Genomic DNA, 72,089 nt, shown 5'->3' with positions numbered 1-72,089 from the left:
CATCTACCAAGCTACTGTGTTTAAGTCCACCCACAATGGGTTGAGTTGCTCTTAAGCTTCTTCGGGTCTCAGCAGCATTGGCTTATTCTTTGGTTTCCTAGGTACAGGCTTTCTTATTTCACAGAATGAGGAACTCAGATCCCAGGTGCTTTAAGCCCTCAGGATCAGTGCTGACACCCAAGTCATTTAAGCACAGGCTCCCCAAAGCTCCTGTTCTTCCTAGCCCCTGGGCCCAATGTCTCTCTTAAGGAACACATGACAATTAAAGCAGTCACACAGACACTGTAGGAGTTCCAGAAACCAGTCACTCTTTACTTTAGCTAATATAGCAGAACTTGACAAAACAATAAAAACAGTTGTGCACATCTTCCTTCTTGGTTTTCTTGTCATTTTGGAGCACTTTTGGGCTTATGTTCGCATTCTCTTGGAGTCTAGGATCCCCCCAAGTGCTGAGCAGGTGAATGAGTTATTCAAAGTCTCTTGCCATGTAAAATTAATGGCATTGAAAATGAGACATGTAAAGGGGAGGGGAATATGTTTACTATAGTTGCATTGATGTATGCTAAATATCTGAAGATGCTGCTAAATATTTCTGAATTGTACCATTAAAAGGATTGGATTTATAAGTCTAAGAACTGGGAGCATGCCAGACTGGCCTCTTAGCATCCAGTGCCAGCTTTCACCTAACCCACAAATCCCAAGGGACTAGTTTGCAATAAAATATGCTAAATTTCTTGTAATACTTTGATGAAGGTCAAATTTTATAGCTTGACTAAGAAACCAGGTAAAAGTTGGTGTTTTTGCTTGGGTTTTGTTCTGAAGTGGTAACAGCTGAATAGCATTTCATTTTGGTATCCACATGAATCCCACATTCAAAATGGAATGCAGATGGCAGCTTTGTTCTTGCTTATTTTATGAATGTTGTATTTCAAGGTCATTTAGTGCTGCCCAGGGCTAATCCCTATAACATATTGAAGCAAGTTCTACACTTGCCTATCTTTGTTATTCTTTATGTCCATTCTAAATGTAGATGCCAGACTGATATTCTTAGAAAATAATCTCCTTGTTTTATACACAGAATTTGTACATCACAAATAGCAATAGTGGAAACTTCCCCATGTTGATTAGTGCTTCAATTCTAATCAGCAAGGATCTGGGTTTTCCATTCCCTGCAGAAAAACTTGGAAAAATGCATATTTTCTCCTTTAAAGAAGAAAATATGGATTTTTCCCGCTTTAAAAGAGAAAAAAGAGAAAACAGCAGGTTTCCCCTTCCAGGCTGGCAGAGTTTGAGCCTGCAAGGGGTTGCTTGGGGCTGAGGGGAATGGGAGGTGGGCAATCAGAGGCAGGGGGTGCCACATGCATGTGTGCACATGGTGGCTCACAATACAGCCTCAGACAGCATGGTAGAGAGTAGCTCCCACAGCTTCCTGCAGGTAAGTCTATGAGGGAGCACATAGGTGATGCATAGAGGGCATAGGTGACACATGGTTTAATAGATTCATAGATACTAGGGCTGATCATCGAGTCTAGCTGCCTGCCCCAGCAGCATAGGCTTCCAGCAAGATACGCATCCAAATGTCACCCCGATCCTGCGATTTTCCAGGCTAAGGAGCCCCATGGCTCTCAGCCTGTCGTCGTAAGGTCTGTTTTCCTGACCTCTGAGAATGACACCCTGGGATTTGCTTGAGATGTATCTATGGATGCAAGCCAGTGTTTTGCTCACTTTACTAGCTGCAGCATCGCATTGCAGGCTCATGTTCATCTTGTGGTCAATCATGACCCCCAAGTCCCTTTCATTCATAGTGCTAGCCAGCGTAGCACTGCCAAGCCTAGAAGCATGCTACAGGTGTTTCCTCCCAAGGTGGAGGACCTTGCATTTTTTGGTGTTAAACACCAATTAGGTTCTCATCTGCCCATTTCCTGAGCCTGTCAAGCTGGGGCACAACTTGTGGGGAGATTGAGGTAGTGGCTTGCACTGTACCCACACAGTGAAGGAGAGAGAGGAAGAGGGTTGGTGGCTGGGGCTCCTGATGCTGCCCAGTCAGGGTGCTGCCTGGGGCCTAGGGCTGAGGCAGGAATGCAGGGCCATGGGACCCAGCTGGGGAGCAGGACGGTGCCATGGTGTGGCGGTGAGAAGCCCCCACAGGCTCCGCAGGGGCTGGGAAACCCCGGGTGCCCCAGCACAGAGTAAACAGACTCCAGGAAAACTTACCTTTAGGTGCATGGCTGGAGCAGGAACTAGCCCTGCGGCTGCATGAGCCAGCATTTCACCAGCTTTTCAAACAGGGGCTCCCTGGGCAGGGAAGCTCTGACCCAATGGCGGTGGTGGGAGACGCCATCGCAAGAAAGTTTAAAAACCCCACCGGAAGTCGGCAGAGGGAAAAGGAAAGAGAGAGCCAGCAGGGAGCACGCCAGGCATGGGGTAACTCCAGCTGATGGCAGGGACATTGCTGCAGGTGCAGAGCCTAACTCCAGAGCTGGGGAGTTAGTGTCCCTGCATCAGGCTGGGGAGGATCCATTCCCCCCAACAGCTACCTTCCTGGGCAAAGGAGTAAGAGGCATCGCCCTCCCCCCCACTTCGGGGAAGAGGGAGGCATGCCTGATGTCAGGAGTCCAGCCCTTGGGCCCCAGGGTCTGGAGCTTTGATGAAGAAAAAAAAAAGAAGGGGAAAAAAAAAAGAGGAAAGAAGGGGAGAAACTAACGGAGCCATAATCATCACCTGACCCCTTAGGAAAAGGTGCTCACAGGGGCACGACAGAGCTACACTGGCAACACCCAAGTGGCTAGTGAGTGGACAGGGTGTAAGGGAGGCAGAGCCCTGAGGAACATCAAGACCTAACTGTAAGTACCTCCGTTTCCGGGTTCCCCTCTGAGAAGAACACCACTGAACCCCTCCTTTCACCCAATAATACCACATTGTGGCAGATGAGTTGAGTGGGGGGAGAGGCCCTGGTAAGAGAGGATGGTACAATACTCATCATGCTCACCAAAGTTGCCACACATGGGTAGCTCATCCAGGGGTAGTCTGTCTCCTTGCCACAGTGCGGACTCCTGAAGAGGGGTCAGGCACCAGAGGCAACATATTGGTGGAAAATGGGGGGGCACACACAGAGCATGGGGCTGCAGCCTGGGCAGACAGGCACTGGGCAGGAGCCACCTCCGTGGCCCAGCAGGCAGGATGTGGCATGGAAGGGCAGAACAGGATGGTGAGACTTCTTGCTGACACCACTGAATCCTTCTCCAGCTGTGCCATCATGGCCACCAGGGTGAGGCGCCCCCTGTCCACCACTTCAGTGGGTGCAACTTGTGTCCCAACCACTTCAGTGGTGGGCAGGGAACAATTCACCATGGTGGCATGGCTGATGTGAGGCAGCAATGAGTCTCACTATCCTGCTGTACCCTCCCATGCTGATTCCCAGTCACTGGGCCACACAAAGAGCTCTTGCCCAGAGCTGGTCCAGGCAGGCTGCAGCCCCATGCCCCACTGTGAATGTAGTATTCTGCAGGGGCATTTGCCCTCCCATGCCCCTCCCAATGCATCGCTCTGGTGTCATCTATGGTCAGGCACTCTCCTCCCTCACCTCCCTACTGTGCCCTATACACTGGGGGGCTGGGGCCTGGGGGTGGGGGCAGCTGGGGCCCCCACTGGCAGGGCTGGGGGGGGGGACAAGGGGCTGTGGGTCGGGAAGGATGGGCACTCTTGACTCACTGTCTCTTCTGCCCCCACCCAAGCTAAGGCAAGGTCCTACCCTGGGTACTATGATGCGCCTCTCCACCTTGGTGTCCTTGGCAGTTGCCCTTGCTGCCCACCCTAAAGCCAGGCCTGTCTGCAGGTCATGTTGGCAAGGCTGATGGTGGCAGGGCAGGAAGATGTGGGTCATGTTGCCAGGGCTAGGGGGACTGTGGTTTGTGAGTGAGCATATCAAGGCTTCTCAGCACCACAAAGCAGCAGCCTAAATTAATTCAGTTTTCCCAGATTACTCAAAACTGCATAGAGTGAACTAATCAGAAAGTGAACAGACATTTGCTATTGATTCTGGAAATACAGCCACATGACTGCATGGCCCAGTCCAGAAGCTGGGGGGTGCTAGAGCATGCTGTGGCAGAAAGCCACCTTGGTTTCTCCCCAAAATCTCTGCCCTGTGACAATGTGATTAGATGGGCCAGCACAGAGGATTCATACCTCAGCCTGTCTCTTTAGGTAACCTGAGCTGGCTGCATTCCTGAGGGAGGGGGGAAACCCGCTCCCTCTGCCTACATGACTGGCATCAGTTACCTGAGTGAGGGGCATCTACCTGGTGGGCTGGAATCTGCCCGGTAACTGGTGATGTATTTCAAATTGGTTGGTGGACAGCCAGCTGGAGCTGGCCTCCACTGGACCAGGTGAATGAGGTCACAGGGGCTATATAAGTTAGGACGGGCTAGGAGGCGGCCTCTTTGGCCATGAGGTGAGGCAGCAGCCACGTGGGGGACACAGAGGAGCATGACCATCTAAAATTGGCTCTAGCCCCCAAACTCATGAGCTAGAAACCGCCTGCCTCCAAAGGGAAGCTTCACCAGCCTTTGGAAGATGCTTGTGAGTAAGCTACTCAAGATCTGATTAGATATCTAGCTGGCAGTAACTCAGATGCATGATCAAAAGGCTACCTCAGCCAGTCTGTTTGCTCTTTAGGATTTCTAGGATATTGCTCAATCTTGTACCCTATTTTCACCCTATCCCTGTAACCCATAAAGTCTTCCTTTGTGACTGGTGTGGGAGACTTATTGAGGGGTGGGTCTAAATTATGCCTAAGAGACCCCTTAGGTCTGCGGACTAAGGGAGACTTTACTTTTTGCCCCCTGACTTGGGGAAGTGCCCCAAGTGCCTGTACCCGTAGGACATTAGGCCTGTGTTTCCCCAAGGACACAGGGCCGGGAGTGAGTCCATTCTTGGGGTGGTGGTGGCTACGTTACCCCCAGGCTAGTTTATGTGCTCCAGGAAGGGGTCGGGTTGGACATAAGGCGCCCCTAGGGAGGCATTCGGAGCCTGGAAGGTGGTCGTGCGCAGGGAGGTGGGCAGCTCAACGCAGGAGCGCCCTCTACTGGCCTGCCACACATGCATCCCTGCTTGGCTGAGCAGGTCAGCATCAGTGACTGAGACCAGCTGGAGGCTTAGTGATCTTAAATGACCGCATGGCTGGGGTTGTGGATCAGGTGGTTCATCAGGGGCCTTGCATGTCTCAACGTCCAACATGGGGCCTGCTGGCTCATGCAGTGCCCTTGCATAGGCATAGAGGATGTCTACGAAATTGCAGCCCCACCTATAGATCCAGGCATTGCAGTTCCCGGGCCCCTTGCCTTCCCCCACTAGTGCCCTTGCAGTGGAGAGGACACTGTCAAACTCTCCCCAGCAGTCCAAGGTGAGCTACACCTTGCTAGCAGACCGCCAGGTGTACTCATGGTCAAGAAATGCAAGTAGTTCACCCCTGAGGACCACTGGGACTAAGAGGTTTGCAGGCTCTACGGAGTCTCCCAGTTCTTGGGCATCCTCCTCTTGGTCCTGGGGTTCAGCGGGGTCCTTAGGCACTGTCTGAGCCCCTTGGTCTGCAGACCCTGGACTCTGGTTGGGATTGGGAGAATTCTGCAGCCCCTTGGCTCAGGGGTGGGGGTGGGGCTCCTTCACAAGATGGCGGGATAGTGCTGGAACCTGGGGGGGCGGTATGCATAGAGTTCCTGACAAGATTGGCCTGTCAGTCAGGGGATCCCATCTCGACCTCCTCTGCTGTGGGACCATAGGGGCACCCACTGCAAGGACTTGTCTACCTCTGGAGGGGGCCAGTTGGACTCTATCTCCTGTTTGGGGTTTGTAGGGACATGCAGCCCCTCAGGAGCCTGGCTGGAATCTGCCCCTATAGTGGGGGCTGCAGGAAGTTCTGTGGGGGCATTTGGCCCCCAAGCAGTCTCCTGCCCTGCCAAAGGAGAAGTAAACCAATAAAGAAAAACAAAAAATACAGTAGGGCTAGTGAATCCAATAAGGGTAGGCTGGGAATATGTGGGGAAGGAGAGACAGTGGGGAGGAAGGGGGCTGAAGCTTACAGAGACTGATGGGTACTTTCATTCTTTTCAGATGGGTACTTTCATTCTTGTCTCACCTAGAGGTGAGACAACTTCGGAGGAACCTGATGCAGATGTATGGAAGATGGTCACTTCCAGAGCCATGCATCATACTGTTGAGGCAACCCCCTTCCCCTCCACCCCCCACCAAGTGCAACTGGGAAACAGATATGAGGTCCTGGAAGCACTGGAGGGAAGGGCAGTAAAGGAAGCCACACCCATGTCAACCACCATGCAGGCTGAGGGACAACCGGACAGTTGGAGGAAGAGACACTGAGTCATTATGGTGGGTGACTTCCTCCTGAGAGGAACAGAGGGAGTCATTTGTCATCTAGATCCCATGGCATGGGAGGTGTGCTGCCTCCCAGGAGCGCCTGCGTGATGGCACCAACTCCAGAGATGCAGGTTGACTTCTCTGATGCAGATGTCTTGATGTATGGTCAAGGGACAAGACTGTCATGTGACCTAAACTACTCTGACATCTGCTGGGAGAAGTCAGCCAGGTCCAACCATTCATGTATGTTTTTAACTTGAATAGAAGACCTTCACCTAATGCTGGAGGTATACAGTCCCATTAGGTGAAGTGCCTTACTAGACTTGGTGTTGGCTACACGGGATAACCTGGTGGGGGATCTGCAGATACAAGGTAACCTAGGGGATAGTGTCCATCAATTGATTGAATGTACTATCCAGTGAAGGGTGGGAAAGATAACCAGAAGGGCAGAAGTGCTATATTTCAGAAAGTACAACTTCAATATACTCAGGAGATTAGTTAGTGAGGCACTGATGATCGGGGGCACTGGTGAGATGAGAGTCCAGGAAGGGTGGTCATTCCTAAGGGAAGCAATCCTTGGGGTGCAGAAGGAGACAATTCCTTTGCACAGGAAAGGAGGCAATGGGGCCAAGAAACCCCCTTGGTTAAACAGGGAAACCCAGGAAAGTATAGGGGCAAAGAAAGAAGCACACAGGCTGTGGAAGCAGGGGGTAGCTACCAAGGAGGAATAAACCTATTTGGCTCGCACTTCGGGGAGTGTTAGAAAGCCCAAAGCTGCAATGAAACTTAGGCTGGCAATGGAAATTAAAGACAACAAAAAATCCTTCTACAGGTATATGGGGAGCAAAAAGAAGTTGCAGGGTAACATAGGACCCCTACAGGGCAGATTAGGGCAATTGGTGACAGATAGGAGGGACAAAGTTGAGCTTTTCAATGAGTTTTTTGCTTCCATATTCTTGAACATGGATTAGGACAACTCTCCCAATTGGATTATAGATGATCAGAGGAGGGAAACCAGCCCACCAACTGTTAGTGCTGACTTGATGAAGGGACAGTTGGAGGGGCTGGATGTGTTTAAGTCGGCAGGCCTGGATGATCTTCATCCAAGGATGCTGAAGCACCGTGCCAGTGTCATAGCAGAACCACTGGCACGGTTGTTTGAGCACTCATGGTGCTCAGGTCAAGTCCCAGAGGATTGGAAAAGGGTCAGTGTGGTCCCTATTTTCAAGAAGAGGAGGAAGGAGGATCTGGGTAACTATAGGCCAGTTAGCCTCACCTCTGTCCTTGAGAAAACCTTTGAAAAAATTATTAAGGATCACATTTGTGGAAGTCCAGCAGAAAAAATAATGATGAAGGGTACCCAGCACAGGTTCATAGCAGGTAGTTCCTGCCTGACTAACCTTGTTTCTTTTTATGACCAGGTCACAAAAATGCTTAGATGGAGGGAACGAGGTAGATTTTAAGAAAGGGAGAGGGGATGCACACACAAGGGCAGGGGAGACTTGAACTGGCACACAACAAATGCCAGGGCAGGGGGAGTAGACCACAGGACTTACTACACAAGGGCAAAACACACAGGGGAGGCTGATGAGGCAGATGTAAAAGGTGGCTGGAGCAGTGGAGGGGCTCCATTTGTTAAAGCTCAGTCCAGGAGCCCCTCAGGACTCCAGTCAGGCACTTAGCAGCAGAGCAGGAGGCAGGAAATGAGGCAAAGGATCAGACTTGGTGAGGCAGCTATGAGGGAGTGCAGGAGCAAACAATCAATTAGGGAAGTAATTCAGTGCAGGTAGGGTCAGGAGGAGGTTCTGGAGGTGGAGGTGGAGGGGCTACTGCCTGGCACACTAGATGATCATGTGTGATCATCGGCTCCATCCCCAGTAGCTCCTGAGTGTGAGTAGCCCTGAGCTACTTGCCAGGGCAGCTTTTTATACTGCTGGGGCCATCACAGGGCAGGTTTTTATATTGCTGAGGCCAGCACACATGCTGGCCCCAGGCTCTCGCTCCCCCTGGCTGCAGATCTGGGCAGGGTCATTTTGCCCCAAGTGGCACAACTTACCCGACACCAAAGTGCATGTCTGGGCATGTGCGCTGAGGCAAAAAAATCCCCAACACAAATTTGTGCCACTCCTATTTGAGCTGCTACAAGCACATGTCCCTGCATGTGTGGATGCACCCTTTGTTATCAAGATGGAATGCAGTGATTGTTGTTTTATAGGATATTGGCTTGAGTCCCTATTTCCAAAAATATTCCTCCATGGTATTGAGGTCCTCGTTCAAGTTGGACTCAGTGTCACTGAAGGTGGTTACTTGCATGCCCAAAGCAAAGTCATCTGCATATACAAATTTACACAACTTTGTTGACAGCATATCGCTTGTGTGTACATTAAAGAGTGCTGGTGTGAGTATTGAATCTTGTGGCCGTCCATTGCTCAAGAACCAGGTGAGCTGACACTGTCACCCAGGTGGACACGTAGCCGCCTATTATTCAGCATTGTCCATATCAGGCGTACTAATGTACAGTTGTGAATACGAAGGCGAGTAAAACACTAGAACAAGTTACCCAGACAGGTTTTGAAATCTCCATTCTTGGAGGTTTTTAAGACCCAACTAGACAAAACTTTGGCTGGGATGATCTAGTTGGAGATGGTCCTGCTTTGAGCAGGGGCTTGGACAAGATGACCTCCTGAGATCCTTTCCAATCCCAATTTTCTATGATTCTAAATCCCCATAGCACACACATAGGTGAACCACTGAGGTCCAGCTTTTCAAACATAACTTGTACTTACTTATGTGAGTATAACTGTTCACACAATTGTTGGCATGTACTTCAAACATAACTTGTACTTATGTGAGTATAACTGTTCACACAATTGTTGGCATGTACTTTTTATGCACAGTCCCTTGTGTGCTATAATGACCTGATGATAGGAGTAACGTGCAGGACAACCATTGATTTTTTTGCATGTATACATTCTATCCTTTTTTTGGCCAGTGATGCTGCACATAACTGTGCAGAACACAAACTGAACTCAAACTGGAAATCTGAAAATGTGGCTATGGAAGGAAAGCAGAACTGGATGAACACTGAAAAATATTTTCTACAAACATTCATATTTTTTCACATAAAATATGCCTCAGAATATAATATACACTTTGTGTTTGAAAGGCAGAATGAAGAAAAAAAGATTTTTCCAGAGTTATGGCTTCATAGAGCAGGGACAAAGGCTAATTTTCAGCTGACTTATCATGCATTTCCTGCTTAACTAAAACTGAAATAAGAGGAGAAAAACCAGGAGCAGCCAGCAGACAGTAGAATTGACCTAAGAAAGGTTAGTTTGATTAGTAAACATCAGGACGATTAAAGAGGAGATGATCGTTAACAGTTCTGGGGTGAAGAACAATGAGCCATTAAGTCAAATGACTCCCTTAGCTGCCTGAATAGCAATGAACTGAGATTGCAGAATGGAGCAGAGCTAAAAGCAAGGTGCTTCTATCTCAGTCAGAAAATCAGCTTTCCCACTTAATACATGTACCCTAATTTGGGGTAGAGGTAGGGATAGGGCTGATTTTTGGGGGAAAGCTGCATGCAGAAAAACATGGCAATACTGCTCTGGATGTGTACTTTCCCATTTCTTGTGTTCATGATCTAAAAGCAGAAAAACAATTAAGTTTTATTCAGATGCTCACAGAAAGTTAATTTTATACTCACATGCCTGACTACTTAAGAATATGTTATATAGGATGAATCAAACCTGACACAAAGGGGAAGCGTTCCCTTGGTTCTCTTCCTGAACTTCCGATTAAAGTCTGAGCACAGGTGAAAATATGTGAACCAGACAAAGATCTAACTGTACCCTTGGCAGATGGAAGTGTGCATACAATGGTTGCACGTGACTACGTTTCCCTTTTAAGCCATGCAAATGCAGGCTAGCAAGGAGGAAATGGACAGAGATTTTCCATCCCCCATAGCAAGTATTAGTGCTATTGTTGTTCATGGCAGAAGCTCCAGAGTTCTCTTTTATCTACAGTGACCATCTGACCATGTCCTGGAACTAAGTATACATATGCGTTTGTTATATGAAAGCATGTTAAGACAAAATTAAATGTAGCTCTAAACCATTAAATCTTACAGTGGCCTGTTTTTTCTAGGCATGGTATCTTAAGCAAGGTTTTTATGGTCCAGAAAGAAGTTTAAACTGTTTTAAAATTTCCAAATCCTGCTAACCTGCTACTTCTCTCTTGAGAAATTCAAAATCTTGGAGTATCTTCGAACGACTTGTCATGATCATGAGTTATTCTTCTCAGTCAAAGAACATAAAACAACATCATGCAAATTGTATAACCAGGCATTAACAAACAATTAAACTATTTCAGTCATGAAAAAGGCATCTTCCTTTTCCATCTGAAGCAGTAGCAGAGCTTGCCGGGGATGAAAACATATATATCATGCTTTTACTTGTTATACCATGCCCCACTCTCAGTTCTGGTCAGCCAGAACACCTCCCTAAGCTGCCCCTGGCCCCTCAGCAGTACCACCAACTGTGACCAGTGCCTTGAAGCTACAATCTAACTTATCTTTATTAAAACATAATGTTGAGATTATAAGTGAATTTAAATATCTTCCTATCCTAAGAATCTTATTATATTGAAATAGAAAGCCTTTGGGATTATGGTACTAAGTAATTTTCCAATTTTTCTAATATTTATACAGCAAAGAATGAAAATTTCTCTTTCATATACTGCCACATAATGCAGGTGTGATTAAAGGTAATGCTTAAAAAAATGATGAGTCTCAAGGGCTTTGAAACTGCAAATCCTGCCATCTCCTTCCTGACTTGATAAGAATTTAGCATAGAACAACTCAACAAAAGCAATGCATCTATGCATAATTTAATTACAGCTTTTCCTTTACGAAAATAAGAGCAGGTTAGGTAAAACCCAGTTTAGGGGCTGGTTTACTTGAGCACTCCCTAACCTCTGACCTGTAAGGTGTCTTGGGCTACAGGGTCATGCCTGTACTTTCTGTATTTCTGTGGCCTAGTGAATGCATAGTGGAACATCTTCAAGTAGCTTGAAGAGTATTCATCAACTTCTCTGAGCAATATATAGCTGGGTGGTTCTGGCACCCTTGGAACATGAAGGATGTAAGTTTGAAGCCCCTCAGACAAGACAGGGGATTGAAGTTAGGTCCCCCACTTTGTGCATGATGTAGGCTATTGTACAGAGGGATGGAGGCAGCATTGTACTTCCTCCAACTGTGTTTTAAAACGAAAGGTCAGTGTAAGAAATGTGCAGGCTTGGCCATGGTTCTCTGTAGTCCTTGGTAAGTTGCCTGAGGAGCAGGATTTAGGACTCACCCCTATTCTCACCATTTCAGCTTTTGGCAACTTTATGCTGCATGTGCTGATAATACATGAGATGCAATCTTCTGACTCCTTTGGATCTCATTCCGATACACTTAACTCCTCACACAGTGTACAGGAAACCTATGTAGAGCTTTTGATTCCACTCCAAGTGTTAGACATCTAGAGCATCTTTACATGTGCTCCAAGTGTTGTGGTGTGAAGGGAGGCACTTAAATTAGAGTAGCTGCAAGACCTGCTCTAATTAAAGTGCCTGCAGTGTCTTGTATATTCAGTGCCCTGCACTTCAAAATGGTGGCAAGGATGCTTTAACTAAGCTCGTTCAATGAACTTAAAGTGCCCCCACGGCCACGGACAACTGGTGCCTCCTGAGTCAGGGGGCACTTGCCCCCCCAGCAGCCAGTCAGGGAGCTGGCAGGGGGTCCTCCCACGGCCATTCGCAGTGTCTGGGGGGGTGGAATCCCCCATGGCCGATCATGCCTACCGCAGCCAATTGGAATGACTCAGACATACAACATTAATATGTTGTACATGTGGACAGTATAAATATGCTAGTAGTTAAATTTATGTTGTTTAACAGCATGCACTGCCGGAGCCATTTACACTGCTTGTGTAACCTAGCAAATCTCCATTGACTTTGAATGAGTTATCCAGTGAATCTGGCCTGCCTGCAGAGCTTATTGTTACCAAAAATAAACTCCTGCAAATTCTAACCTACTCCTTTCTCTTAGCACTGCAGCTGGTGAACACGGAGGACTAAATTATTTGACCTCTGCTTTTCTGTGCTAGAGAAGATAAAGAAATGGCTGCTAAAAACAAAATGAGAATTTCTGAAATATAGAACTCCAGGTAGTTCCTATTTCTATTGTTGTAGCCCCTTTCTTATAAAATGTGAGTATCAGTTTCATGGACATTCATATTCTTCTAGGACAACAATGGCCACTCAGTCTCTATTGTCCCAGGTATTAAGCAACCTTTATTATTTTATTCTTAAACAAATCCATATATGACTCACAGGATCCAGCCAAGTCACACTAATTATCCAGCCACACGCCTTAATTCCTTTTTACAATCTCGACATCCCTTCATAGAATACTATGATTTCTGTGCCTATCACACCACCAGTCTGGCAGTGCTTCATCAGCCACCCACCCACACATTCCCTGCTTCATGCTTGGGGGCTTCATTGAATCTCATTCTTTTAGTCTCGGACTCACCATCTCATCTAGCTCTCCAGTTTAGAAGCCCATGGCCTTGCCCACATTATGGCCCCACACCTTCACCCCACAGGACACGTTTGGTTCACCTCCTAATTCCCCATACTAATTAACAGGCTCTCCCTCTTTGAAGGTTCCCAGGAGCCTAGCCAAGCTTCTCTTTCCCACAGAAGATAACGTGAGGAGGACTCACCAAGGACTGCTGTTTGCTCACCCAGCGCTGGATTCACCCACCGTCTAGTTGTTTGTGGTAAGTTTTTCTCTCTTTACCGTAGTTACCCGGCTGTCTCCTACTCTTTACGCTAATCCAGTTGATTTGCTGTGCCTCCACACAGCTCGCACAAACTGCAGCTCTCCTGTGCATCCCCTCTACAGGACAACTGACCCTGTGGGCCAACTTGGAGTTTAACTTCTGGGATTTGTCCCAGAACAAGTGAGAAACTGGTACCACTCCGACGTGTTCCCCATCACTGGCTTGCAAGAGGCAATCAGGGACACCAGGGGCCGTAACAATGTGTATAGACTCGTTCCTTTGTTTTTCCCATACAGGTAAGCTTTCTTTTCTCTTTGGTGGGTGTCATAAGAAACTCTCCTAATTGTAACAGACACCAAGAAGTGTGCCCTGTTACTGTCTGCATGCTCAAAATGAATGGGCATTTTCTGTGTACTGTTTTTTCTTCACATACAAGACAGAATATATGTGCCAGGTAGTGTAAATTAGAAGTATACACATAAAGGAGACCTGATTCTGATTGGGCCTTTGAGTACTACTGTAATACAAATATATATAACAACAACAAGAAAAATGACAATCCCAATTTGTGCATAAAGCTTAGACGAATTTATACAAAAAATTATCATGTGACTATACACATGTTAATGCACTAAATATGCAATTATATGTGCTAAGATAAATGGTTAATGTTCCACTGAAAAATGCCTGCTTTGCACTGAGACAAATCAGTGTTAAGGCTTTTTTTCCATCCAAAAGCCCCGCTTCCACATGTTGGAATAGATGGAACTCAATTTATTTCCTTTTTAACAAGGAAAAACTGAATCAGTACTGCTGGAATTTTAATTTCAGGCTTGAAGAAGTCCAGGTTCTTTGTGTGCATAGATTGCCAAGACATCTCCAACAAGTAGGGACTCTTTTAATTTAAAATATGAACTTATATTTTAGCTGCAAAAGAACTTAACCTAAAATTCCAGAGTTGAATACCCTAAATTGTGGTATGTCCACCTCCAGATGTTCACTTTCTATTGCTTATGCCTATTCCTATTTTTAATATGAGTTTCTTCCAGAAAGTAATCAAGACTTTCTTACATTCTTGTAGCATGTATACCATTAGATCCCAGGTACTATTGCACGAGTATAGTTTTGGTTAGAAAATTAATGCACACACATTTAAAATTCAAGCACAGAAAGCAGGTTTTTTTTATTTTATGACAAGAGAGTATGGACACCCTCAAATAAAGAACATACGAACACTCAATAAGACAGAAAAACACCTGTGTACGGTACAGTACAAATCTTTTCCACATTTTAAAATGGATGAATAATTTTAACATTTCTGCCTCCACGTCTCTCAAACAAAAGATTAGGAACAGCTGAAAGGAGTCAAATGTTGGAGACAAAAGTGCTTGGAAAAGAGTTGTTTATAAAGCTGAAACAAAAAGCATTTTGTAAAATGACCAAATCTCCATTTTGAATTGGCTCACTCCACACAAAGAATGGAAGTTGCTGTTTCTGCAAAGGGGCTGTACTCCTCCCATATCCTCCTAGACAATAATTATTTCACTAAGCTCAGAACGCCCTTCCTTCTATTTTCTTTTACATTCTGAATTAACTACTTCTATGTATCAGCACCTGCTGCTTCCCCATCTCCCAGCTGCTTTGTTGGCTTTTCTCTTCCTTGTCTGGATTTCTTATTCTCAGCTGAATGTTCTAAAATGCTCAGTTGAGCAGTCTGTTTGGGCAAAATGCCAGGAAGTGAAATCACTTTTATTTACCACTAGATTTCCTGCTATTCTGTTTGGCTTCCCTAGGAAACTCTGCCTCATCCCAAATTACTTGAAGACTTTGTTCCCTGAAGATTGTTGTTCTGTTGTACTTTTAAGGGTAGCTAGTAAGTGTGAATTTTCTTTGCAATAAGAAAATCAGTAAGTCCCCACACAAAGTTTGTTTAGCTCAAACACAAATAAAAGTGTTCAAACACTTTTAAAAAGATGTAAACAGGTGTCACTCTCACTTTTCTTCAAGTAGTTTTGCCACTCTCTCTTCATATGTGGACATACAGAGTCGTGCACAAGAATTTTCAAGGTTTTTAATACAAGACTAATGAGAATTCCCAATAATATTCATGTGGACAGGTAAAGGAAATAATATAGAGTACTGAAGAAAGGTTGAACCCTTATAATCATGGGGCATTGACCAGGCTGTATAGTTGGGATGGCAAATTCCTACCGTTCTCCAATGGAAATTCTACTGATATAACTGAAAAATCTGCACAACGATCATGAGTTGAGTATAGTTTAAGTAGTAGCTAAACACCACAATGTTATTACTTTGTATTATTTTCAATACTTTTCAGCCTCACTAAGTTTAGAACGACTGTGTAACAGGGTGGCATCCTCGTCGGGTCTCTTCCAGCTGCCCTGCTCCTGGGGTAACTGGCCAATTCACTCTTCTGCCACGCCTTGATGGAAAAATATGAGTTGTTACTAAGGCAGGAGGCTACCCATTACTCACCCTACTGGCAAGGGCCTTAATGCCCTCTCCAATCTCCCCTCCATGGGTCCTGTGCCTTGCAGATGTTACTCTGTGTGTGTTACCTCTCCAGCAAACTGGGTACATAGTTGTAGGTCTACTCTACAGCCCCAGAGGGCCACTCACACACTACCCCTTCCTCACTGGGGTCCCATTCACTCTGCTGGCTCTCACCCAGCCTCTTTCATACTGCCCTCCCTCTCAGGGCCACACTCGTACTGCCCGGCCTCCCCAGCTTCGGGCTTAGCTCTCCACCCTCAGTCAGCCCCAGCACAGCCTGTTGGGTGTCTCCCACTACCCTCACCTGAGTGCTGACTGAGCTATTCTACAACTGCTGGCCTACTTTGCTCCTGGCCCCCCACTGGGCCACTATGTCCCCAGTGGGCCTCCTTACTTGCCCACACTCACAGGGCCTCTATTCACTCACCTGCTGTAGTCATCGCCCCCCTCTCCCTCTCTGGGTCTCTCTACTTGTCACCCCCAGAATTCCCTCTGCTACCTGGGCATGGTCCCAGTTCCCTCCTCCAGCCTGAGCTCTGTCTCAGGGCTCCTTAATGAGCTTGGGCCCCCCCCGCTTGTCAGGAGACCACCAAGGATGTGGGGCTGGGGTTATAAGGCACCCTGGCCCACCCACCATTCACTAGCCTGGCATGATAACTGGCTTGGCATTTCCTGGGGGCTCCTACACCCCTAGGAGCCCCACCAGACCACCCTTCCCCGGCAGGGTGCAGTTTTCACCTCTACCCCATAGCCCCTGCCCTTACCTCCTGATACTCCCAGAGCAGCCTCTCAGCCTAACGTTATCTCCTTCCTCCTACAGCGAACTGCAGACCAGCTTCTATCCCTGGGTCTCAAAATGGCTGCCCTCATCAGGCACCTGGCTGCTGCCTGTTTTCTGCCCTTCAAGCGGCAGGCACCAAAGGTGCCCTGCCACAGACTGCCAGAGGCATCACTATTATTTTTGGCACCTGGGATGTAGAGGAATACCTAGCAAGAGAGGAGGACACTAGAATAGAGATGGGGGGAGGGGTGCCAGGCTCAAGCGACAATGGGTTTTGTAATAATGGAGTGGTAGGAAGTGGCCAGGACCCAGCAGCCAGGGGGTGCAGATGTGGGGCTCCAGGAGGTATGGCTTGCACTGGCATAGGAGCAAGTGGCCATGACTTAGCAGCTGTGGAGCAAGCAAAGGAGCAAGTGGCCATGACCTAGCAGCGGGGGCTGCGGGAAAACAGGCTTGAGGGGGCACTGAAAGCCATGTTGAGCAACTATGTAAAATAGCAAATTAATTCCCAGGCTCCCTCTTCCTCCCTCTCCCCTAGCTCTAGAGGCTCAAACTCCCTTATCTCCATTCCCTGGCTACTGTGTTTTGGTCACTTCCTCCTCCTCTCCTTCTCCGCACTGCTGCAGAAACTACCAAAGTCTTAAGCCCCTGTGCCTCTGTTCCAGTGCCCCTGCTTAATCAGCACCTGGCCTCATGATCTCTCTTGCCCACCACTAATTATACAACTGATGATCCCTACTTCTGTCTTTAGTTTCTACTCCTTCTCCATCCTTGCTTTGTGCATCTTCTCCTTTTCCCTCTCTGCATTTTCTTCTATGCAGCAACTACTAATTCTTACCCAACTTTGTGCTTCATTCTTGCCCTTCCACCTGCTTTCCATCACTAAAATGATGTTGCCATCATCTGGCATTAGAATTAATAGTCAAACCAGATAAATGACAGTAGCATTGTTTACACTTCTGTATTATTGTTTCAAGCTGCCTATAAGGTTAGGAAGATGATACAAAATAGTTGTATACTCAAGAATGAAATTGTGGGTGTGTATAAAATAGTAGACTGTATAAAATAGACCATAGGTTGAAACACATCAGGTTTCAAGAATTCACAGCTATTGGTGGAATGAATAAAAGAGTGATGTAATAAACAAAACTTTCATGAATATTGGCTTTTTAGACCTCTACTCAATGAAAATGAGTTACTGTAGAAAAATCCCTGAGGAAATAGAACATTATTGTCAATGGTTTTTTAATGTACCTAATGCATAGTGGCCTGGGCCTTACTTTCTGGCAAGAACTGAATGATTGGAGTCTGTGTAACTAACATTTTATTTAAAGGTAAATGGTATTTTTTGTTATATAATAGGGTTTAAATAATTTTTGTACATAGCAGCTAGAGGGAGTGTGGCACATAGAGTAAGAAAGGCAGAGTTGAAACAGAGTGGGGTTTGAGTTCCAGAATGTTCATACTTTTTGGGTAAAGATAAATCCCATGATGTTTTTTCAGTCACTGCAGTTCACTCACCTCACCTTTCTCAAATATGAATTCAATTTATAGCAGTGATAAAAATCTATGCAACAATTACTATGAAGCATTATACCTTGTTGCAGCAAAAAGTTCAATAACTGATAGTGGCAATGGAAATAGTTATTAGTAGACAGGAACTTGTATGACCCCTACTGGGTTATCGCTTCATAATGGTGTAAGTCAGGCTGGGAATTACTGTAGCCCTTTTGAAAGACGAATAATTAAATTCTTGTAATCATGCAAGTTGTTACAATAGTACAGAAATCCTCATTTTCATTTCTTGTCCTGTTTCCTGTAAAGTAATAAAAGAAGAAGAAATTCCACTTAGCATTTATATTTCATGCTGAAAGATTATTTTCATTGTAAGAATGCAGTGAGATTAAGGGTGAAATCCTGGATTCAGTGAAATCAATAACCCAATGCTCACTGATATCAGCTGGGTCTGGATTTCCCCCTTTTGAAGACACGCCTGCCTAGCAGCCATTTATAGATTACATAATTAGTGAATGCTTTTTTCCATGCTGATGCATTATTTCATATGTGAAATGTAGATGGGCTGTATTCTATCAAGGATGTTAATCCTGTGTAGCAATGATTGGACCTGTGATACCCTATCACAAACGTTCATTCTTTTGCAGCTATTACTTTTTAAGAATGGTATCAATTTGTGATAGCTTTTACTTATTTGGAATACTTGCTAATGTTAGGAAATTTAGGGGTAAATTAGTACTTAGTCCTTACCTCTAACACAGCAGTGGGAAATTATTCTGCCTTGATTTACCTTGGCATCATTGTTGGGGAAGTGAGGGGTAGATACACTGGCAGGTCTCTGAGTCTTTCTGCCTGTGCAGACCACATACAAGCAGACACTATTTTAAAAGCATTCTTTTATAGCACGGGTTTCAAAATATGGCCGTCAGCAGAGCCACTCCATCTGACCCATGGGGCTACTGGTGGAGCAGTGAATTTGGGAGCATGGCCAGTTGTGTGCAGGGCCTGCTGAGGAACCCAGGGCCCTGGTGGACATGCCCATTGGTGGAGGGGTACTAAGCAAGGGCTGCGGTGACACAGCTCTTCTCAGCCTGGTCCCACTGTCACTGCCACAGCACTAGCCACCACAAAGTTAGGTTCTGCCCTTGCCACATTTGCTCTCACCACCACCACCACCTGATGCCTTTGCTTGGCCCAGACTGAAAGAAGTTCTATGGTCTGCATCCTGCCTGGGATACAAGGTGAGTTTGATTCCCCTGTTTTATAGAAAGTCCAGAGAGAAGCAATAGCTGCTCTGAGAGTATAGCAGAGTGTGTAACTGGTTGTGTCCTGAAGGCATTTCTTCATTTCCTATTTGGGATGTGAATCTCACTGGGTATTTTAGCTAGCACACATTTCTGCCATTCAGTGGAGTGCTAGATAATTATTTGTCTGTCTTGTGAAGGCTGATTCCTGCCTCCTCCAGTCATATGTGCAGCTTCTAAACAGAAAATAAGTCAAATTAGTGATTTCTCTTCAAGTTATTTGTAGCAAAAATATATGCCCTCAAGCCCTTGTCAGTTGTGAAACATATAGACCTATAGCTGATATGTCTTGCCTAATCACAGAAAAATAATTCTGTCACCTGTAAAAATGCATTATTGAATCCATGCTAAGAAAATAGATTTATTAATTCATCATTTAATATTCTATGATTCTATAGTCAGTAATCAGCATAATGAAGCTAAATTCTAGAGCCCCCCTCGCCCCCTTAAAGAGAATTTCCTAACCACAAAGCTATAGACTATTCTGCAGTACCTGTCTCTCAGTCTCCTTTGTTGAAGCTATTCTGCTTTGTCTAAATACATAAAGACTGATTGGAGCAGGGATTGGATTTCTGAGGTGAATACCTTAACCAATGGGGTATGGAGTCATTCTTGTTCTGTCTTCAGCTTAGTGAATATTAATTTTTTCCATGCAAAAAGATACAGCTTCAGCAGATTTTGAGACTCACACCCCAAAACACTCCATAGCCTAATGGGGTGTTTTTACACATGCTCCAGGGGTTGGGGGGGAGGGGGGGCACTCTAAAATGCCCACAGCATCTCATGTATCAATGTCAGAGCCACCTCCTTGCAGGGGTACAGGCACCCATGGTTACTTCATTCTCCTATGGAGTGGGAGATATGGATTCAAGTCCTTTGAGACAAAGGAAGAATTTTAATCCTGACCTTTCACTTCTCAGGTGGCCAGCAGCACCACAACTCCTCATCAAGGTGTTTTATGAGAAAGGGCTAGCTTAAGAATGTAACTCCAGTCATGTCTGAGAATTCCAGGTATATGGAAACACTTTTCTGTAACCTGGAATTGGGTATCTAATTTCCTGGGGGGTGAGGGAGAGGAAGAGGAAAGGAGGAGAACCATTTCCTGTTGAGTGTTTTAGACCACTCTGTGTTCAGCAGGCTGGCTTTTCTGGATCCCATTTTTTGAATCCTAGTTCAGGTCTGTGATGTGAGCAGGGGGCCTTAGACTAGAGAAAGGTGCTGCGATGTTGAATGATGCCACACCTATAGGACCAGGTCAAATAAAAGTCTTAACCACCTACAAATTAGGGGCTGCAACACCTACATTTTATGTGCCTTGCCCCCGGTATGGGATCCAAAATGGAGTGAAATGGCTAGGCTCCCTACACAATACCTGGGAATTATTAGGTACCTCAGATAGTCCAATTCCTTTGTTTGCCACTAGAAGTTCAAAATACATCATACATAAGAAACCAAAACTGTGTATGGTAGTTTTTAATTCCAATGAAAGAATGGAGAAGAATAGATGTCTAAGATGCTGGTAAATGTGAGTAATGAATCAGTGGAGGATCCCACAGTGATGGAGAGATGTATAAGAATGTGAAAAGAAAATAATGGAATAGAGTCTGGATATTACTCAAAATGATAAACAGAAAAATAAGAAAGATATGATAAACTGAAGCCTCGCCCATAGCTGAAAAATTGCACTGGTTTAACTAAAAAGATTTAAAATTCAGCTGGTGAAAGTCAGTGTAGACCGCTAATAACTTCAATCAATTTTAATCCTTTAACCAATTTAACTCGTGCTATAAATAATTTTTCTCCAGCGTTAAATGGCCTTACCTGATTAGAGTAATGGGGTTGCACCAGTTTAACTAGATGGAATGAAAGCAAATTTAGTTCAACCAAAATAAATTTAACTAAACTAGAGCAACTTTTCTCTTATTAATGAAGCCTGAGATACACCGGCGATACTCTGTGGGAGTAACATGTATGATATAGGTCTCACCTGCAGATGTGATCAGTCCTGGCAGCTCTAGCTGAAGTCTGAGAGCTGAGTGATTGTCCAACTGAAAATGTGGCTCTGTCTGCCTGCCTCATGCTGCTATCCGGTTTGCTCACGGGGGTGTAGGATTTTCTTTTCCTTCAGTCTTTCAAACACATCAGCTTGGTTTAAACGCTACCGTTTCCTTACTGCAGTGGGAGCTATTTGTCATCTGCATTTCAGCAAATCAAGGAGGTTAAGGTCAAACCTCATTCCTGACACATTTCCTCTGGCAAGTCTATAGGAGGGCTGTGGCCTTAGATTGTTGTGAAAAGGACTCAGCTGGGGCTGTGCTTGTTTACTCCTGCAAGCTCTGTGAGTGCTAGCATTTGTTAACAAAAAGCCTCCTTTACTGGACAGCTGGTAGAGGAGATGAATGGAGTGATTCCCTTGTGCCTCTTACTGCAAGCCATCTACATGCTATGCAATGGGGCTGGGCAGTCCCTCAGCAGCCACACTTGGTGCAGCAAGACCGGCACCTGCTACAGTGTTCATGGGGCCAGAATGGCTTTCCATCAAGCCTGGGATGAATGTGCTCAGCACCGGGGTGCCTTGACCCAGGTCAGAAATACAGCAGAGTTGTGGGACATCCTGGCTCTTGTGAACACAGTCACAGCAGGCTCTGGTGCCTTGCTCTTTTGGGTTGGGCTAACTAGGAAACAGCAAGAGTGCACCCATCCAGAGCGACCACTGCGGGGCTTCTCCTGGCAAACCAGACCCCAGCAGGACCTCAAGGAAGAGCCTTCAGAGCTGGACAAGTGGGTGAAAGAGCCGACTAGCTCCTGCACCACCTCCCGGTGTGCAGCGCTGCAGGTCACTGCAGGACAACCCAGCCTGGAGCCCTGGGGCTGGAAGGAGCAGCGCTGCAATAAGACGACCCAGGGCTTTATCTGTAAGTACAAGTACAATGGCACCTGCCCCATTCTGCACCCACAGGAAGCCCTTAGCTTCATCTACCAGTTCCCTGATGACCTTCCCAGAGCCAGCAAGGGGTCCAGCCCCCCGGGCACTGTTCTTAACATCACCTGCCCCAGCCCCCAGGGGGTTGTGCAGCTGGTCTGCCAGCTGGGGCGGGACGGCTATACATGGACAGCTGCTGAAAAGCCCATTTGCTTCTGTCCCTCTGGGTACCTAAACAGCAGCACCAGGAACTGTGTAGACCCCCATGATTGCCTCAGTGCCCAAGGCACCTTTCTTTGCATGTGTGCACAGGGCTTCCAGCTTGGGAAGGATGCAAAGTCCTGCACACAGGATCCCAGGGGCTGGACCACAGCAGTGCCTGACTTGACTCTGTCATCATTGCCAACCCTTGCTCAGGGAAGCTTGGATGTGCCCTCTACAAACTCCCCTGCCCACACGAGTGCAGCAGTAGGGATGTTCTCATCCTCCTTCAACTACATGTTCATCCTGGTCATCTTTGCTGTGGTGGTGCTGGTGATCCTGGTCATGACCACACTGGGGGTCTTTAAACTGTGCTTCAATAAAACACCTTCCTCCTCCAGCCAATATGGCAGACAGCCAGCAGCTGCAGCAGAGAGTGACCCCGAGGGTACCACCACACAGTCTAACTCTGAACACTCCCTGGAGGCAGCAGCCAAAAGCAACCAGCCAGGAGGAGACGAGGCAGAGACACCACAAGGGGAGCCCATACCTGAGGACGGAGCTCCCCAAAGGAATTAGGAACTTCCCTGTGCACTGTGGACAGTCAGGGATAAATTTAAAATGAAACAACAGTGACTTTCCTTCCTGTGAGTTCCAGCAGCTCAGCTGGCAGCTCCCACTCCTTCAAAGGGAGGCTTTGACAGATTTCAGACTCTCCAGGAGTGACGGATTTGGCAGGGTTCCAAGGAGACATGGAAAATCTCATCACGTATTTTTTAAAACATCCTTCTATAAACTGCCACACAGCTTGGCAGGCCTGCACAGGGCACTTCAGCAACCCTGGAAGGAGATCCATGGGGTTTCTCTGGAACAAGACGCTACTGAGGCTTAATGTGCATCCAGCCAAAATTGTCAGACTTGGTGCCTGGATTCAGGCCTCTCCGTCAGTGGCCACTTTTCCAGGGATTCTGATTACCTCCAAGTTTTGATTTCCCTGAAGGGTTTTAACACACTCTTTAAACAGCAAATCACTAATGTAGATGCCTTTTGTAAATACGATAGAGATGTATCAATGCCAGCAGGTTTTAAAAAAGCAAACAAATGGCGCTTTACTTTAAACTTGGTCCATTCCCTCAGTGAGCTCTGTGTATGCCAAAAGACATAGTGTGTCACTTCAGCTGAGCTCACCTGACATCTGTAAGGATTGGATGAGGTAGTGTGAATTGTTTGCCACTTTTATCTAATAGCTAATTGAATCAGCTTTAGCTAAAAGCCCCGCTGAAGTGCCCGATCTGTACAGATGCTGCAGAGCCAGGTAATGCACTGCTTCTTCCAGTAAAGTACAGTTTGTCTGGGGTTTTTTTAACATATGCAAGCGGCCATAGAAGCCTGATTTTCAGAAGTGCTGATCACTTGCATTTTCAGATAAGGCTTCACTTAGGAGTTTGTGGGTTCATACAATCCCTGAAAGATGGCCTTTTGGTGCCTCCCTATAAACAGCCAGGAAATGTTGGCCCACGTGCCTTATTTGATAAGAGTCAGTGCCATAGCAAGGCTGGAGGGGCAGGGCGAGGGGGACGACCACCCCAGGCACCAAAGCAAAGGGGCGACAATAGGCACTGCCTAGCCCAGCTGGAGCATGGGACAGAGCTGCGAGCCACTCTTTTGGAGGCATGTAGGGATGGGGGAAGAGTGGTTCCCGCCGTTGTGTGCATTCCCCCGGCAAGCATGGGGGGGGGCATATGCCCCCCAGGATCTGTGTACAGGGTGAGGGCAAGCTGCCACTGCGGGCTTTGCCGCAGGTGCCAAACTTTGTTGCTACAATACTGGTAAGAGTAATCCTCTTTTGTAGAATATTTGAGTGGCACTTGCATGATTTAATTTTGTTCTGAGCAGAACATTGGAGATATGAACCTTCATCAGCTGGAAGAAACAATGACCCAAGCACTATTCAGACATGCAGATTAAAAAAAAATTAAATTCATAGCTATGTTTAGAGAATACACTACTGTTGGGGTGGCAGGTTAATGAAGTGTTGATTTTCTACTTGGGCTCATCAGGGAAAAGGATGTTTCAGAACCTAAATAACTGTTTAATTGTGTTTCTTCAGGCAATGTTTGCATTTGGATTATATCTGATCAACATAAAAACTGTGGAAAGGATTGCACAATCCCCCTTTTTAATTAAAGGTTTTCTTTTTTTAATTTTAACAATTTTTGTACCAAAAATTTTCTGAGTTCCAGAATTGAACTCCCAGATGTGGGCAAACTTTTCAAGATACATATAGAATTAGAAAGTGTACATGGGTCCAATTATGTCCCAGATCCTGTTCTCGTTAGCAGATGGTCTTGGTGGGGTTGTCCTGGGGGTGAGAAAAGGAAAATTTCCTTCTGTGTGTCCTTCGTAAGTGAATGTAGTCTCTTCATTTGTGATTTCCCTTAGCAATTCCCAACAGTCAGTTATCACTCTGATCACACAGCTTGCTTTCTTGGCAATTCAGAATGCTGATACTCACTTCCAATTATTGTAATGTTGATTCTCAATTAAAGTGTTAATGCTAGCTATTGATCTAAGCTCTATGAGTGCAGTAGGACACAGGTAAACTGGAGTTCCTCCAAACCTGTAAGCTGTCCTGCACAAAAAATACTTTTGTTCGTGGAAATAAGTTTGAGCCCTGCAATGTATTTTTCTAAACCATCTCTTACATTCCTCTTTCTCTATAGCTTGCCTTTTAACTCCCCCTTTTACTTTGGACCTCCCAATTCTGAGAACAGAATTAAAAAATAAATAAATGTCCTGACTTTTTTTCTTGCAAAGGTGACCTAGAAAATGTACTCTAGTGTAAAGTGATGCTACTATTAAAGTGTACCACAATTATATTTGTCAAAAAATCATGGAATATTTAGAGTTTGTTCTCAGTCAATCTTTGGCACCTCTGAAATGGGTCCTTGGTAGGGGGATCCCTTACATTTGTAAGGCTCTGTGCTGTACAAGGTACAACACATACTCCATGTTCTAGTGAACAGGATACAGGACTGGATGTCAGGAGACCTGAATCCTTCCATTCCTAGATTTGCAGATAAGCTGTTTTCCAGTTTTATAAGTCACTCCTGTCTTCTTTCTCACCCTTCTATGTTACATGTGGAGCTGGTAGTACTGCACACTGGTAAGGTTGCCATCATTTTTCATTATAACTCTGCTTTGAGTGGCTTATAATTGTGCCAAATGTTAGCTGACTGGGCTGACTTATCTCTGATGAGTCTGTCTCAGGCTGACTTCTTGAGGTGATAGCAGCCTTCTTCCTTTCCCAGATTTGTGCTTAATTCCCTCTTTTCTTGAGGCCTGTAGCCCAGGTAACTTGGGTATATACTCCCCTTCTCTAATTGAAAGGGACTGTTAGCTGGCAGGTGTGCTGTGGGGAGGGAACTGCAGACTGCTCAGTTTCCCTCCATCCCTATTGAACCAGGCCAGGACACTCAGGGGACTTAACTATATACATATTTATTTACATTAACTCATCACAAGGGAAAGGAACATGGATATAAACATATGTACAATGTATAGATAGATTTATAAGTTATCTAAACCAGTAACATAAACACTACCCTCTGGGTAAATGACATAAAACCTTATATCAGTGCTCTCATATACAGGTAAGCCACAGATAAGTATCTGATCTGAAACAGATAAACCCCAAAGATAAAATCAATCCCCTTTCAGGAGCCCTTAACTAACAAGGGGGTGACTCCCCCCCCCCCCCCCCCCGTGGGAATCCTCTTTTCACTGCAACTCACGGTTCCCAGGCCTGGAGGGTGGCCCTCGTCCTCTGTGCCAAGCTGCTCTCTCTCATGCAGTGGCCTTTGCGGGGGTCGCTGTCCGCTGGAACAGGGCTCCTCTATGCAGGGCTTCTGGGGCCTCTGGCTCAGCCCTGTCTGCTGGCTCAGTAGCCCAATCACTGTCTGGCTCTCTGGACTCAACCTTTTGCTATGGCTCAGAGGCCTGGGCTGCATCGTGCAGCACTATGCTTGTTCCCCTCCTGGACCCTCTATGCAGCGCCTCCTGCACCGAGCTCCCAGCCTCATTCGGGGGGTTTAGGACCTGAGCCAGCCAAGCGCGCCAAAGGTCCTACTCCATGCACCGTCCTGTGCACTGTGTCTCTGGCCGCACGCCAGAGGTTGCAGACCTGAGCCGCCGCACACAGCTCCCAGGGTCTGGATGCCATGTGCCAGGCTGCACACATGACTGAACTCCTCTTGCTGCCTCCTGATTGGAGGATGAGCTCCATCAATCAAAACAGCAAGATTTCAAGCCTGGGACTGAACCCCATCTCCATAAGGCATGCCTGCTACATGCCTTTGAACTTTTTAGCTGTCTCGCTCCCTCCTGAGTTAGAGTCTATCTTTTTCATGTTCTTTTCCCTCCTTGTTTGTGTTTTTTTACCCATTTATGTTTTGGCATGTCCCTCCCTCACCCCCTGCCCTGCAGAGCCAAACTTAGGGCTTTGGCAGCCTCCTCCAAGTCACTCCTGCTCCTTTTAAGATGTTCTATTTTTACCTTATTTCCCTCCTCTACCTATCTTTTTTACTGTTTATTTTCAAACTTTTACTTTTGCCTGCTCCCTTACCCCCTCCACCCCTCATCCAGATAGCCCTTCCCCTGCTACAGGAATCAGAGACTTCTATTGTTAACGTTTTCCATGCCAGCCAGATCTAACACACAGCCTCAGTCTGCAAAGGACTCTTTGTATCTCTCAAGCACCCAAGGCCTGTGACTCCTCACCCCTGTCTCTGTTAGGATGGGGGAATGCATCTGAGAAGCTGGGAAGCTACAAAAACATCAGATAGCCTATCCAGGTCAACACCGTATGAGTGCTTTAAGCCTTGTAAACAAAGTGGTAGAGCATGGCATCACAATTATGGGTGTTTTTGGCACCATGATGCCTTTGGACACCCTGGCCATAAGGATCCTGCTGTCTCCCCACCTTTCCCCTTCCACCCTTTCTCAACAATGACAGGCTGACTGAGGATCTGTCATGTTTGGTAATATAAAGAGCCCCACTCATAGAATCATGCTTGGCTGTAAGGCCCCTGAACTTGAGCATGTCCTGTCCTTCAGGAGACATTATTATCCTGAAGGATGGGGCCAAGTCCTTAAGAGACACTTTGCAATATACACGAGGTGAGCACATGGTACATATATCCAAGGGAGAAACGGTATGCTTTTGTTGTGGTGGTCCCACTTACCTGGATGGTCAGTGTCTGCTGCAGAAGCAGACAACTTGACCCATGCACTGCTCTCCATCTACAAGGCCATCTCAATCCAAAATAAGAAACAGAATGGAGGAATTAAGCCTTCCCTGTCCCTGATGCATCCAAATCTCTTCTGGGGCTATTGGCACTACAGAGTCAGACTCTCATCCTCACCAACCGCACCCTGCCATTCAGGAGAAATCCTGATTCCTGCTACTGGGGCTGAAACCCAGGAGCAAAGAGTCAACCCCAGACTCTTCCTGTAAATTTTCACTGCCCCTCAGGTGGTTATTACTGGGGAGCTAACCTCCTGCCCCACCCCCTCCACTCCCTCACAATCAGGAAAGGCCCTATTTCCTACTCAGTGCAATCTCAGCCCTGTCTTGCCAACACAGCACAGACTCTGTGCAGAGGCAGAGCTTAGTCTGGCTTGTCTTACAGCCTGAGAGGCAGTGGAGGAAACCACCCTCCCTTCTCAGATCTCTGAGTCCCGAAATAATGAGATGGAGTTTCTCATCTCACTGCTGCCCAAGCTTGCGAGACATACTGTGTTTATTGTTTCCTACCCCTTCATCCATGAATGGCAGTGAGAGCAGTGAACCTGTTGCCCTCTTGTCCCTCTCTGTGCCTAAGACCAGCAACAGGGTCTGCTTTGGTATCCTGTCTAGGAAGTCACTGTACATGTGGACAGTTAGGATGTGTCCAGATGAGCGCACATGTGTGTTTCCCTAGGGACTGCTACTTGTCCTAGGGGAACACCCATGCACGTAAGTTCTAGTGCATGGCAAGTTGCCCTAGGTGGGGTAGGGGAGGCTGGGGCCAGGACCTGGGCTGGCCCCAGCAGCCTGTCCTAGGGACCTCTCAGGGCTGCAGTGGTGGCAATGTGGTGCATGGACCCTGGCTAGCAGCTGGAGTGTGGCTCTGGTCAGCTGGGTTCCAGTTTTGGGTGGCACACATTGCTGCTATGCCATGTGCCAACCCACTTTTTATAAGAAATGGGGGGGTGGGGAGGGGGTTGACACTGGGATCTCTTGGTTTTGAAAAAAATTCACTGTGTTGTAAATTAGCAGCGTGGCAAATGCCTGCACGTGCAGCATGTGAGGTTTGCAGTGCTGGAGACAGGTCCAGACGTGCCCTCAAGGTGGACTCATCTGGACATGCCCTCAAAGTGCATCATGTCCACATTCTTACTACTGCCCTGACATGACTTGGGGGCAGCATCTAGCAGCAGCAGAACCAGAGCAAGCCCTCCCAGCCTGATACACCTGGTACAAGATGTCCATCATCAACATGACCAGCAACCTCCAGTGATGGCTGTTGTATGGGTCCATGGCTACTGACACCTTTGTACACCACTTAGAGCCAGCAGCATTAGCAGACTGCCCTTCTGTAAGGAGATCGAGGAGACACTCCTCCTGCCTTCCTGGACTGCTTCAAGCTGTGACTACTCTTTGCTACCCTCAGCACCCTCTTTGCCACACTGGATTTTGATTTCTGTGAGACAATGTACATTTCCTCTGCCCTGTACTGAGTGGATGGGAGCATGGTCTGGCTGGCTAATTTCCTACTGGCCCAGGCCAAGATGGTGACGCTGGAAAGCCACAGGTACTCTGTATGTTCTCCCTCAATGGTCCAGCATGACACAAAGTGGTCTATGTTTTGTAGAAGGGGGAAGTGCCCAAGTTTAAATTGTTTCAGAAATGAAATTAGGGGGAAACATTGCATTTCCCTTGTTAAAGAATTCTTAAAACCATTTCACTGAGAAGCTTTAACACAGCTATACTTTGGAGCAGGATTTGAAACTTGGCAAGTGAATAACCCTGGTATCAGGTATAGGCAGATCTTCATGGAGATACCAGAAGGACCAATCTGTGAATATTTTTTTCAAATATATTTATAATTACTTTTATATTTAAACAAGGTTGGGGGGGAGGGGGGGGGGAGAGAGAGAGAGAGAGACCGGGCTGATTCTGTGTTTATTGAGATGTATGCATATCAGACAAATGAGTAAGTTATACACATTCAGTCTCTACCCAACTGCTGTTGTTCATCAGTGAAATAACTATTATAGACCTGTTTTTTGGTCCTGACACTTGAATCAGTGAACAGTAGGGAGTTTTTGTTTTAGCCTTCAATTGCATTCAATTGGTTTTCTAAAATGGTCCTTTTAAGTAAGAGGTAACTTTGCAAAAGCCAAGCGAGGAAGCATTCCTTTATGTTTTTTACTAAAAATCCTCAAGTCTTTCACATTTCAGACACTAGGGACATTTTTACACGTGCTCCAGGAGATGTGGGGTGGGGGTGTGGGGTCACTTTAATTAGTGAGCTGCATTAATTAAAAGCACTCAAGCATCATGTGTATCAGTGTCCTCTGAACTGAAAAATGATGGCAGGGTGCTTTGAACTGAAGCTCATCAAATGAGCTTCAGTTCAAAGCATCCTGCTGCCAAGGTTCTCTGTAAGCTGCACGCGTGCGCAGCCATGCGCAATAAAAAATCTTGCCGTGCAGTAACTTTTTAATGCCGCGCACCTGCCTGGAGAGGAGCTGGGCTGCGGCTTCCTGTAAACTTTGGGCACAGAGTGCAGCGGAGGCACCAGGGCTGGCACGGGACAATTACTGGTGGTAAGTTACCACTCGGCTGCACGGGGGCCACTCCGCTCTGCTCCTCACTCCTCACCATGTTGGCATCCCTACGGGGAGGGAAAGTGATGCAGGGCAGGCAACAGCTCCTCCCCGAGGTGAAGCAGGGGCAGGAACAGGGGCTGGGGCAGAGCCAGGCACCACACGGGCTCTGCCAGCTCTGGGGAATTGTTTCCCAACCCCTTTGGGCAAGCTTTGCCCTGAGCCCTACCCGACGCCACGTACCTTCTCCAGCCACCCTGGGCCGGGGAATGCAGAAACTGCCTTTTGAGAGATTTGTGGGTCATAGCCCCAGGCTTCAGGGCTTCTGATGGGCTGGGAGAGGGAATGCTGATCACCTGAAGGAGCCTTGGACATTGACCACAGCCAGAGGTGGGAGATGGGCTGGGAGAGAGGGGTTTGGTGCCCCTAGAGGTATTGAGAGAGCTGCCAGGTGCAAGGACTGTGGGGGTTTTGCCTGCCTCTAGCATGGGGCATGGTCGGCTGTCTAGGTCTGTTTGAACACATGTGGCCCTAGCACTGCCGTGGCAAAGGTCTCAGTGCTTCTGTTGTGTGTCCTGCTCCCATCCTATGGGCCACAGTGGAGTTTGGGGGCAGGGGCTGCCCTGGATCTACAGTGTGTGAAAGGGGCTGGAGTGGATGTTGTGGACCCCTTTGCACAGTTGTCTGCCAGCATGTGTAGGAGCCCAGCCTGGGATTTCCCAGAAGGTTTCTTCTAGTCTTATGCTCCTGAATGCAGGTATTCCCCGGTGCGTGCCAAAAGAGGAGCGTGCTCATGGGCCAAAGCAGCATGCTCATGGACCAAAGCAGCCAGCTCGCAGACTGAAGCAGTGCACTCATTGATCTCTACACCTTAGAGGGAACGTTGCCGGCTGCTATTTTTCAACATGGAGAAGCTGATACACATGGCAGCAGTCTGCTAGAGAGCATTTATTTCCATGCTGCAGCAGCAGGGCTGGTCCACAACTTTTGGGACCCCCTGCAAGAAATATTTTTGGGGCCCCTTGCCCCAAAGAAACCGGCAGCGGGGTGCCAGGTGGCAAATGGCTGGATGTGAAGATGGCAGCGGCAGTGGGCAGGGGCAAGTAGCTGGATGCAGGGGCAGAGGTGGATTAGTGTTTACTGGGGCCCTGGGCAAATACAAAATCAGAGACCACCTCCCCCCATGGGAGCTGGGCTTGTGGGGGTCGGGGGGCAGGGCACCTTCCCCTCCTGATGCTGATGTGGGAGGTGGTGGGGACCATGCCAGGCTGAGGGTGTGGGGGGCACCTACTTGCCTCTTCTCCCTGCTCCCTGCCCTCCTCCACTCCCCATCCCACTATCGCCAAACATACACACACACAAACACACACATAGGCGTGAACACAGATGAGCGCACACTACTCTCACTCACTTTCTGCACATGGACACACAGACACAAGCATACTCTCCCTGCCAGGAACAGAGACACATGCATGCATGTACGCACACACAGACACACTAATGTGCACATGCAAATGGGTGCGCACTCTGTTCACTCACTCTGTGCACATGGCCACACAGACACAAAGATACTCTCCTTGCCAGGAATAGAGATGCATGCATGCACACTCATGCATGCACATGTACTGACACAGTACCTCGCATCCTGCCATGATGCGCAGATCCCGCCTCCCAGGCTCCAAACCCCATACATACACCCACAACCCCCCACACCTTCACAAATACCCCCTCCCCCCCAGCACACACACAAAGTTCAAAAATAGCCTCTCATAGTTTACATACCAAAATCTCTTGGTTTCTAACAGCTGGTCTTATGATTTTTGACAGGGTGAGGTTGGCAATACTGCTTTGATTTTATGCCCTCCCCCACTAGTCTGGTTGACATCTGACACCTGCAGATAAACAACCTGCTGATCTCTGGAGCCCTCCTAAATTTGCATTCCCATAGAACAGGTTTCTAAAGACTGTTTTTTCATACCTGAGGAATGTCTGACCATCTTTCATATCTCTCACCATTTTTTATATCTATTTTTTTGGGCCTGAGAGGGGATGTGGTTGTCCAAAAGCTTGCAAATAACAACTTTTTTGCAACTATTTAGTTTGTCTAATAAAAGCCATCACATCTACCCAAAGACTCCAGCTACAAGTCAACACCCCCACCCCTGTTTCTCACCCATTGTCTGTGGCATTTTCATTGACTGGCATTCTTGCATATTGGCTTCTGGGATAAGCCATCCTGAAAGAAAAATGAAACTGGCCAGCAGCCAGACTCCATTCCTTGTACCTCAGTACACAGCAAATGCAGTCAGACTGGTAAAACCACCACTACAAGCTATCTTTTATTAGACCAACTAAAATAGTTGGAAACATTCTTTTTTTTGCAAGCTTTTGGGTACAAACACCCTTGTTCAGGAAAGGAGGGCAGCTGCAGGTTTTGCAGTATAGATTAACCAAGTCTGCTCTGACACGCTGGATTTCCAGCACATTGGAGCTGGCTCCCTGCACGTCTATAGGAGCCCTTAATCTTCACCAAGGCTGGATAATTGTTCATATGGTTTTGTTTTCTCAAGACTAGATGATTGTAATTCTTCGTTTTCTGATTGCTACTGCACATACAGCAAAAGCCGAAGAGATACTAAGCACCTGCAACTGACTTCAGTGTTTCCAGAACCTCTCAGGATTTGATTCATAGGATGACATTTATTTAAAACATAGGATATCCTTGAATGCATTCTTCTGCATTGATAGCATTCCCATTTCAGTTTTTATAAGACCTTCTTGTCAAATTACATATTGATTTCAAAATTCTTTTGCTTTCATCCAAGACTCTTGGTTGGACCAAACTTTTAAACATTTTTTTACTTTTATTCATTAAATCAGTATGTTTTATAGGTTTTGGGGTAATAATTTAATTTAATGGAAACCAGGGCATTTTGCAACTGGTGCCTATATACATGTTCTGAATTGTTCTGATTAGAACGCATTGTAACAGACTTGATTAATCTGTTTCATTCTAATCAGAATGCTCCAGTGTGCTGCACTGTCTTGTGTATTCAGCAGCCCACATTTCAAAATGGTGGTTGGTTGGGGCGCTTTAACTGGACATCATCAAGCAAGGCTTAATGTGTCTCTGCTGCCATTTTGAAATGCAGAACACTGAATACAAGACACTGCAAGTGTTTTGGTTAGAATGGCTCTCTAATTAACGCCCCCCCCCCACACACACACACCAGAGCACATATATAAGCACCCTAAGTGAACAGTTATGCAAGGCACTATTGCACGTAGAAGTTTTTTGTCCATTGCATCTTTCAAAGCAAGACTAACTGACTATAACTTTGCTTATAGCTTCTAATAGTGAATGGTAAATATTGAAAAAAAATTTTGGTTTATTTACATTACCTGGCTACATGACTATGGAACACTAGATAAATCATAAATTTTGGGATAGTCAGGAATGGAGAAGAGACAAGGTTTTAAAGCAGAGAATTACCCCTCAATAAGCCATTCCTGGGATGGCTTCAGGGGGGCCATCAGGAGAGGGAGACTAAAGAAGGCTTCTTCTTTGGGAGTCCCATGGCAGATCTTTCCCCAAAAGGGGCTGATCCATGATAATATGCAACATATCCACCAATAGGATTAGGCCCCAGCAAAATGCAATGGGGTTTCTTTATTTTTTAGCTGAGCTACTGGAGGAGGAAAGTGGTAGCATTCAATTTTTGCTAGGGATAGATGGAAGTGTCTAATTTCAAGAGAGGTTTCTGGGCTCTGGCTCCTGAGTGGAGTCTAAAGTCATGTGCTTAGGCTCTGGAGATGGGTGTGAGATAAAACAGAATCTTAGCTAAGAGCTTCTTATTGGCTAGCTGTAGGCTGCATCTTGAAGAGTGGGACAGAAGTGACCTCCAGAGGTTGGACCTGGGAGTAGAAATTCATAACTCTACTGGACAGTAAAAAATCTGGACTTAATATAGACAGTGTTTTTATGGCTCATTACAACCTAACATATACTACCAATAACCTCCCTGAACTTCACAGATAATAATTATCCCTTTCTTGAATGGTCTAGCTCTCCCACTAAAAAGATCGCCTATTATGCTGCACTACTTTTGTCTTCTAAAAGCTTCTGTTCACACCTTTTCACTCCTCTTTCACAGCCCTTCTCCATCCCTTCAAGGAGACTGCTTGCAACTGCATGGAATCTTTTCTGTAATAGGGAAGCCTGTGTAGGCATAGTCAACTCATAGGAGAGGCCCCCCCTCCATAGGATAGGGGGAGCATGTGACCCTCCTGGGATTGGCACTACCACCACTGGCTTCTGCGGGCGGTTACCACTTGCCACTCACCCCCCCACCCTGCCACCCACACTGCTGCCAGCATCTGTGGGTGGTTGCCACTTGCTGACGCCAGCAGCAGCATCTCTGGGCAGTCGCCGCTCGCCACCCACCACCGCCTCTTTGCTGCTGATGCCACTGTTGCTGTCTGTGGGTGGTCCCCACTCGCCAACAACACTGCTGCCTACAAATGGTGCTCCACAGTCTCGGGAGGCACCAGTTGTTCATGTGTGTAAGCTTCTCTCTCAGACTTGAAGAAGGGTACTTGATGCACTTGTCCAACAGCCCTCCCAGCTACACAGTTGTTTGAGTAAAAGATATCACTACAAATCCTCACTTCTCAGACATTTCCTGGGCCATCCTGGGTACACCAGTGCTCCAACCCTACATGAAAAAGAAAAGTTGTTTTAAATATCAGAAATGGAAGAACCCTTTAAAGCAAATCTGGCCCACATAGGTACTCTGGATATTGTATAAGCTGTATGTGGTTTTGCTTCACAATATACCTTTTCTCATATTCTCTCACTTTGTTTTTTACCCTGCCCCAGTGCACCATTTTAGAATCCAATGGGTGCATCTACATGTTCATTAATGTGCAGTTACTGCACATTGAATTTAGTACTTGTATAATCAAGTACTAAATAAATGAATAGTAACCAGTTACTGCAGTCACACCAACAAATACTTTTTTAGTGATACTATCACACACTAGCCTAATAATACTGTGCAGTAGTGGACTAGCACTGTTTATGCTGTGATGCACTACTGCACAGTATTATTAGGCTACTGTGCAGTTAGCATCTTGTGTAAGTGTGCCCTATGTGTCTAAATGTGTTTGAAATTCATATTTTAATACAAAATAAACTCATAAATCCACTTCTAAGGGATTTACTGAATGTTTAAAACCAGAGGGTATAGAGGGGAGGAAAATAGTTTGTACTTGTTTCAGTACACTGTGTAACTGAAATTTGAAAACAATAGGTAGCTGCCATACATGCATTTTTCCCCACATACAACTGCTAATACAATAAGCAAAATGCAATTTTCAGCATTGAAAAGTCAGTGCAGGTTTTATCATTTAGTTTAGTTGCAACTGAATCAAGTCAATAATGAGTTTGGATAATTCTAGGGAAGAGGGGTTTTATAAACAGGAAAAAAATGGCAGTTGTTTGCAGTAATAATAACTGTACTTTTGATTGCCTCATTCTACTTACAGTGAAACACTACCTTTTTTCTTCAGATTCTCATTCTGATTTTTCAGTAGGTAACTAGCACCTCACTTTCTTCTGTGCATGTCTAAAGGCTAGAAAAATGAGAATTCTGGTCCAGGACTTGCCGTGGTAATACAAATAATAGCAGTGGTTCTCTTAACATCTGTGGAGGTGTGTTAAAAAAAGGGAAAAACTACACAAGATGCTTCATGCACATTGGACTAATTCTACTGCACGTTATCATGGCTGGCAAAAACCATACTAATGTGCTAATGCACAGTAGCTTTAGTCTAATGCACATTAAGCATCCATCACACAAAAAGCATTCTTCTATGTTAATGCGCAGTAACGCCGATTACAGTATATTACACTAGTACCTGTTATTCTGTAATTATGGTATATTAATGACCATGTAGATGCACCCACAGAGAACCACATACTTCTATAAAGATTAAGTTTGTTCAAACTTTTCATCTACAGCTGCATCCCATTGCCATCTCTTTAATCTAATCTCTAATCCTTTAATTCCTTCTAAGGTAGTTATAGACATCATCTGGGGGTTGTACATGTCAATTATGAATATATGGCAAATATTTGATGATTTATAATCATCTTATGATAAAGAATAAAATTTTAATCTCCTGAAATATGCTTTAGTAATGATTTATACTACAGAAAGCTTGATTAGTCTGTTATAGGATTAAAGTGAAAACTGAAGGTAGCCCAGGGTAAAATTCAAATATTTCAAAGCACTTTAAAAAAAAAAAGTACTATAGTTTAATGAAGACTTAAAATTGAACAGAATTTAGTTCTCCCTTAGGAAATAAAATTCTGCTATCATTTAATCAAACATCTTCATACTTTAAACCACCTTATCTTTTTTTGATTATTGCATGGGATTCAGCCATTCTATCTATAATACCTAATTCCTTCTACAAATTACATTTTTCTTTTTTTCTGGAGGCATCCATTCTTTCATGTTACAGATAATGCTGCACGGTGGGTAAAATTCATCCCTGTGCAAGAGAACAGCACAAAATCTGTGCAGTCACTTAATGCTGGTGATGTACTCTTCTGAGGGCTTGATTAGCACATGTCCTTATGCTGACTCTATGCATGCAGGTGGATTTCATCCATGATACCCAGATTCCCAGGGAAACTTGGGGTTTTTTTTAAGTGTTTCTTTCTTTTCTTGGTACTATCATAAGAGTTTTGGAAACACTTGTTTGCAAAATATAAGTTTTAAAAATTTGCAAGGAAACTCAGGCAAGGTTCTATCCACCTATGGATGACATAAATTCTCACTACATAATTTTTCAAGTGTTTGAACTTATAAGGCCATGGTCTGCAAACAAATCAACAGATCCATCTGCTAATCAAGGAGCAGCACATGGCCTATAATGCATTAGAACAGTACAATCTGTTTCTCAGAACATAATTACCAGATCTAATATATTGGCTTGATAATTACATTTTATACTACCATTGGAAGTCTACACTTTGGTTTCTATTTAGATACTTCCCTCTCTACCCTGGCAATGAATCTGGTGTAACTAGCATAATTGGCTTCTGCTTACAAGGAAAATGCTTCACATGACTCAGCAGGAACCTTATTAGCTATGTAGTGTCCTTGATGTCTCTGAGGACCCCTCTACACTTGCAGGTAAAGTGCAATGGGATCTGATGTGTGATCTACACAATTGTGCCTCCTGTCATACCACATGTGTATGGCAGAAGGCATGATTGCGGGATCACAAATCAGATCCTGTCATGCTTTATTGCTGGTGCAGGGGGAGCCTAATCGCAAGAAGCAAGCTGCTGTGACTGGGAGTCCACCTCAGCTGATGGGACTCCCAGCCACAGAGGTGCACCATGCACTCCTGTGCTGGAAGTCCCATCAGCTGATCCAGGTTGCCAGCCACCCGGGTGACCCAGAAGTCTCTGTGGCAGGGAGACTGCAGTTGACAGTATCCCGGGACTGGGGGGGATTACCAAATCATCTACCATCTCCTAGCCTCAGGGGTTCATGGGGCACCCCCACAGCTGGGAGCCTTGTCAGCTAAGGAGGCTCCTAGTTGCAGGAGCATGTGCTCCCATGGCTGGAAGTCAGCATCAAGTGGTAGCTTCGGGGCTCAAGAGCGCACATGGATCCTCCAGCTGTGAGTTCTGATCAGCTGATGGGATCCCTGGCCACACTTTCAATTAATGGCATGATAGTAAGCAGCTACAGAGTTATTACACATATTTTGTGGAATAACTTTGTAGTTTATTCCCATTTTATCACTCCTATTTTATCATTGAATGACTGCATGGCAAGGTGACTACTTAAGGCAGATTAATCATGTCTTAAGTGTAACATATAGATGGGGCCATTGCTGTTCTCCCCCTCAGTCCTCTTCAGCCACTAAGGTGGATGAAGGTGCTTCCGCTGGAGCTGTGTTGACCTCCCATGACAAGAAAGAATCAGCACATTTTTCCTTCTCATTAGGAAAAAAATGTTTGTTTCCAAGCTTGTTATAGCCTCACATTTTAAAGGATTTAAAGGCAGAAGACAATGTTAAGTGTCACTGTTAGTATAAATTGTGTCTCATAGTGTCATTCATTCTGTATCTCAGTGACTTTAGATTAATATAGATACCCAGCACAAATCATCTTTCTCTTGTTCAGTACAGCACATAGAGATACCTAATATGGATTGCCCTGCATATCAGACAAAGATAGCTAAAAGCAAAGCTTTCATTGCTTTCAAAGAAACAGAACATGCTAATGGTGTTAACTTATCTTATGGTTCTATGAATCCAGTTTCGAACTTTCAAAAGAACCCCCCGCTGCCACATTCAATCAAGTCAAGTTTGCTGCAGCAAAACACCTTATCTTAGATTTAAACACCCTTTCCTCTTTTTGTGTAAAAAGATAAAAGTGGCCATATGTGGCTAGATTTAAAAAAGACAATTATAACACTCCCTCTCATATTCCTAGGTACATTTCCAAAAAGTTGGAATAGCTTATTTGACTTTTATCTAATCAGGAACCTAGATAAAATACTCATATCCTCTAGCTATCCAGGACATACATTTTTGACAAATGCAGGTTAAGATTACCTCCAAGTCTCAGGGAGTGTACTCTTTTAATTAATGAATGAAGGCTTTTTTAATTGAGTGTACTCAAAACTGAAATCCTCTTCTAATCCAGTAAAGTACAGGTAGCTCTTCATAGCTCTCAGTGCTGAACAAAATTTGTGATTTCAGATGTGTGAGATGGGAGGGAAATGCAAGAACTCACTGCTGGTTTTTAAAATAATGTACATTTATTTTATCTTTTCTAGTTGTTGCAATAAAGAGTTTCAAGTAGATATGGGGCCAAAGAGAAGTACAGGCTTCCTATTTTTAGATAGATAAATAGATATTATTATTTCCATTCCTATTTTTATTTATATATGTATTGCTTTCTTTGTTAATCCAAAAAAATGTTATTTTTTCTGTTTGAATAAAGGAGAGAAAATGCATTATAACACTATATTATAACATTGTAATATGATATTATAGACATTATAAAAATTAGTCAAAAAGTCAAAAGTAGGTTTTTTAGCTCTCATAGCCCTTTTACCATTCATTGAAGAAAAGCATGTTCTAACCATGTATATCAGGCAGGGATTTATGAATATCCTGGTTTTGGAGGAATATGGGTCTACAGTAATGGGTTACATCGCAATAAGGGTGAAAGATGAATATTAATCATGAACATCTACAAGCCTGTTCAAGCTTTTCTGGACCCATCAGAGATGGTCTGCCACAAGGATCTGTACTGGTTCCATCGTTCTCCAGTATTTGTATGAGTGATGGGCTGGACAGTATTGAAGGAGTTCATATATATTGAAGACACTGCACCAAAATACTGGCCTCATCAACATCAGCTCAAATAAAATTCTCACTGTCAGCTTCAAGATATTGGGGGTTTCTTCCATGACTACAACCCTAAACAAAGTACTACAGTGGACTTCCACCTAAATAGTAAAGTTCTCAGAGAACTACTAGACATCCATTTTAAACAAAATTTATAGAAAATATAAATATAAAGCTATAGCTATAAAATTATAGAAATGGAAATTTATAGAAAATATAAATATAAAAATGTATAGAAAATATAAATTTCATTTCTGAAATGAAATGAAATTTATAGAAAATATAAAATGACTTCAATCCAAAATATCTTGGTATGATTTTAGACAGTATTTTACCTTTAGGAAAAAATTAACAAAGACACTTAGCATAATAGAATCATAAAATTATGGAAAATTAGGTTTGGAAAGGACCTCAGGAGGTCATCTAGTCCAATCCCCTGTTCAAAGCAGGACCAGCCCAACTAGATCAGCCCAGCCAAGGCTTTGTCTAGTCAAATCAAATAAGATCAAAGGAAGATCAAATAATAAGATCAGAGGATGATCTTATTAATTTCAAACCTCAAAGGATGGAGATTCCACAACTTCTCTGGGTAACCTGTTCCAGTGTTTTACTGCCCTCTTCATGAGAAAGTTTTTCCTGATATCTAACCTAAACTTCCTGTGTTGGAACATGAGTCCATTGCTCCTTGTTCTGTCATCTGCCACCACTCAGAACAGTCTAGCTCCATCCTCTTTGGAACCATCCTTCAGGTAGTTGAAGGCTGCTATTAAATCCCCTCTCAGTCTTCTGTTCTCCAGACTAAATAAGAACAAGTCCCTCAGCCTCTCCTTAGAAGTCATGTGTCCCAGCCCTCTGACCATTTTTATTGCCCTCTGCTGATCTCTCTCCAATTTGTTCACATAGTTTCTGTAGTGGGGGGCCCAAAACTGGACACAGTAGTCCATATGTGGCCTCACCAATGCTGAATAGAAGGGGATAATCACTTCTTTGGATTGGGTGGCAATGCTTATGCAAATGCAGCCCAGTATGCCATTAACTTTCTTTGCAACAGGGGGAATATTTTACTTATTGTCCATGGTAACCCCCAGATCCTTTTGAGCAGAGCTGCTGCTTAGCCAGCTGGTCCCCAGCCTGCATGGGATTGTTCCATCCTAAGTGCAGGACTTTGCACTTGTCCTTGTTGAACCTCATGAGATTTCATTTGGTCGAATCCTCTGATTTCTCTAGGTCTCCCTGAATCCTAGTCCTACCCCCAGCATATGTACTACTCCCCTCAGCTTGGTGTCATCTGCAAATGTGCTTAGAGTGTACACTATGCCATCTTCCAGGTAACTGATGAAGACTTGGAAAGGTCAAAGCTAGAATGATCCTCCTACGTAAGCTAGTGAGGATGCTGAAGGATACCAATGCCAGTGTGCTTCAAATGGCAGCACTAGCTGTGGTGTACTCATTATTAAAGAGTTGTACTCCCATTTGTTCCAGGAGCACTCGCTTCAAGAGTTTAGATATACACCCCAGTGCTGCAATGCCCATTATACCTGGGACCCTTTCACCAAGGCCTGTCCACTGCCTACCTACCCTGTCCCAAGTTGAGCCACTTAAAATTCAAAGAGATGCACAACCATATCACATGTACACTTGCACCATGACTCCCTCTATTGTACAGTTGAAACAGGACTTCTGGAACCCAGAAAATCTCAGCTGGAATTCTGAAAACCATTCTGGTATTGAGTGTGCATTCTCAAAGGGCACTGTATGATCTGTGTTATCCTGTGGCACATTGAAGAACATCATAGGACAACTGTGAGGTCACTGCCTCCCCTTCCCCCTGTTCCCTGAAGAAAAATTGCCTAGCAATGATCTATCCTGCAATGTTTGGTCTGCGCTGAACTGTAGGGCAGCTACAGCCATCTCTATCAACTGTGGTATATCAAGAATAGAAGTACGGAATGCCAGTCTATGAAAGACACCAATGATCCTTTGCCAGTAGTATCTCTGACATCCTCCAAGCAACTACAGAAGTTGTCTATTGGCTTGCCAAACATCATATAAATTACAGATCTCCTGCCACAGGAAAGACATTCTTAACAAAAATATCCAGATGCTTTGCACATTTAAAAATAGATTTAAAAACAATATTTTATTACAGAGATAAACCTCCATCTTTGAAATCATATGGCAAAACTGGGAAAGAGAAACCCTATGTTTCCATAAATATTTATTATGATTTTTTTTCTAACTGTACTCAGGGTTGAGTTTCACTAATCTCAAAGTTGTCTTCAGTTGAGATACACTGGTGTAACTGAAAGCTGAATACTACCTTCTCTATCTAAAGTGAAAGGAGTTTGGGTATCTGTCTGAATCTTATACAAAATGATTAGAAGGATGACGTTATTAAAGTCTGTTTTCAGATTAAAGCCATGCCTCTCAATCTATTATATGGATTTTTGTCGCTTTACAAGCATCCCTTGCCTCTTTAATTTCAAATTCCTCTTGTTTCAAGGTTCTGCAGTGCTCTGTCCTTACTTGTATATGATACTAGATCCCTGCTGCTCTTCAGTTGAGATTCAGCATTCAGCCAGTTCTACTGCCTTCCATGTCCCCCTTTTTTTGTATAGTCTTTCTGTGCCTTCTGTGCTTGGAATAAACCTGGAACATTTCCCTGATCTTATATAACTTCTCTTTCACACTTCAAATACCCTTCTTACAAAACTCCATTTCTCCCTCATGGTGATCTTCTAATTCATTGCTCTTAACCAGTTAAATATATTGAAACTATTACGATAGAAGATAAAGAAAAAATAGCTAAGAATCAACATAATATGTACTGTCCACCCAGATATCTCCATTCCAATATTCCTCCCCCCATCTCCTGGCCTCGTCTAGCTGCTTCCTTCATCCTGTCTTGCTATCAGTTTAGATGGTAAGATTTTGGGACATCTAACATGGACAGGATCCTTAGCTGGTGTAAATCATAGGTGACTGGTACAGGGTGCACAAAGGTGCACGTGCTGCCCCTGACGGCCGACACTGATGCTATCAGTAGGGCCGGTGCCCCCCTGACAGGGCTGCCACCATCAGTGGCTTCTGCGTGTGCCCCCCAGATTCAGGAGGCACCATGGTGTAAATTGTGGTAGCTCCACAGAAATAAAAGGTTTACATTAGCTTAGACTATTGCCACAGGTCCTTAGGTAGTGAATATGTAGTTTCTCATAAAAAGACCATAAATTGAATAACAAAAACTACAGAACATTCTAATATAATAAAAGCCTTAGTCTGTCAGTCTGTACAACGCTTTATTCACACGCTGATTGGTTGTCTCAGCAGCCAATCACAATGTTGAGTGAAACAACCAATCAGAGTGCTCCAAGAGCATTCCGGACAGGAGGCAGCATGGCGGAGCACTACTATGATGGTAGGGACAGAGGGGTTGGAGCACGTTGGCCTCCTCCCCTCTCCGCTCAGCCCAGCCCCCTGGAGGCAGCATGGAGTGCTGGCCCATGGGGATGGCGGGGCAAGCTCCCCCCTCCCCCACCGCTCCTGGGAGGTGGCAGCAGCACGGGGTGATGGGTGGTGGTGCTCTGTCCCTGCCCACCCACCCCTGTTATTCCTGACCGGCAATTGGCTAGTAAGGTATAATAGTACTAGTTTAAAATAGAATGTTGCTTTAGTTCAGTTGTTTTTTTTCATACAGAGATCAGAAGCTCTCTAAAGAGCCATTTTATTATATTTTGTGCTTTAGCTTCATGATTTTTTTTCCTATTCTATCTGTGGCCAAGTCATATATAAAATAAATCTGCTAGGGTGCTAGGAAAATAAAGTGATTAAGAGGGCTATTGATTTTCTGCTCAAAAGATCAGTGCTGTCTGACTGCTCTTTTTAACCATGTCTGGTCTCTCTTTGATTATATAATACAATAGAATTTACAAAGGAATTTAATTTTGCAAACTTCACACAGCTAAAGCTCCTTTGAGCCTTAGTTGGCACCCTAACAACTAGTACCTTGTTTTTTTTCATTACAATGCTTTCTAACCAAGATATATATACATTAAATAACCACATTTGCCAAAAAGAGTTCCTTCATTTCCAAGGCCAGGCCTTCAATATCACTCTTTACCTCAAAGGGAGATGTGTGTCTTATTCTCAGTTTGAAGGAAGGAATGAATAGTCTGTGCAATGGGCATGATTTTTGAAAGTGCTGAACACTTACAGTGCCCTTTAAGATCAGCTGAAACAGATGATGCTCAGAACCTCTTAAAAATTAGGATCGTCAAATAACTCTTCCAATATAAAACCAAACACTAGCTCAAGACTGTTGTCTATTGTACAAATGGAATTAATACCCGCCTGATTAGGAACTTCCTTGGCTCACAGAGGGACTGTAAAGTGTAATTCAGATATTAAGTACAATATAAGCAACATTTTAAAAAGCACAGCTGAGGCTACCAGCACACTGAAACTAATCTAAACTTGACTTTATCGCAGGACCAGCACAAAAACAGACCATACAATAAGTAATGTACTCAATTCTGTTTTGTGGTAAGATTTTTAAATTTTCAGGTTTGATGCAAAGAGCACAGCTATATCTTCATGCTTTTATTCAGTCAGCACTGATGGCTAGTGACTTCTCTTCCAAAAGTGATTTTAGATTTTTGGCATGGGGAAGAAACAAATTTTCTTGTGAAACCACAATTTTATTCTGAACATTTTGTTAGGTTTATAAGTCAGTGTCATATGAAATCCTTTGATATGCTTCCTTTGTCTCCTATTCTATTCCACTGCTCCTGCCCACAACACATAATACTCGGAAGCATTTTGTTTGAAGAAATGTAATTGTTGAATTATTCTTTCCTCTTGTGGTTTAAGCGTGGTCTTAGTGGCCCAGTAAGATTCTGTGCTGGAGAAGGTAGTAGCATTTAATACATACTGCTATGGAAATATTTTCTTCCCTAGGGATTCATGAATCACATGGCTCAGATACAACACCCTGGAGGCAGGTAAGCCTTCCAAGAGCTGTGGGTCACAGAAACTGAAAAAAGTGATTATCCTAGGAAAAGAGCTGATTCTTTGTTCCATTTGGGAAGGGGAGAGGGTTGATGAATTTTAAGGTGTTCTGTAAGCTGTACATTGTTATATTGGGAAGTAGCATTGAGAGATCAGTCTTCCTTGCCTGTCTTAGCAGCAGGCCAATGATTTTTGGTAAACTGGTCAAGATTTGAAGCTAATAAGTGTGTATGTTTAGTCTGGTTGTCATAGTTGTAAATTAAAAAGGAAAATGTTTATATTATTACTAATATTTACAATTACTTTCACATTTTAAAATATTATTTTAAAACTTATTATATCTGTGTAAGTTTTAAAGTGATATTTCAGAAATTGATGTGTCATATTCAAACAAGTGACCCAGGAGAACTCTAGTTTCTTTTCCCTTTTGTGGAAAAAACCACCTGATAGGCTTTGTGGACCAAAATGTATATAAAGACCTTGCATCTCAGGTGATACCTTGCATATAGCTCCCTCAGGAATGTGGGAGTCACACATGTACAAATACTCCAGATTTTGTCAGATTCCCCAGGTTATGGAAAGCCCAGGTGCTCTAACAGAGGCCAGGCTACCCACCTAATTGCCTTATGTCTCTTCACCAACTCTGTCTCCAGGCAGACAGCTTCAGGCTGTAGTTGCCCCAAAGATTACCAGATACACGTTCACAGATTATATGGTTTATAGCTATACACCTGTAGCACATCCAGAGGAGGAAAAATGTTCTCTCCCTGGTCCTCCTTTGCAGGACCTTTAAGCAGGGCAATGTTGTGGTGTCTGCAACATGCTAAGAAAATTTGTGCTCCCCCTGTATGTGGATTTATGAGAAATGAAAACCCAGGCCACTTACTGACTTCACACTATTAAAAACTATCACATATATGTGTGTGGGACTTAACCAAACCAGTGTCAGTAATTAAATGTGCAGTTAATCAAAAATATTCAGATTCTAAGTCAACACACACATTTGCACAATTTGGATGAAACTCATGAGATGTTACTACATTTAAAAAAATTCAGTCACATACTAAATTATAAACAGTGTTTATGCCTTTTGAAGATAAAGTGTTTTTTTCTTAAGTGCCTATTGAAGGCAATAATTACCTGAATCCTTGAATCATTTTTATATGAAATGTTAACAAATTTTATTTGAAATTTGCCAAGCATTGGAAATAATGCTTTGTGTTTTCTTATACATTTCACACCAGATCCTGAAGTCACTTTTCCCCCTTAGGTATTTTACTCAGTTATTTAGACTGTAGAAGGCCTGGCCTTTCATTTCACAGCAAGCTTACAGGGATACACAGCTTTTGATCACTTTACCTACCACCACAGTGCAGAGACATTAGAGCTGAAAAATAGCAAATACGCATTTAGAATAAGAAAGGAAGAGTACTTTATCCAGAGCGCACCGACTGGTAACTCCACTGCCATGCCAGCTGGTGCTGAGTTACTTTGTACCCAATAAAGAGGAAAGAGTGCCATCTGCTGAGTTGATAGCACCCTCTGCTGCCACACCATGGGTGGTCTCCTGTCCCAGTGTTAGTACAGTTTGATTTTATTTAATTTGGGAGAGCTGAAATCACAGTGCGTCTGTCTGCAAGCTTAGCATATAATTATATACAATGGCACTACAAGTTGCCTTATTTTTGTAGGGAGACAAAGAAAAACCAAACCAAACCTTTACTTCATATCTTACCAAAGTTGAGTATTATGTAATTAACTTTTTTCTTGATACTCTTTTATAGGTATATAATATTCAGTTAGTTCTTGCATGGAAACAGTAAAAAGTGGGTTGCAGATTACAATATATCTGTTTATTAAGCTAATGCTGCATTACAGTATTTCTGGGTAAAATGACAGTGTAAGAGCACTAGATTAAAATCTTTTTTAAGGAAACAAAGATCAAGATTTGAAATTAAACTCTAAAAATGTAAAAATACTACAGCATAATTTTCATCTCTTTTAAAACCAATTTAAAGCTTGTTTTCAGTGAAATGTTAATAAATATTGTAAGAGATTTATCCCTTAGGTTCTTTTTAAATGAGCAGTCCACTGAAAAATAAAAGGAAGGAAATAATACAAGCTGTAAAGCTTTTCACAAAATGATTTAATACGGATGTAACAGTTTCCACATTAGCAATTATTTTTAAACCAAAAGGACCTGACCCACAGCCATTGAAGTCAATAGATGTCTTTCTATAGTTTCAATAGGCATTGGATCAGGACCCTGTTTCGATATTATTTATACATTCATTTAATTTCTGCTTTTTTTGACAGGAACAATCTTCAAAATGGCCTGATGTTTTTTACTCCTAAGAAAAATTCATGACACGGTGCAACCTGGAACCTTAGCAAGCCCCCACAAAACTAGATGCCTTAGTAAATTAATCCTACTATTAACTCTGCTTGGACTTATTAAAAATTCTAGCAATAGACATGAGTAGGTTTTCTTCCTTTTTCTCCATTAGTTGTAATTAGTAACATTATTATTTTGCATTATGGTGGAGAAGCAATTTATCACTGTTACAGGGGCCCATTGCTACTGGCCTGCTGTGTTTATTAGTTAGGTGCTAGCTGATGTAGTCAAGAACAGAAAAAAAGCCTAAATTCTTGTTTCACCTCAGCCTCCACTGGTATCATTTTAAAGGGCAAATAAGAATGTTAGGCTTTGTTTTGGCCACGGTTATTGTCAGTAAGAAAGCGCCATTTATCTGTAAGAATAGCCATCTGGATCCTGAAAGGTCTGTGGGGACAAGGAGGAAAAGACAAAAGGAAAGAGAAGTCTGTGAGCAGAAACAATGTAAATGGAAGGTCCAGGAGGAAAAAGCAAAGGTTATAATCTTTTTTTTTTCCTCTGAGAAAAAGCCTTCTTGCACATCACCCTTTTGAAACGTACCTCTGTGAGTAGCCACTGAGACTTAGTATACAGCATAAATAAATCACCTGAGAAAGTTTTCACAATACAGTAACAAAAATAGGGCAAAACAAACCAACAGCAACAACAACAACAAAAAAATGTTCAGCGCACACTTAAAAAGGACAGTCCTAGGAAATCAAACATACACCGGAGCTGTGAGATGTGTTACACCGCTGATCCACAACCCCTTGTCGTTCGCAGTGCAACAGGAAGGTGCAGCCCGGCGCCGGGGTGGAGGCCCGGCGCGGAGCCCCTCCAGCCCCGCCGTCCGCGTCCCGCGCGGGCTGAAGCGATGCCGCGGCCGCAGCTCGGTTCCCTTCAATGTTATGTCTCGGTGAATGGAGCGGGCGCGGGACGAGCGCTGCACACTCCAGCGCTCCCTTTCAACGTTAGTATTTGCACACCTTTATTATATGTTCCAGCACATTCAGACATTTCCCAGGGCAAACATTCATTCCCCCGCCCTCTCCCCCGCGGCGAGTCACGGGGCTGTTTATCTCCCTGTTATCAGCAGCCGGCTGTGCCACGCGGGGATAATGAAATAATCGCGTTTCCCCTCGCAGCCCTGGGCTTTCCAGCGCAAACCGTCCACTCCCCCACTCCGCGTCCCGCCCCGCACCCCGGCTCGCCATGCTCTCCTCTTGCCCCCGGCTCGGCTCTTCCTGCGGCGACAGCGGGCGCTCCCGGCCCCACGTGCAACGGGACCGGAGGAGTTTGCCCGTGTCCTGCAGACCCTGCCCTGCCGCCATTCGGCCTGGAGTCACTCTCCCTCTCAGCAGCCCGCGGGGAGGCCGGGCAGGATGCTCTGCCCGGGGCAGTGGCAGTTCTTAGGGGCTGGGGTGCAGGGCAAGCGCTGCCTCGGCAGTGAGCGGGCCCCCGCTGGCGGCACAGGGGACCCTGCCCGGCCCGGCAGGCTCGGGCAGGGGCAGGGGCAGGGGACGAGCGGGAGGCAGGGAGGCCCCGGGCGAGTGCGGGGCCCGGTCGGGCCCCGCCGCCCCGCCCTCAGAGCGTGGTAATCCGCGAGGTGCAGGTGCCGTTCCTGTACACGCTGCCCGACTCCAAGCGGTCGGGCGGGAAGTCCTCCACGCTGTACGCCCGGCTCTTGAGGGCGGTGGCGTAGTAGTCGACCGGCTCCTCGGCGGCGTTGTCCATCCAGCTGAGGCAGAGCAGGCGCTGGAAGGAGCGCTTGAAGTTGTCCGAGAGGAAGCCGTAGAGGATGGGGTTGGCGCAGCTGTTGGCGTAGCCCAGGATGACGGAGAGCTGGCTGATGGTGGCGTCGTCCTGCTCCACGTTGAAGACGTTGACCAGCTGCACGATGTAGAAGGGCATCCAGCAGATGACGAAGACCATGACCACCATCATGACCATGAGCGTGATCTTGCGCTCCGAGCGCTTGCGCTGCTGCCAGCCGGCCTTGAGCGCCACCATGCGCATCTTGGCGATGATGAGGATGTAGCAGAGGCAGATGGCCACCACGGGCAGCAGGAAGCCCATGAGGAAGGTGTAGACCACGAAGACCACCAGCCACTTCTGCGTGGGCTCGGGCATCAGCATGTTGCAGGCCACCGTGCCGTCGCTGTTGGCCGCCGTGTTGGAGAAGATGATGATGGGCAGGATGATGAGGATGGACAGCACCCACACGCCCAGGTTCACCATCTTGGCCACGGTGGGCCGGCGGTAGCGGGCCGCCTTGATGGGGTGCACCACGGCGATGTAGCGGTCCACGCTGAGCACCGTCAGGCAGTAGATGCTGGTGAACATGTTGATGGCGTCCACGCTGAGCACCAGGCGGCAGAGCAGCGAGCCGAAGGGCCAGTGGTGCAGCAGCGTGGAGGTGACCAGGAAGGGCACGCTCAGCATGAGCAGCTCGTCCGCGATGGCCAGGTTGAGGATGTAGATGTTGGTGGCCGTCTTCATCTTGGCGTAGCGCAGGATCACGTAGATGACCATGGAGTTGCCGCACAGCCCCACCAGGCACACCACGGAGTAGATGAAGGAGATGAGGATGGCGCTGCCCTGCGCCTCGCTCAGCGTCGTGCTGTTGGGCGCCCCCGAGGAGTTCCTGCCGCCCGAGTCCATGCCCCCCGCCGCCGGCGCCCCGCCGCTACTGCCGCCCGCCAGCCAGGGGCAGGTGCCATCGGGGAGCATCCCCCGCCGGCCCTCCCCTCCGCTCCCCGCCCCCCGGCTCACGGCGCCCGGCGCCCCGTGCTCGCCCCGCCGCGCCGGCCACGGGCACGGGCACGGGCACGGGCATGGGGAGGGAGGCCCCGGGCCGCTGCCGCCGCGGCTCCGAGCGGCATTAATTGCTGCTCTCCGCCTGGCGAATGATTAATAGGCAGCCGCGCGTCAGCAGCGACGACAGGGGGAGGGAGAAGCAAGCACAGGAGGCGACATAGCCGGGGGGGGGTGTCCTTCCTTCCCCGCTGGGCTCGGGCGCCGCCTCCCGCCTCCTCCCTGCCCGCAGCCACGTGCCCGGCCCCGCGGGTCCGGCCCCGGCCCCGGGCCGCACAGCCCGCCCCGCGCGCAGCACCCGGCACCTCCGCACACCCCTTGCACACGGCAGCACGCGCCTGTACACACGCCGCCTGTCCCTGCACGCCGCACAAGGCACTTAGGCGCACAGCCCGCCCCGCGCACAGCACTGTGCCCTTGTACACGCACGGCCCGCCCCTGCGCACGGCACCGGGCGCCTGGACACGCCCCTTGCACACCACACCACACACCTGTACACACCCAGCCTGCCCCTGCACGCACTGAACTGCACACTTATACACACCCAGCCTGCCCCTGCACACAGCACCACGCACTTGTACACACACTCACTCACACACACACAGCCTGCCCCTGCACACACAGCACTCAGCACCCTGCTACCGCGTCGCCACCCGCACCACGCGGAGGGGCAGCACCACGCACCCGCACACACAGCACCAGCACCAGCACCGGTCCTACCACGTCCCCCCACACGGTGAACGGGGGCAGCTTCTCCACTCACAGCACCGCGTGCTTGGGCACACACAGCCTGCCCCTGCCCGTACAGTCTCCCGGACCCCTGCTGTCACCTCCACACTCGCCTCCGTCTCTATATACACCGTGCTGCCCTCCATCCACACACTGTCGCTACACACACGTGCGCATAACACCAGTGCTACTGACCACTATGCATCCATACTGCCACCTCTATGCAGCCTGCTTTTACACACACAGCACCAGCACTACACACCATTCTCCACCTACACTTACCACCTGCACACACACTCTGCCTCTTTAAACCTATTACCACGATGTGCCATCAATGCTCATGCTGCCCTCTTCATTCAAACACTGCCCTTCTGTGTACCAGCTACACACACACTGCCTACCACTTCCACACATCTTGCCTGTGTACACACACCGTAACATAGCCAATGCTACCTTCCCTACATACACACCACCTACCCATTCTGTCTCCATTAGCCACATGACTCATCAGCAGTACACACAACCACCGCATGACCAAGACAAAGTACCACCATTGCACATCTATACATACACTTGCCTCTCCCCACACTGTGTGTGTATAACATACAGTCTATTAAAAGTCTGGTCTCATGTCTCTGTAATTGAACACGATATCTGGGTTTGGACCATATATTCTCTGACTACTGGTGACTGTTCAGTTTACTTTCTTATTTTTATTTATGTTCCAATATAAAAAAATGAATATATCAAACAGCACCATCACATACCCTTGCTACAGTATATAAATGCATGTGCACATGTGCATGCATCATGTCATGACTTCCGATCCATCCTAATGAAATATACACATGCTCACATATCACCACCACATTGCTGTATCACTGTTCCCTGTCACATGCACATAGATTACCTCTGCTCATCAACACACTTTAACATGGCACAAACACTGTGATTACCACTGCGCAAATTTACTCATACCACCACAACACATATACACTGCCATCTATCCAGCACCAGATTCATCACCATTCATACATCTTCAGCATCTGTTCACTCCAGCATACTCACAATTCAAATCCTCAGCACATACCCACTCTCACACAAATACAAGTTCAAAATTTATCCTCCCTAAAGCTTATGAATATTCATACTGACTACTGACTATATTCTATTATACTGACTACCTCTTCACTCCAGTACATGCATGTACCCCTTCCAATGAATCCTCTTCATCATTACTTACTCACCGTGTGCTTCCCATCACATCTCCATGGCCCTCATCATCTGCTACAAATGGACACACACAAGCACAACTTCACTATGTGTGCACAGGCTAACTGCTTACCTTCAGTACTCAGGCACCTGCATATAGACAGACATACCTCAACAAATGATTGAAGTTTGCACACTGCCCACTACAACAGATCCACATATGTGCTATTTACCCTCTCCAACATTCACCCCCTTCATCCTTACTATTTACTGTCACATGAACACATCCCCCCCAACACCCATCATCATCAGCTCCTATCCACTCCAACAGTCACACAAACTTGTCCACACATCCACATCTATCATTACAACCGCTACCTCCTGCCCCCACCCCCATTTTGCATGATTCTCTGAAAAGTAGATCCTAAAATACATTTATATATAACATGGTGATGCTGTAGTAAAAGTCTGTTCTGCTGTATCTGTAATTGCTCATACCTTCTGTGTTTGGACCATAGTGACTTTTCATAATTTTGCAGGCTGATTTTCTTTATTTTGATTTATGCTCCAATATAAAAAAAATGAATTTATTAAGCAGCATTTGCAAATTATCCAAATATTACTGCATGTAAGTGTTTTAGCTATGTGCCAGAGCATTTGAGGATGTAAAGCAGTATTTTCACAAAGAATTGATTCTTAACATTTGGGTTCGGGAACAATATGCTAGCATTTGGGACATATAGATTACCATGAAAGAGATTCACATTTGAACAACACTCATAAAAATCTTTACTCACAATGTACTTCACAGCACTATTTAAAAATCTAGTGTTATATAAGTTTAACTGGAGAAATGATTTGCATTGGATCTATGTTCTGTGAGAACATGAATCAGCTTTCAGCGACTAATAGGCACTGGGGCTTGAATAAATAATTGCAAGCCTATCAAAACATCTGATTGCTTCAGACCTTTTAGTCTACTTCAAAATCTGTAGTTCAAATATAAATCAAATACTGGCTCACAAGACCATTTATTTTAGTACATATGAGCATTTACTTATGGAATATTGTTTAAACATTTTGTTTTTTCACATTGTTTCAGGTATTCTGAATGGAAATGTTACATCTTTTAAATTGTATTGCATGAAAATCACAGCAAAAAGATCAGTCCCCAAACTGATGGTGCATTAACTGAACTGTCATCACCAGAATACTTTCATCTTTTGTCTATCATTTCACCCCTCCTCCTATTTAATCACTCATGCAGAAGGGTTTTTGGATTCTCTCTTCATGTTTCATGGCAACCTTTTTTACACAATGTTTACCTTAGAGCCTTCCCTCTGTATCTCATGAACACCGGATAAGTTGATGCGAAGAAAAAGAAATCATATTGAAACTGTTCATATATTAAGTTTACAAATCTGAAATAATAGGTGTGTAATGTCCAGTGAAGTGAATGGCGGCTATGGATTGATTTCAGTATGTATTAGCTCTGGCCATGGGCAGACCCAGGAGGGGAGCCTCCTTCAACTGTGACCACTCTTGCCTTCAGCTGTGCAGCACATGTGCAGTGAGGTCTCTAAGCCTGCTGACTTATCAGCCCCACCACTGCTCAGCTCCCATCCCCTTTTCCCCACTGCTGACTTCAGTGGCCCACCAGAGGAAATTGGTGGGGACATTCACTCCTAGGGTCCCAGAGCTGCACTAAAGCAGCAGCTCCATCTAGAGCTGCACTTATAAGTTGGTAAGCTCAGAGAGCTCACTATACATGCACTGCATAACTGACAGGGGATGCAGCTAGATCCTCCACACCTCCCTGGATCCACCCCTGGGTCGGACCTTAATTAAGCCCTGATTTTAGTTTTTACAATGGAATATATTTGTCTATTGCTGGTCAATTTGTTTTAATGTTAACTCCTTGAGGTGCTTGCACACATGATGAAAATTGCCCATTTTTGTGGTTTTATTGCATCACACTTTAAACGTACAGGGTTTTTTTGCAATATAGATCAGTTTGTTATGCTGCAAACTAAACCACATTCCCATGTAGTTTAGTTTGGATGTAGATACTTGTAATGTTGCAGCCTTTAATCTGACAGCTCACCCCGCTGGCCGCAGGAGAGGCGGGCTTAAGGCAGAAGCAGTGAGGGGCTTGATCCTTTTTTATTTGTTTGTGGAGCCTGCTCATCTCTCCCACAGCTGGGGGGGATGAACTGCCAGTGGACTGAGAAGCCCCTGACCTGCAGGGGAGCTTAGTCCTTCCCTTTGTGATGGTGGCGCTCCCTCGGGCCACCTGAGCGGGCTGCTGGTAGGCTGGGGGCTGCCCCAGCTCAGAGGCAGCATCCACCAGATAATTAGAGACGTGTAGGGGGTACATGTGGGTGCACATGCACCCCCTGAGATTGACGGTGCACCCCCTGAAAGAAGCATCGCTGATGCTGCCAGCAGTGCCTGTGGGTGGTCACCGCTTGCCACACTCGCCTCCTGCCAACACTGCCAGTGGCATCTGCAGGAGGCCACTGATTGCTGCTGGTCACTGCTGCTGCTGCTGGCAGCATCTGCTGGTAGTCGCCAACTGCTGGTTGGCACTCACCACCTCCTCCCACCACCGACACTGCCGCAGCCACCTATGGAGCTCACTGCTTGCTGCCTCCATTGACATCTATGGGCAGTCTCCATGTCCCCCCCCCCCCCGCCTCTGGGGGCACCAGATCCAAGTCTTCCCTGAGCCTGCTAGGGTTTCCACATGCCATGCACTGTCCCTGCTACCTTCTCTGGCCACCAGCATACCCATCCGCCCTCCTGCCACTTCCCTGCTCTGCCCCAGGGTCAAACCAGCCCTGTCCTGGTTGGTCCCAGGTTTCAGGAAAGTGGCAGAAACAGTGCAGGCAGCACTGGAAGGCCTGGTGGGCTTGGGGAAGAGTTGGATCCAGTGGGTGCTGCCTCTGAGGTGACGTAGCCTCCAGTCCGCTAGCTGTCTGCGTTGGTGACCCTGGGGAGTGCCACCACCATGGAGGGAAGGACTAGGACCCTCCAGCAGCTCATGCAGGCAAGCTCCACCGGGAAAAAAAAGGCGGCAATGGGCCTGATTCTTTTTTTTTTTTTTTTTTGCAGAGTCTGCCTATAGCTGGGGGGGTGAACTGCCGGTGGGGCGAACTGCCAGTGGGGCCTGGTCTTTCCCTCCACAATGGCAGCTCCCCCAAGGCCACCCAGGTGGGCTGCTAGCAGTGCAGGGGCTGCTCCAGCTTGGAGGCTGCACACAGCCTGATCCAGCTGCTCCCCGAGCCTGAGCAAGGGCAGCCCCCAGCCTGCTAGCAACCTACCTGGGTGGCCCCAGGGGGTGCTGCCACTGTGGAAGGAAGGACTGGGGCCCCCACAGCTCAGGGGCTGCTCAGCCCATTGGCAGCTTGTCCCCCAGCCATGGGAGAGGCAGGCCGGCTTCATGGAAAAGAAGACGAAGGATCGGGTCCCTCGCCATAGCAGGGATGAAAGCCACTAAATTGAAACTGTGGGTTTGTAATCATTGCAATTAAAAACTCACCATTTCAGTTAGGGACCTAAACCCCTGTCATGTGTACAAGTGCTCTTGGAGTGCTAACAGGTAGCCTGGTTTTCTTCCTGCTTGGCAGATGGGAGTTTACCTACTAGGCAGCTGGGAGTTAACTTACATATAGATTCGGACACAGTATGATCTATTGTGACTGCAACAATCTGAAATAACTTATCTCTAAATTATAGCTCCTGCAAGGATGCTAATCTCATTAAACTTTTTGTGCATAGGTGGTTCCCAGTGCATACCCAAGAAAATAAAGTGATGAAGTAGTCATTCTTATGGCAAATTACATATATTTCCATATTTTCTGCATCTGAAGCCTTTATTTTTCCTTTCAGGCAAGCACAAAATGTTATCAGGAAATTAAATATTAAACATAAGTACAGAGTTGCATAATTAATTGAAAACCAAAGTAACTAATTGTGTGAGAGGCAAGGATTTCTTAGGGTGATTTACCTCTCAGGTCATATAATAATATTTTGTATTATAACCTGTGCAACTACTGCCTTTAGGGGAGTTACTCCTGGTTTATACTGATGCTAGGAAATGGAAAATGAGGTTCACAGTGTTTCTACGCAGACATGATTTCTTTTACACATGTAACTGTAACTCACAACATTTTCAAATCATATAGTCCCAATAAAATATCTATGAAAATAATTATGTTGGCACTAAAAACTTTATTTATCAGATTTGTAGGATGAATTCCCTGAATTGTTATCAAAGAAATGTGATATTAAAAAGAGAAATGTTCAGTTGGTATAATATGATACTGGGAATCAGCTTTTGGGGTTTTATGATTGTTCAAGATAAAATTTATTCCGGAAATTCTTTTAAATATTGAATGGGACATGCTATTGACATCAGTGTTGTAGTCTTATAATATTTTCCTTCATTTTGATACTGTTAGAGCTTTCTAGGCAAGTTTCTAGGCATGCTTTCTAGATAAGATTTTCAAAACTAACTAGAGATTGTGATAAACAACTTACAGATACATTAATGAGGCTTGATTTTTCAGATGGTGGATGACTATCATTTTCTGACAACTGGGCCTCCTTAAATAGGCTGGATTGATTTAAATCACCAAATTTAATTGTGACTTAAATCAGCAAGCAGGGACTCTTGATTTAAATACATAATTTTAATCTTGTTTTGCATGTATATTTTGGTTCTTTTTTTTATAGAAAGATTGATTCTCACTGGTTGGTAACCACTCAAATCTGTTAGTGTACAACTAAATATAGACTTTGCACTTAATTTGGTACTTTTTTGGAAACCATGAAGGCATACTGTATCTGTACATATTTATTTAAGTAATTATGTTGTTTAATGTTACATTTGTTCTGGTTCTTAATTTTTATGTTTCTTATTACCAGGGATCTGGGTTTTCCATTTACCTTTTAAGGAAAAAAACCTAGATTTTCTTCTTTAAAGGAGAAAAGTGCATGAAGCAGTGGGTTTCCCCTTGCAGGCTAGCAGAGTTCCAGCCTGCAAGGAACTGCGGGCAGGGGTGACATGTAGGGGGTGCACATGAGTGCATGTGCACCCCCTGAATGTGGCGGTGCACCCCCTGCAAAAAGGTGCTGCAATCACTGTCAGCAGTGCCTGTGGCCGGTCGCTGCTCACCACCCCGCCAGTTGTCTGTGATCATTACTGCTGACACTGCTGGCAGTGCCTGCGGGTGGATGCCGACCCCTGGTCAGTGTTCACCCTCCCACTCGCCGAACAGTGCTGGTGGCATCTGCGGGAGCTCCACGCTTAACACCACTGTGCTCCTGCTGCTGCTAGTGCAGCTGTGCCCCCCTCAGCTGCCGGAGGCATGCACTGTTCATGGCTGGGGGGAATGAGAAGAGAGTGATCAGCAGGTGGCACCATGTGCATGTGTGCATGTACACGTGCACATGGCTGCTAGGCAGCATGAGAGCAGCCTCCATCAGGTAAGTCGGAGGCAGGGGGAATTGAGGCCCCCATAGTGAGGGAAGGAGGAACTTAGGCAGGGCTGGGGCTGGGGCTGGGGCTGCTGCCCAGCCTGGGCAGTGCATGGGGTTTGGGGCCCAGGGCTAGAATGCATGGCTGCAGGACCTGGGTGGCTCATCTGGGGGGCAGGGTGGGGGGGCTGGCTTCCCACTGTTGTGTGCACTCCCAGGAGGAGCATGGGGGTCACATGCCCCCCAGGTTTGTGCATGGCGCAGGAGCAGGTGTGGGCTGCCCCCTGTAGGCTCATGCTCCCCACCCTTCTGCCCTCCACCTTGGGCCTCTACAGCCCAGTGGGCAAGACCTGGTGCTGCAAGGCAGAGCAGCTTGATGCCACTGCCACAAACCCAGTGCTGCCATGGTGAAGTGCCCTCTGCCTGCCTGGCAGAAGCAGGGGTAGCAGCATGGAGTTGTGCCCCTCACTGTTGTTGGGTGAGCAGGGGGCACCTTGCCACAGCAGCATGGAGCTCCCAGCGGTGGTAACAAGCCTTCTTGCCCAAACCCACTCTGTCCTGCCATGCCAGCGCCTGCCCACTGGGCTTAAAGAGGCCCTGGTGGGAGGGCAGCAGGGTGGAGAGTCCCAAACCCACAGTAGGCAGCCCATACCCACCCCACTGGCAGGCTCCACTCTGACCGTGTCGCCCATGGGGTGGGGGGAGCCAGGCTCCATGCCCCGCTCTGCCACAGCAGCCACTGCTTCCTGTGGGCAACAGCCAGGGTATGGATGCAGCTGCAGGGGGAGGGGGCTGTGGACCCAAGTCTCTGGCCCCATAGCCCTGGCAGCTGGGGTGGGGGGCAGGGGACTTTGGTTGGGGAGTGAGGGGCACCAGCAGTGAGAGGGGAGCTGTGGGTGTGGAGTGAGGTGCAATGGCATGGGCAGGGCACCAGCATATCAGTGTTGCTCAATACACAAAACAATGGAGGGGGAGGAACAGCTTCAGCTGGACCCATGTCCTGGTGAGCAAAGTTGGCAGGGGGAGGTGTGATTTTCCATGATAAAGAATCCAAAATCAGACACCAAATAGGTATTTAGAATTTATTTTATTATAGTGACTGAGGCACTGGTAGGTTTCCAAATTGTTTTAAAATTGTAAATACATCAATAAAATATTGTGTTCAACTGATACCTATACATATATAGTGTGTTTCATTTTAGTCATGGAAAAAACATAGATTTGGGGATTTTTAATCAGAGAAGTAATGGGGAGGGGCTTAAATCAGAGAATTTGCAATTTTTAAACCAGAATCCCTACTTATTACTTTAGAAAATGGTGAGTGATATATACTTTGTACTAGATAATGATTATATTTTTACTTATGATTTATGTTAAAATGTGTTTGGATGGAAATTGGAATTCAATTGAAATGTATCTGCAGAAGAGGCTGCTGATGTCAAAAGCTGATTTAGGAGTTCAGCAAAATTTTTAGATCCTCATTCATTGGCTTCCACCAGGACAGTGCTTTAACTTTATTTAAAACTTCCACATCAAACATGTTATAAATTTTTAAAAAATTAAAGTAAGTTTAGGCTTTAACATGCAGTAGTTATACTCCATTTTAAAATAAGTTTATTTTAAAAGACATTGTTTACAGGTTTTAAACATGTAATTTTTGTAAGATGTTAATTTAAAGCCAAATTTAAATAAAATTTCTCATTTCAGTAAAAAATGGTGTGGTTTGCTTCATTTTGGGATTATATAAGATCAATTTAAGTACACTCTAACTAATATATAAAGTTATAGCCACTGGGTGCACCTACTATTTTGATATAAAGTACCCCTGAGGATTTTTCTTTTTCATTTGATAAAACTTGGTCCAATTGACTGAACATCCTTGAAATGACAATTTACAATTTTTCTGGAAGTTCTAATGAAATGTATAAGTTTAATTTAATAAATTTCATAGACATTCAGGCTGGAAGGGACCCTGGAGGATCATCGAGACCAGCCCCCTGCCCAGGGGCAGGAAGTCAGCAGGGATCATAGGATCCCAGCAAGATAAACATCCAAGTGTCTCTTGAAGGTGTTCAAAGTGGGTGCTTGAACCACCTCCAGTGGTAGTCTATTCCAAACCCTGGGGACTTGGACAGTAAAGAAGTTCTTCCTTATGTCCAGCCTGAAATGGTCATGGAGGAGTTTGTGACCATTCGACCTTGTCATCTCTTGGAGTGCTCTGGTAAAGAGACATTCCCCCAGATCCTGGTGAATATCCCTAATAAACTTATAGGTGGCACTTTTCCAGGTTGAAGAGTCCCATGGCTCTCAGCCTCTCATCATAAGGTTTGTTATCCTGACCTCTGATCATGTGCGTGGCTCTCCTCTGGACTCTCTCAAGCTTCTCCACATCTTTTTTCAATTGTGGAGCCCAAAACAGGACACAGTACTCCAGAGGCGGCCTCACCAAGGCCAAGTACAAGGGGAGAATGACGTCCCGGGATTTGCTTGAGAAGCATCTATGGATGCAAGCCAGCATTTTGCTCACTTTACTAGCTGCAGCATCACATTGAAGGCTCATGTTCATCTTGTGGTCAATTATGACCCCCAAGTCCCTTTAATCTGTAGTGGTAACCAACGTAGCACTGCCAATCCTATAAGCATGCTGCAGTTTTTTCCTCCTAAGGTGGAGAACCTTGCATTTTTTGGTGTTAAACACCATCAGATTCTCATCCGCTGATTTCCTGAGCCTGTCAAAATCTGCCTGGATCGCCCTCCTGTCCTCAGGTGTGGATACTTTACCCCAGAGTTTGGTGTCATCAGTGAACTTGGCTAGCCCGCTTCTGTTACCAATGTCTGCATCACTGATGAAGACGTTAAAAAGTAAAGGCTCTAGGACAGAGTCTTGAGGGACCCCACTGGTCACAGGGCACCATGACGATTGACTTCCATCAACCACCACCCTCTGGGTCCTGCCGCGGAGCCAGTTCCCCAGCCAGCAGATCATGGTGAGGTCGAGGCCACAGTTAGCCAGTTTTGCTAAGAGGTGATCGTGGGATAACAGATCGAAGGCTTTTATATGACATCAATCTCTTCTCCCTTGTCCAGGTGATAGGTCACCTGGTCATAAAAGGAAATGAGATTAGTCAAGTCAGAACTACCCATAACAAACCCGTGCTGGGTATCCCCCAGGATATTGCTGTCAGCTAGCCTGTATAGGATGGCCTGTCTGATAATCTTTTCCAAGTCCTTCCCCAGGATAGAGGTCAGGCTGACAGGTCTGTAGTTTGCCGGATCCACTTTCCTCCCTTTTCTTAAGAAAGGCTTCACATTGGCCTTCTTCCAATCATTGGCCACTTCACCAGAGCACCAGGAGTTCTCAAAGATCCGTGCCAGGGGCTGAACTATGATGCTTGCCAGCTGTTTGAGTACCCTTGGGGCTGGCTGACTTGAAGGTATCCAGCCTGTCAAGGTGTTCCTTCATGAGGTCAGCTTTGATGGATGGTAAGGAATCTCCCTTACCCGGGCCTCCCTGTCCCACAGTGGGCAGGGGCGTCCCATGGGACTGGTGCAAAACTGATGCAAAGTACCCATTTAGCAAGTTTGCATTTTCCTGGGCATTGGTTGTCAGTTGTCCCATCTCGTTTAGCAGGGGCCCAATGTTGCCCTTGCTTTTCTTCCAGCTCCCCACATATTTAAAAAAGAACTTTTTATTATCCTTAATATTTGTAGCTAGCTGGAGTTCTGTTGCAGCTTTGGCTTTTCTGGTTTACTCTCTGCAGGTCCGGACCAGAGCAGCGTATTCCTCCTTGGAGGTGGATCCAATCCTCCATCCTTTGTAGGTCTTCCTTTTAAGATGCAGGAGGTCCGCTAGTTCCCTGGAGAGCCAAGGGGACTGCTGTGCTCTTTTGCTGCCTTTCCTCTGAGACAGGATAGATTTTGCTTGCACATCCAGGATTGCTCCCTTGAGCAACCACTCATCCTGAACTCCCCTCCCCTTTGGGTTGTGGCCCTTTAGGGCCTCCCTGACAAGCCTCCTGAGCTTGTCAAAGTCAGCTTTCCTGAAGGTGAGGACTTCTGTATTACTGACTGACCTGCCAGATTTATGGCAGATGGTGAAGGTGATCAGCTCGTGGTCACTGTCACCCAGCTTCTCTTCAATCATTAGGTTGCTGATTAGGTCGTCTCTGGTTGCTAGTACCAGGTCGAGCAGCGCTTTACCTCTCATCGACCCATAGGCTTCCTGCGTCAGACAGAGGTCATCCATGCACAAGAGAAAGCTTTGCAACCACTCGGATTTGGCTGAGCACTCCTCCCACGAGATGTCTGGGTAGTTAAAGTCTCCCATGACAACCATACACTGGGAGCACATGGACTCAGCCAATTCCCTGGCAAACTCCTGGTCAAGGTCTTGACCCTGGGTAGGGGGTCTGTAGTAGACTCCCACCATAGTATCCCCTGCACCGTGTTCCCCACGGATTTTGACCCAGAGGGTCTCAAGTCCACCGTGGGTGCCAGTGTTGGCATGCAGAGATGCATAGCTTTCCTCAACATAGAGAGCTACACCCCCAACCCTAATGATCTTTACCAGTCAAAAGGCCTATGACTCATACCTGAAATTTTTTTTACCTTAGCTTCTTCGCAAAAATGAGCATTTCTGGATTAGAACAAATACATTTTTTATTATCTATACTAATTATTAAATAACATTTTATGCTGCAATACTGGTTAATTTCAGTTCTTCTTAAAAAACTGTATGGGTTTAATCCTGCATCATTGAAATCTATTAGAATGTTGTTAATTATTTTACATATTCTACATGTAGACCAGAATGTTCAAAGGATGCCCATCTAGTTAAATAAGCAAGCTTCTGATAGGTATTACACTTCAACACTTGGTTACAAGGGTATAGATAAAGCACAAACCAGTCCCCGCAAAATGTAGCAAATGCATGCATGGCATTCATTGTATCCTGTTTAGAATTATTCTTTTGTTTCTTACCAGTGCTAATTATTATAGGTAGGATTTATAACATTGCCTATTATTAAGGTTGCCTGACACTCCCTATTGTATGCAGTGAAATTATAAATAGTTAAAATGGTTTGTCTATTTCCAAAAATAAGTTTTATCCATATTAAAAAATTAAATCAGTCTTTCTTCTTAACAGCTCTGATGCCATTATATTGTTAAGGGAACTTGAAATGTAGTATGGGGGTGGACTTTGTAAACAGGAATAAGCCTTTTGCCATCTCTATAAAAATCCATTCAAATTTAGCCTAAATATAAGTCTTTGAAAAATAGTGAGCCACACATGCTCAGTAAAGGAAATTTTTAAAGCAGCAAAAATCTCTGAAGATTCCATCTTTCCCGAGTATGCACCAGCTTTTCAGAGCATCCAATGCAGACAAGACTACATAGGCTACTGGTGACTCCTGGAACTGCTGCTGGCAAAACTGGAAGTGCCATTGGTGCTTCTCAGGGGGGACACCGGCCGGCACGCCCCACTCCCCGGCCAGCGAGGATCAGTTTCAGGGAGGGTATGGGTCCCCCATGCCCCCCCTACTGCACATGTGCTGGTCCCCATAGAACAACTGAGCATACGCCATTCCTACACTGTCCTTGTATGTGACAGGACTAAGCATATGCCACCTATATAGAGTAACTGGGTATTTACCTTACCCTTATATATAGTTTCTAGTGCTGAATTCACTGTGCATGTGCCATCCCCACATAATGACCCCATGTTCCAGCCCAGAGCTATAAGAGTAAAGCTTAATTTTCTTTGTAATTACTGCTTCTAGCTGTTTCAGAATTGTGAGCAGGAAGCTTTTCTTTGTTTAGCTCTTGGTAACACCCCTGTTCCCCCTTGGCATTTACACAGTATGGAGGAGGAAGTCTGATTCCAATGCAGAGGGGACAAAAACCTGACTAGGGGGTGGGAATAGAGTAGGTTGGATCTAATAGTCTGGTGAGACTGGAACTTTGGGGAAAAGGGAAGAGAAAATGGGACTGGTTAAGAAAAATATTTTGTGATCATGTAATTAAAGATTGAAGCATATTCACAAAACGGATAAAGTTTCACAGAAAACATCTTATCTTTTCAAGTTCAAAGCATCTCTCATTTGTGTTGTAAGGAAACAGTTTGGCACTTTGATGCAAAATGTCAAACTGTTTCATTACAACACAAATGGGAGACATTCTTTGATATAAAAATGAAAATACAATGTTTCAATCAGCACTATGCTGTAGCTGCCCTTAACAATTAAAAGGTAAAATAAAATGACTAGAATATTTTAACTGTTATATTATGTCATGTTATAGGATGTCATTAGCTGTAAATCATAATATGAAGATTCCATCCCTTCAGTAGTAGTGCAGAATATTTATTATTACTATTGACGTGTCATGAAATAATATAAAGACAAAAATAAAATAACACTAAAACTGGAATTCTGGTATTTCAAAAACAATTTTTCAAAATTCTGAAAAGTAGCTTTCCTAAAATTATTTTTAGAGTCTCAAAAACTATTTTTGTTCCAAGTCAGAATGAAAACAAATTTGAAAATGTCAACATATCCCATTAACTGTAAAGTATGAGTTTCAACAAGCTATATTTAGGCAACATGTTCCCATGCTGTTATTTTTGTTTCTTAGCTATAGGGACTGTCTCTCCAAAATGGTAGCCAGAGGGGATTATACCAAACCAATCCATCCTATCAAATGGCTGACCCTGGTTTTCTAGTTTTTCTAGACAGAACCTGTAGAGCTTGTTTAGTAATAATTCCCAAATACAGAGAAAACACTTCTCATATGATCTGAACTAATACATTTTAAATATGGTTTTGTTCAGGACTTAGGTTCCCTGGCCAAACTATCTCCTATTCTCACAGGCCACTTCTCATATTACCAGTTCTCACAATCTCCTAGGCTTTCTGCCTAGCATTCTTAGCATTTGAAGTAGGCTGCCACCTACCAAAGTTTATGCCCCATTGAACTAGATAGTCTCTAAGGCCATGTCCAGACCTGTGTGAATGTTTGGTTTCTTGGGGACAACTAGCAGTGGTGCACCTTGTGCTGCCACTAGCTGTCCCTGGGGAATGCCTGGACACACGGGCTTCGGTGCTCAGCAACTTACCTCAGGTGGAGTAGGAGAGGCTGGTACCCCCAGATGCTAGGGGAGGATGGGGCCAGCACTTCGTCTGATCCCAGTACCCTTACCTAGGGTCCTGGGGGCCTCCCAGGGTGGCGGCAGTGGTGATCCTGTCACACCGAGCCTGCCCGGCAGCAGAGTACAGCTCTGGCTGACCAGGCTCTGGCTTTGGGCGGAGCACACTGTGCACCACTCCATTTTTTCATGTTTTTTTTTTTGCCCCCTGGATATGCAGGGGGCAAAAACCCCCTCTGTGCTGCTCCCTTGCAGCACGGAGAACAACAGAACATGTTTGCAGCACGCATACTGCATGGCCACACTCGTCAGGACGCAACCTAAGGTGCCATCCTGCTTTTCCTTCTTACTAACAAAGCCTATTTCTCATGAATTCTGTGAAGAAATAACACTTGCTCTCCACTAAGCAGGTGATTGTGTTTCCTGTTAGTGATCTTTCCAGTGAGAGGAGATTATTATAGCCTACTCCTCCAACTGCTCTTTCAGCATCTCTTTTGGCAGCTACTCCCCAAACCTTTCCTCCTTGTCTGTCAGATTCCAACAAAGCTGTCCTTGGCCTCATTCCCTTCCTCTGCATCTTATCCCTGCATGACCCCTTCTGTTTGCACAGATTCAGCTGTTATGACTAGGCTGATGACTCACAAATCCACTTCCCTCTCACCTTTTTTCCAGTCACATCTATAGGATTGAACAGGTTTTTTTTAGCTATATACTGAGTTCTCTAGTATATTAGACATACTTTGATCCATTCTGCAGGTGTAAATAAACCTCAAACCTGGTTTACATGAGCAGATCCAAAGGGCAGATCCAAAAAAGCTGCCTAGGCAGACTGTAGGCACTTATGTCCAAACTTTGATTAAAACTCCCCCACTGAGTGTTTTGTCTAACCCTGAAGTTGCCTGAATTCATTACATTCCTTCTATTTTGACCTGAAAGTTTCCTAAGCATCTGCAGTTCTGTCTTCTGAACATCCTTCAGAGATACTTCTAAGCACTTAAGTACCTAGGTGCTGCCAACACCCCATGTGAATCCAGAAGCTAGGTGGAGTAATACCTAAGTCCACCAAGGGGCCCAATCTGACAGGTGTCTGTTACCTCTCAGCTCTGTGTTCTTGGGGAACCCTGGCACAGGACGCAGCTTGTCTAAGTCACAAAGAAGTCTCCCCCTCCCCACCTCTGCCTGAAGAAGCACTGATTAGAGGAAGAACTTACAAAAGACAAGGAAGATGCAGTGAGAGACACTCCTAAAGCCCTCCAGACAAGGGTGATAAGAGTGAAGCAACTCCCCTGGTCTCATTTGCATCCGAGATGGAACCAGATGACAACTCATTTAAATGGGAAATAGGATGGGCATGCACCTTCATTAGCATTCAGGATGGAGAACAGAGATTCCAAGGAGAAGACCGCACTGAATTCTGGGACCAGAGAAGCAGGGGAGCACTGCATGATGTGGGATCCCTGCTCCAAATGCTAATCAACCCACATCTACACACACCCAGCTCAGCATTTATCAGACCAATTCTAGTAATGACTCCTCTATTGGTATCCAAAACACTGAATGTACTGCTACCCAGAGCCAGGAGTGATCAGTTCCTATTATCCACCATATGAGCCATTGTTCACCCATAAACAAACTTGTTCTCCCTTGAGCTATTGTTAGTTCTCTACAAAAACTCCTACGTAAGCTCAAGTTTCTGTCCTGGTGCTTGGATCCAAAGCTGCACCAGTTCCACTCCTTTTCTGCCTGGAATCCCTCCACGGGTCGTGCTCAGAGCTCTGCCTGTCTGCAAGCTCCCACAACACCTGGGAACCTCGACTGGTTCAAGCTTTGCTGAGTGGTGAGATCCCAACTCTCTGTCTCTCTCTCTCACTTCAGGAGCGGTTACTACTAGGACCATTGTGACAAGAGATTGGGACGTGCTGAGTTTTGAGGTGCAGGAGGGTAGCAGCTGAAAGTGCTGATCAGACCCAGCCCGCTCAGACATACTCTTTTAGTGTGTGGCAGTGCAATGCTGTAGCCAGCAGGGCCAACAATACCCTGGCATGCATCAATTGATGCATCTCCAGCAAAACCAGCCCCCTGCACCAAGCAGGAAAGACAACTGGGGGTCAGGTGACCCCAGCAAAGTGACTGTCTAGTCTCCTCTTGAAGATTTCCAGGGTAGGTGGGCCCCAGAACCCAGACTTCCCCTGCGCCTATCTCCTTGACAGCTGGCAGGGTTTGTGGCCTCAGCAGGGGCTAGCAGGCCGGCAGCTTTCGCCCCGCTGCGACTTAACACACACAGTGTCACCCATGTCATGAGTTTTGCTTGTCTGAAGCTTGAGGTACAGTTTCCCCCAAACCCCTACACCTATCTCCTTGAAATTTGGCAGGCTTCATGGCCTTAGCAGGAGCTAGCATGCCTGCCATTTTGACCCCAGTGTTACTTAACACAGATACAGGACGTGAGTTTGGCTTTCAAAACTTTGGGGGGCAGTTTCTCTGAACCCCCTGCACCTATCACCTTGAAACTTGGCAGGTGCTGTGCCAACATAAGGAGCTATCATTCCAGCAAGTTTCATCCAAGGAAGGCCAGAAATGACAAATCTATAGGCTGTTTCACCCTTCCCCATTATAGCCTATGGATGAAATGTCAAAACAGTGTCAAAATAGCAAAACATTACAACTTGCCTCATTTTGTTTTGAGGCTGTTTCAACCATATCTGTTTCATTTTGATTTGCTGTTTTGACCTCAAAACAGCATCAAAACAAAACTGGTGGCAAAATTTCACACAGCCCTATTGTAAATGCTGGAGCTCGCAATCTGACAGACACTCATTTTCTGACTATAAAGATAGCTTTGCCACATTCATTTACCCTCCACCTAGGAGTAATTTTCTTAAGGACTAATAATAGATGGCTATTGGCATAAATACTTTTATGCTGAAATGTAACCTCCTTGACAATAATGTAGCTTGCACTGAAGAAAACTGGCTTGTCATCAGAGGTTGACTTAGCAACAGTAACCTAGCAAGGGGCTGATGGAGGTTGACCAGGAGTCATGTGACAGAATGATTATAAAATTATAAAATGGAGGAGCTGAATTGTCTCTCTACTTGGCCACCTTTGGCAGCTCACAGAGAAGGGAAACTGCTTCTAACAAGAGGCAAAGGAAGACATTGTTTACCTAAATATAGATGGACAGCCAGTGAGTCCCAAAGGACAGGTGAGCTGGAGGCAAGAACTATGTTGACTTTCCCCTAATGATCTATAACTCCTTGTGTGTTATTCCTTCATCCAAAAGTAATGATGTGCTTAGAAGCTGTATGTGAAGCCTTTCTGCGTCTGTATGCTCATTTGCTCATATCCATCACCATATCCAAGACAGTTACACTGTAAATTAAAAAGTACACTGCTGAGAAAAGTTATGTGTAAGTTATGATGGGAGTTTGAGTAGTCAGGAGTTACTCTGGGGCAGAAAACTAATCTGTGGTTTCCATTTTTCAGGAATTGGTCTGATAGACATGGGCTCTATACTCCAGCTGTGAGCCTAGATATCCTAAAACAGAAAGAGTGTCTGAGCTTTTCTGAAACTCCATGGTGAAAACACTTGAATTTTCAGTAGCTGAATTCCTTGGTAACAATTTGGTAAGTATCCAACAGGTAATGTTTAGCCAGAGGCTGTCAAAGCATGTCACGGTTTTGTCAATTTTTCTTGGAAGAAATTAGTAAGTTCCCGTGCAGAGAGAGCTGTAGAGACAAGAGGAGGGCAAAGTTAAAGGGGAGAGCCAAAAGGACTGAGCACATGGATTCTGTTAAACTAGAAAGATAGGATTCCTTAATTAGAAAGATGGAGGAACTGAAGGAAGAGAAAACAAATTATCACTGAGGAAGTGAGCCTCCATGACAAAAATCCTGGTCATGGGATTTGTGATAGATGTTCCACAGCACAAGAGCAGGAACAGAGTAAAGGGGTGCTGGGGAAGGGCCAAGACAGAGCAGACTTTGCACTGGATGAAAAGGACGAAGAGGCCAGGGCAGAGTAGCACTGATGGAAATGTAGGAGAGGGTTGAGAACAGAACAGAAATCATTAACACTGATGGAAGCCAGGTGAAGATCAAATTAGGAAACAAAGATTAGAGAGGAAGCAGTAGTTTATGAAGATTAAATCATGTGAATTAGGGCTCTGCAAAACACCATCCTTTCATTTCAATGTCCATTCCACCATTTCAAAGGGACAGTGTTTTGTTTTGTCACTGCATTTTGTTTCAAAGCACTGTCTCATTCTGTTTCATTGAAACTGTTTTGCTGTTTCAACTCGTTTTGCCCATAGGCTATAATGGGGAATCATTAAAATGCCTAAAACATTGTAATTTCTTGCCTGATTCAGATGCAAATGGCAGGGATGGTAGCCCCTTCTGAGGGCATGAAGCCTGCCATGTTTCAAGGAGACAGGTGCAGAGGTTTCTCAGAAACCACAACTCAAAGTCTTGAAAGCAAAATTTGCGGGCAGTGGCAGCCTCCTGTCATCCGGGTACAGATCCTGGGGCCTGTACCCTCAGGAGAGCTGCAGGGCTGTGCCAGACTCCTCCTGAGGGTGAGGGCCCCTGGATCTGTGCCAGATGACAGGAGGCTGCCACTGCCCCATGGGACCAGCACTGGGCGCAGCCTGCACCCAGAGCTGGGCTCCATGGAGTTCCACCTGGCAGCAGCAGACAGAGCGCAGCCCCAGCTCTGCCTACCTCCTGCCACTGAGCTGAGCTCTGAGTGGCTCCACAGACCCACAGAGCGCAGCCCAGTGGTGGGAGGCAGACAGAGCTAAGGGTGTGCTCTGCCTCCCACTGCCGGGCTCCGCTCCAAGTGGCTCCACTAGTCCCATGAAGCTCAGCCTGGTGGCAGGAGGCAGGCAGAGCCAGGGCTGCCCTCCATCTCCTGCCACTGTGCTGAGCTCCAAGTGGCTCTGCAACCTCATGAATTTCAGCCCAGTGGTGGGAGGCAGAGTACACTTCTGGCTCTGCCCACCTCCCGCCACTGGGCTGAGCTCCAAATGGCTCCGCAGCCCCATGGAGCTCAGCCCAGTGGTGAGCGATGGAGCACAGCACCAGGTCTGCCCACCTCCCGGGGTCAGGGAGCTTGTGGCAGAGCTCCCCATGCAGTTTGGGACAGTGGGGGGCAGCAGGAATCACCCCCCCATACCCAGCAGTACCCGGTGAGTGGGGCTTTTTTTTAAAGCACCAGGAGCTAGGGCAGGCAGGGCAGCTATGGGGGGCCTAGGGGAGTGGGCAGGGGTCAGGAGGGGCTGGGGGAGCAGGCAGGAGACGGGGCCTGGCAGGGGTCCCCCCATGGTCCCCTTCCCCATCCCCCGCCCCTACTTAGCAGTTCCAAGTCTGGCTGGAGCTCCCTGCTGCAGCCACTGGGGACTGTCCTAACCACTGAAGCTCTCCGAATCTTTTCCAAAGATTCAGAGAGCTTTGAATCAATTTGGACCTTTTCATTGGTTCCCTGATTCAATATGGTGGCCAAATCTCCAAATCTGAATCAAGCCGAATCTCCTCCAAATCAAATCACCACCTGAAGTTTTGTACAGCCCTAGTAATTACAAGTTGGAGCAGATTAATCAAATCTGCTGCAGTGTGGTAATTATTGCGCTCCAGCCAGTGTCTGCATTGTGTATCAGCATCCTCACACTTCAAAATAGTGACAGAGGTGCTTTAACTAAAGCTCATTCAAAGAAGCTTAGATAAAGTGCCCTGCTGCCATTTTGAAGCATGGGGATGCTGATACACAAGATGCTCTGGCCGCTTTAATTAGAGCAGCTCACTGAGCCACTCCAATTAAAGTGTTCCTACTCCCATTCCTGGAGCACATATAAAAATGCCCAAGAGGTGTAGTACAATGGGGTACAGATAAGGGGCCTGTATTTGTGCTGGTAGGAGGAGGCGGAGAGGGAGATAGAGATTGGCAAAAGGGCAGACAAAGCTTGTAAGTACTGGGTAAGGTAAGTATAATAGGAAAGAAGAAATGGAACAAATGGAGACAGTAGAGAGAGAATAAGATGGAAGAGCATATGCTGGGAGAGGTGCTATGATACTGCTATGAGAGAAAAAGGATGTGGTGAAATCCATGTATGGATGTCAGATGGATGAGGCTAAGGCTGATAAGTAATGGTTAGAGAAGCTCTTCCCTTGCCAGTAGAAGTATGTTACCACATCCTGCCAGGAGCAGAATGAAACCAGGCTCTGATGTTAGAAGGACTGAACTGAGAGAACAGCCTAAAAGAGGACCTGTCCCCAATACCTGTAATCAGATTACTAAAACTAGGAACAGATGTTTCATTTATCCTTGAACAAGTTGTGCCTGTGTTTGTCCTGAAACTGAAATGTCCTGGGTTTGGCATGTACACATATTAGGCTTCTAATCAGGGTTTAGTAAGCAGCTGAATTCACTGACACTTGTTTGCCATTGATTCAATGATGCAATCCCAGAAAAACTGATCAGCTTAGCAGCAGGCAAAATATCCAGCCTATCCAGCCTGAAGCACCAGAAAGGCCACAGCTGGAGCCACCACCCACCGAAGGGACGGATAGAATCAACGGTGGTCCCACAGGTGGCAGTTCTGGCCTCTGTTGTTGTGGCAGGGGATGCTGGGTGGAAGCAGCCCCACCTGCCCGTCACCTCACGACAGCCTGAGAGATGGAGTCCAACCTCATGGCGTTGGGCGGGCAGGTGGGCAGGCAGCGTCCCTCACCAAGCCAGCAGAGACTATAGCCCCACCCAGCCACCTGACACCACGCAGCAAGGGGGGGGAACTGAGTACCCCACCCTGGCCCCTCAGCCAGGGTCTGCACAGTGGGTGGGTAGGGGAAGCCAAGAGGCAGGGGCATTCCCCTCCTTGCACCCCAGTTCCAGGGGACTGTGAGCAGCACAGCGCCGCCTCCAGCACAGCATGGCTCTCAGCCCCGTTCCTGCCTGCTGGTGGGGGGAGGGCAGCAGGAAGAAGCAGAGATAAGATGCCACGGCCCCAGGTGGGCTCATGCTCACACTTATGCTGCTGCTCTGGCACCAGCATTGGCCCAGCTGCTGGAAGCTCATGTGAGTGTTTTAGAGTGAGTGAGTGAATGTGAGTGACAGTGAGAGTATGTATGTATATGTGTGTGTGTGTGTGTGTGTGTGAGACAGAGAGAGAGAGTGTGCATGTGCACATGCACATAGCCCTCAATAGCTCACCAAAATATAAGTGGCCTTCCAGCTCAAGTAATTGCCTGTCCCTGGTTGAGATGAACTTTGCAATGTCCTGGGATAAACTATTAGTACTTCTTATCCTGTGAACCATTCTAGGATTTATCCTGGGACAATTGACACAGAAGCCTGAACAACTATACTTTTCCCAGGATAAAATGGTTTAATTCCAGGACAAATGCAACATCTGTTTATAGTCTAAGAAGGAATAAAGAGAAGCTCTTGATAGGACTAAAAGCTCTGTCATGATGGGCCAGGTGTTTACGGAGAAAATGACCACATTTTGGAACACTTCTAAAGCAAAATGTTCTCTTTTAAAAGAAACAATTTCTCCTTTCTGAGCAGTGCGTCTTCTG

General features: G+C 45.9%; 2 protein-coding genes across 2 annotated transcripts; one reads left to right on the top strand and one right to left on the bottom strand.

The window, feature by feature from the left end:
- The first annotated feature begins 21,628 nt into the window (after positions 1 to 21,628).
- Positions 21,629 to 25,304, top strand: CLEC14A (C-type lectin domain containing 14A). The gene has a single exon (XM_090034982.1). The coding sequence runs from the start codon at positions 21,712 to 21,714 to the stop codon at positions 23,017 to 23,019; it is 1,308 nt and encodes a 435-aa protein (XP_089891108.1). The 5' UTR covers positions 21,629 to 21,711; the 3' UTR covers positions 23,020 to 25,304.
- A 20,663-nt stretch (positions 25,305 to 45,967) lies between these two features.
- On the bottom strand, positions 45,968 to 50,960 carry SSTR1 (somatostatin receptor 1). Its single transcript, XM_090033641.1, has one exon. It carries the CDS (start codon positions 49,862 to 49,864, stop codon positions 48,719 to 48,721), a length of 1,146 nt encoding a protein of 381 aa, XP_089889767.1. The 5' UTR covers positions 49,865 to 50,960; the 3' UTR covers positions 45,968 to 48,718.
- Between the last annotated feature and the right edge of the window lie 21,129 nt (positions 50,961 to 72,089).

Source organism: Crocodylus siamensis, chromosome 2 (assembly GCF_052110815.1).
Source record: "Crocodylus siamensis isolate JL-2025a chromosome 2, ASM5211081v1, whole genome shotgun sequence".
Lineage (NCBI taxonomy): Eukaryota > Metazoa > Chordata > Crocodylia > Crocodylidae > Crocodylus > Crocodylus siamensis.
This window is presented reverse-complemented; position numbering and strand designations above follow the sequence as displayed.

Coding starts and splice junctions, on each gene's coding strand:
- SSTR1 (XM_090033641.1), bottom strand. CDS start 49,864: ATGCTCCCCGATGGCACCTGCCCCTGGCTGGCGGGCGGCAGTAGCGGC.
- CLEC14A (XM_090034982.1), top strand. CDS start 21,712: ATGAATGGAGTGATTCCCTTGTGCCTCTTACTGCAAGCCATCTACATG.